General features: G+C 44.9%; 2 protein-coding genes across 4 annotated transcripts; both read right to left on the minus strand.

Annotated features, from left to right (window-relative positions):
- Nucleotides 1–5,592: 5,592 nt before the first annotated feature.
- LOC123111245 (uncharacterized) lies at nt 5,593–21,379 on the minus strand. 2 transcript variants are annotated; one of them, XM_044532003.1, is made up of 9 exons: nt 21,338–21,379; nt 21,169–21,247; nt 20,957–21,040; nt 16,166–16,253; nt 15,136–15,248; nt 6,669–6,733; nt 6,219–6,250; nt 6,014–6,106; nt 5,593–5,940 (listed from the first exon to the last, which is right to left on the minus strand). In XM_044532003.1, the coding sequence occupies exons 2-9, from the start codon at nt 21,238–21,240 to the stop codon at nt 5,912–5,914; spliced, it is 576 nt and encodes a 191-aa protein (XP_044387938.1). In that variant the 5' UTR covers nt 21,241–21,247; nt 21,338–21,379; the 3' UTR covers nt 5,593–5,911. The 2 variants fall into 2 exon arrangements, with proteins under 2 accessions (XP_044387938.1, XP_044387939.1); XM_044532004.1 differs by lacking the exons at nt 5,593–5,940; nt 6,014–6,106; nt 6,219–6,250; ... (1 more) ...; nt 15,136–15,248; nt 16,166–16,253 and adding an exon at nt 18,916–19,674.
- A 39,666-nt stretch (nt 21,380–61,045) lies between these two features.
- Nucleotides 61,046–67,944, minus strand: LOC123111246 (uncharacterized). Of its 2 annotated transcripts, XR_006454319.1 has the most exons (10): nt 67,775–67,944; nt 67,605–67,673; nt 66,738–66,808; nt 65,700–66,273; nt 64,049–65,156; nt 63,027–63,146; nt 62,823–62,882; nt 61,681–62,697; nt 61,433–61,567; nt 61,046–61,302 (listed from the first exon to the last, which is right to left on the minus strand). XR_006454319.1 is itself a non-coding variant. In XM_044532005.1 (9 exons), exons 6-9 carry the CDS (start codon nt 63,141–63,143, stop codon nt 62,141–62,143), a joined length of 636 nt encoding a protein of 211 aa, XP_044387940.1. In that variant the 5' UTR covers nt 63,144–63,146; nt 64,049–65,156; nt 65,700–66,273; nt 66,738–66,808; nt 67,605–67,673; nt 67,775–67,943; the 3' UTR covers nt 61,677–62,140. The 2 variants fall into 2 exon arrangements, 1 of the variants encoding a protein (XP_044387940.1); XM_044532005.1 differs by lacking the exons at nt 61,046–61,302; nt 61,433–61,567 and having other exon boundaries at nt 61,677–62,554; nt 62,653–62,697; nt 67,775–67,943.
- Between the last annotated feature and the right edge of the window lie 4,145 nt (nt 67,945–72,089).

Consider the following 72,089-nt stretch of genomic DNA (forward strand, 5'->3'; position numbering starts at 1 on the left):
CTAGCTGTGCAATTCTGGCCTATCTACTCCATTTGCAATGAGCAAACCAAGAGTGTTAGTGAGGTGTGGGATGGTCATCAACTAAAACTCACCTTTAGAAGGAACTTTCATGAAAAGCTCATGGAGCAATGGTATTAGTTGGTCGAGATAGCTGGTAGTTTGGCTCTCAATAATGACAGTGATGCCCTTGTTTGGCAGCTGGAAAACAAAGGGGTCTATTCTACTAGCTCCCTCTACCATGTGATTAATTTCAGGGGTGTGCAACCGGTTTTCATCCCATCAGTGCGGAAACTTAAAACACCCCCTAAAATTCATGTCTTCTTGTGGCTCTTTGCTAACAACAAACTGATGACTAGAGATAATGTCAGGAAAAGACAGATTATCAAACCGCTTGATTGTTTTTTTTTTGCTCTGAAGCTGAAACATGCTCACATCTACTTTTTGAATGTGTTGTGGCTAGGCAAATTTGGCCATTGATCACAAGTCATTTTAGGGTAGACACGGGGACTGTCTTTGAATCAGTGGTGAAATTCTGGATTGCTAATAAAAAACATTCAGCTCTCAACACTATTAGTGTTGCCGTGCTTTGGTGTGTTTGGAAATATAGAAACTCTATCATTTTCAATAACACCTTATGGATCTCGATTAAGTAGGTGTTGAGGTTGATCTTAAGGACTATCAAGAACTGGACAATACTGTCCTCGAGCGAGACTGCGAAAAGGCTAGAGGCCTTCACAACGCATCTTACAAACTTCCTGAGACAACCGCTACCGACTAGTGGATAATGATGAGACACCCCGAAGCCCCTCTGGTGGATCCTTGGACCAAGTTGAAGATCACGAACGACGCGCTGGTCTTTACATCTCATTCCAAGAAGCGAGAAACTGGAGCCTCAGTGTTATCAAGCCTGATCTCAACCCTGACGACCACCTGGTCGCCCCAAGCTGCGGCTGCACCATCGCTGAAGTCTCGCAAAGTCTCCCAGGGACTACTCTACATCTAAAAAGGCGTGATTTGCTTGCGCTGTGTGCGTGCTAAGTTCCTGTCGTTTTGTTTCTGCATGCTTGGTGTAATTTTCATTCGCTTAATCTTTCACTGAACTGCTCCTCTCAGTGAGTTGTTGTATCCCTTAATGACTTTGTGGTTTCATTCTATAAAATGGAACCGGGGAGGAGCCTCCCTATTCTTCTAAAAAATCCACTTGCGAGAGCTGAGAGATCATGGAAGATAGGAGGAAGAAGAGAAAATAAATATGCCATGCATCAAACCAATGACTAGAGCTTACAAAAGGGAGATAACAGACTCGAGCAACACGGGACACAACCATAGGATAAAGACACCGACAGAGAGGATTAGGAGGCCCAACTAAACCTAAGGACAAACACGAACAGGACCTGGCACGACTACTCCCGACAGGCCGGGAGAGGGATCAACCATGCAACAGCTACAGCAACATAGGCATAAGGCCAAGTAATGCAACAATCATTCTCCATCTTCTACTCATTCTGCATCTTCTACTCATTGAGATCGAGGGAGCGCACATACGAGGTAGAAGTAGAGGCCATGGAACGCTCCTAGACTTCCATCAGGATGTCATTGAGGTTGAGGTCGTAGTAGTGTGTGAGCGCCTTGAGCATCAGCTGGATCTGGGCGAAGATGTCGTGAAGCTTCTTGGCCCGCTTGGAAGAGGAAGTTGAGCGGCTGCAGGAAGAGGCCAAAGATGCAGAGATGGCCATCTGTGCCTTGCATTTGGTTGCATGCTCGACACAGTCCACGCGAGGACCATCTAGCAGGTTGAGGAGCCTCGCACTGCGCCGCAGAGCCATCGACTCCTTAGCTGGCGCCTCCACCAGCGTGGTCGTGGCAGCGAGAGGTGGCTCCTCCACCTGCATTGCCAAGGCCTCCTCTGCGACCAGCTGCCAGGGCTCAGGGCGTGCAGAGCCGAATCATCATGGCCCTGATCCTACTCTGCTTCCCCCATCGCGTCCTTCGAAGGCTCGATGATGATTGGGTTGGCCACAGAGTTCGCCTCCTCCAGCGCAGGCTCCACTGCCAGCGCGGGGAACAGTGGCATCAATACGGGAGAAGCCTTGCACTGCAAAGATCTGGGCTCCTTGGGAGGGGTCGGGCAGCTGCAAACGTAGCGAGTGATGCCCGGAGGGAGAGAAAAGCATGCAGCATGGAGAAGTGAAGTGCCGGAAACCAGAGAAGTGGTGATCTCTATGCGACAAGGAAGCAACAGCAAGCTCATTAGACTTTGTTGGCAGGGGGCAAGTAGGAGGGGAGGTAAACCAGAGCTAGCACTGCAGCTGCAAGAAAGCGGTGGAAGGCACTGGATTCACCTGGGGGCCAATTTTCATGTTTTGACCCTTTTGACAAAGTTTAGCCGGATCTGGCGCTCGTTCAAAATATTTCGGGATCTGACACTTTTTCCTACCGACATAGTTCTTGGCGATAGAAGGGGAGCCTTGGCGCAGTGGTAAAGCTGCTGCCTTGTGACCATGAGGTCATGGGTTCAAGTCCTGGAAACAGCCTCTTACAGAAATGTAGGGAAAGGCTGCGTACTATAGACCCAAAGTGGTCGGACCCTTCCCTGGACCCTGCGCAAGCGGGAGCTACATGCACCAGGTTCCCCATAGTTCTTGGCGATAGGGTTACACAACCTACCATCAAGGTTAATGGCGGTAGGACTTAACTGCGCCATTACATCTATTTAACGTCGAAAATACCCTACTGCCAAAGTCTTCGGCGGTAGGCTGTGTAACCCTACCGCCATAATCTTTGGCGGTAGGCTCTTGGAGACCGACCGGCTATGCATGCATGCATGCATGGCTATGCCTGCCTGCCTAGGAGTGAGTTAATTAACTCTAGCCGTAGCTTGCATGCATGGTTATGCTTCACGTCTTGTCCCACCTACCCTCCTATGTACTACTCCCTAGGCCACACACGCATGGCTACACATGCATGGCCTAGTTTGTCCTCTTGTGCTTCCCTAGGCCACACATGCATGGCTAGCTTTAACTTTAGCTGATGAACACATGACTGTCGCAGTGCAATATATGTCTGAGTGCTGCAGGGTAGAGCAGTGTTAAGACCCTACCGCCAAACTCCATGGCGGTAGGATATAATAGGCGACTGCCAAAAGCACTGGCAGTAAGGTTTTCTAGTGTCAAACGGATATAACGCTGTAGTTAAGTCCTACAACCATTAACATTGATGGTAGGTTGTGTAACCCTATTGCCAAGAACTAAGGCGGTAGAAAAAGGGTCAGATCCCGAAAAACTTTTGGATGAGGGTCAAATCCGGCTAAACTATGTCAAAAGGGTCAATACACGAAAATTGGTCTCACCTGGGCAAGAGTGTGGGCCAAAGATAGCATGGGACCGACATAGTTGAAAAGACTATGGGGAACATTGGGCTTAGGTGGGTAGCGACAATTGACAATAGGCAGTAAAGGCAGTAAAGGAAAGGTACGGGTGCAGGTGGCCTCAGGTGAAAAGGGATCCTGAGGAAAGATCTTAGGCCAAAACTTGAAAAGAAGCGAGTTGCAGCCATGACAAATTTACCATTATGGGTTGACATACAAGTCATGCAGTTGCTCATTAATATGACATTAAAAGCACAATCGCTTAGTGTTGCAATAATCAGTACTAACTGGTAGTAAATATACAAAATACATGATATATCCAATATCAATATACGATGCTTGTTACATAGGCAAACATTCTTTAGCATCAGAAATCTCATCTAATTTGAGTCATTATTTGAAATCAAAGAACCTTCAAAATATGAAGATACCATCGCCTTCAGAATCAAGTGTTGCAGCAACTGATTTAATGAAAATAAATAAATAAAAAGATATGGGAGCATATGAGTCAACGACGGAGGAGAGAAGGTCACCTCGCCTTCAACTCACGCAGGTTGTACCCACCCAGACCACGCACCACCGGCCATAGGTTCTCTAGATCGCGTCTGGCCGCCGCCCTGGTTTTGATCTGCTCTGCCAGTGACGGCCACCGCCTCCATGCTCTTTCCTTTCTCCCCACTCCCATCACCACCACCACCTGCACGAGCCTCCTCTGCAGTGCCTCCGGTGCATCCAGCTGCCGCCATTGCCATCTCAATCCAACTCAAACGAAGGCTAGGACGAGGTACGCCACCCCTGCTCAGGCCGGTGAGGTGGGGCGGTGCGAGGCTGGAAGAGCAGCTGGGGGAGGAGAGAAAGGGTGGCAGCGGCGATGTGGGGAGATCCTTGGTGGTGGCGGCAGCAGTTGAGAGAAAGGGAGAGGGACATGAATCAGGAGATGGGGATAGGGGGCTGGGCCGTTGGGGAGTCCCTTCGTCGGTAAGGAAACGATATGAAGACGTTTTTTCTGTTGCTTTTTTTTCTCGCTCACACTGTGGGATGACGTGGACAGCTACACAATATGGCCGAAGCACGTGACTGGCCAACGCAAATCTCTCGCCACTGGCCACCACGAGCAGTACGCCTGTGATGACGTGTCTATCACGAAAGAGCACCATAGTACCGACGCTTATTGGGTTTGATGCCCATGATTTTTTTCCAGTTTTTCTGAACTTCATAGAGTTACTGAGAATGGGTGCATTGGGTGCACCTCAAGCCGTAGTGTACCATATGTTCTCCTAATTTGCCACGGGTACATTGGGATGGCTACTTTCAGTCCTATTTGGCTGATGACATAGTGATGGTCAAAGTCAAACACCTGCAGATTTCCAGGACTTGATAGAGGAGGTTGTGGGATGTATTCAGTATGTGTAGAGATGTGCGAAATTTGTTGTGTATGCGCTGAGCCAGCCATTTCAAATTGCTGGATTTTGATGGTGTAAGATTTATCAAATTACTGGCTAGTATCGGAGAATTTGATTCCAGCAGTCTATACAAGTTCTTTTAGGTGTAAACGTGTTGTCTGCCACTGGTAGGCTATTCAGTTGTGCCCACTAAAGCTGTTATGCAAAGCGAGTATAGTCATAAGAGAGATGATGAGGGGGTATAAGATTTTGATTCTTTTTTTATGATGTGGGTGATACAGACAAGTATTATATTTCTTGCCTATATTAGTGGCAGCTATACCTAGATGGTGCATGTATGTTGTTGTGCCTTCTTTAAAAAAAATGAAAGTATATAGTCCTCCCGTCCCATTAATATACAACGCTATTTGATGTAAATCAAATTGGATGCCATTCGAGAGGTGCCATCAAACCCAATAATTTAGCAGCACTATACACATTAACATTACCAGGGGGTCTAGGCATTGACATGACTTAGGATCATGGAACATGAATCGGTGAGAACATAACTGTCCATTGGTAGCCTTTCAAATGGTTATTTTATGGGACTTGCTATGTGCAAGTCGACTGAATTTCAAAAGAATGACCAGTCGACAGAAAACTACAGAGCAAACTAAGATCGACTGAACCCAGAAAACAGAGTCAGTCGATTCTTAAGGGTATGTACAATGGTTGATAAGACAGTCTTATCTTAAGTCTTGCATATAATTTAGAGATGACAATAAAAAGAGTCTACAATGGGTCATCTCTTAGTCTTATCTTCAATAACTAGCTATTCCTAAAAACATGCTGAGACATATTATGCTAAGAGATCATCTCTTGTCTTTTCTTAAATAAGAGAAGACAAACCTTTTCTTATGAGTTCTCTCTCCTCCACCTCATGATTTATCCTACGTGGCACTCCTAAGATAGCACCATTGTACATGCCCTAAGGTCAGCAGCCCAACCCAGAAATCTGGGCTGCCGAATTCTATGCTCTCTGGGCCTTCTCCTTCTGTCTTTTTTCCGGACCTTCTCCTTCTATATTCTCTGGACCCGCAACCTGTTAAGCCGCAAAGCTTTCCTTCCTTTCTTCCACTTTCTTCCTCCTTCGAGAGCTCCTCTACCCTAACAGCGCCGCCATGGAGAAACCTGGATATGATCCAATTGAAGGCATCAAAAGATTAAGAAAGAAGAGGAAGAAAGGTGGATCCGGTGACCCTACCTGTCTGCCTCTGGTAATTCATCCTTTGTTGCTCCCTTTCTCCATGGATCATATCATTTTGCATCTGGTGACCTTCTCCCCTGGTTTGCTTTTCTAGTTCATATCATTTCGCATCAGGAAAAAGAAAAAGGGAAAAAAATTAGTATGCATGTAGTCAGATCTTACATGGGACAAGAAAGAAATGAAACATGTTGAATTACTTAACTGTTAAATAATTTCTGAAACATAAGCAAAAGCCTGCAAAAGTGACGTAGACTGAATTACATAAACCTTGAAAACATTCTGTGTACACAAAAAATTCAGAAACTAAATGTCATCTAACAAAATGTCAGAACATGAGAACTGAATAAACATTCAGAAACTAAATTTGTGCAGAAAGTATTTCTATACTAGAATGAACACCCACCCAGAAAAAAGGAAAATGTTAGAAACTATTTCTATAGTAGAATGATCACCCACCCATCATTAAATTAGATAAAAGTCAGAAACTATTTCTATTCTAGAATGATCACCCACCAAAAAAATAGAAAATGTCAGAAACTATTTCTATAGTAGAATGATCACCTACCCAGATAACAGAAACACATGTCAGAATCTAGTACGCATGCTGTTTTATACATTGTGGCTTTATTCATAACCAAAAATTGTTTTGTACCTGGCAATATATCTTTGTTTCTCAGGTGACACGCTGTCTTCTCGAAGGTCAGCACCTACACATATCTGCACAAGTAGAAAAATCAGGACATATCATGGTGAGCAAAAAAGAAGCATTACTTATGCTATCATCCATTAAAGCTAGACTCAAATTTTGGTGAAAAGTTGAAAAAATAACAAGTACAGTTTATCCGTTTCAGGTGCCTAAAATTTCAGAAGAACCATCAAAGCAAATACAAAGCCATATGAATGCAGTGAACCAATTTACTCAGGTTAGAAAAGAAAGCAAGAAGTAATGAAAATGAAAAAAAACATAATGCTAAGTTAAATGACTTATTCCTCTATTTGATATGCAAAGTTTCACAAGAAGGGTCAATATATTGCACATGAGGATGCTGAGCAAGTATGGTGGGATATTGGAGCAAATAATCGTGGGCAGAATGAAGAGGTATGACAAACGAACATAGGGTGCTGAAAATTAAAAACTGACTTAAATTTCAGAGTTATAGCATAATTATACCGAAAAAGGCTCACGCCCCGCTTTATAGATAAAGCCAATGCCAAAGCCAACATCCACAAGGTTCACACCACCAAGGACACACACACACACATAGTCCAGGAACAAACAAGCATCAAGGGTTAGTGTTGAGGGCACAGCTCAACAAGCCCAACACACACAAAAAAAGCGGCACACACGCCGGGAGAGAGACGCCTCTAGTCGGGCTCCAGGGGAGGCGGCGGGAGCGGCGGTGCCAGGCGGAAGGCCAACGAACGAAGGTCGGAGAGGAGTCTGTCGATGGCATCCCGGTCCGGAGGGCGGCTAAGCGGCCGCCAGAGCTGCAAGTAACCACACATTTTGAAGATGGAGTCAGTCGCACGTCGAAGAGGCACCTTCTGAATGACAAGCTTATTGCGAACCGTCCACAACGTCCAAGCCAGCACCCCAACGCACAGCCATCTAATATGTCTGTAGCGTGGATGGGAGGCCTGGATTTCCGCAAGCAAGTCGGGGAAGTTGTTATTACACCACTGTCCCCCAACCGTTTCGCGAAAACACGCCCATAGGAACTGTGCCGTGCAACAGGAGAAGAAGATGTGATTGGCATCCTCCGCCGTGTCACATAGGGGGCACATCCCATCCCCAGGCCCATGGCGCTTGAGGACCTCCACGCCGGACGGGAGGCGGCCGCGGATCCATTGCCACAAGAAGATCCGGATCTTAAGTGGGAGGCGGATGTCCCAGATAAGGCCGAAAGGCTCCGGGGCAACTGATGGGGCAATAGCCGCGTAAAGGGACTTGGTGGAGAAGCGGCCTGAGGAATCCAGACGCCAGGAGATGGCATCCGGAGAGTCAGCCACGTCCATAGGCAACAGGGCGATGTCCTGGAGGAGGACATCCCAAGCAGCCACCTCGGCAGGGCCAAAAGGACGACGAAACGCGAGGCGCCCTAAGTCAATAAGGGCCGCCTCGACCGAGACCCGAGGGTCAACTACAATGTCGAAGAGGATGGGGAACCGGGCGGCCAGGGGGGAGTCCCCTAGCCAACTATCAAGCCAAAACAAGGTCGAGGCGCCAGAGCCCACCGAGATGGAGGTGCCTATCCTCAGGACTGGAAGCAGCTGGACGACTGCCTGCCAAAACTGGGAACCGCCCGAGCGCTGGCAGAACGCCAGAGGCTGGCCACGCAGGTACTTGTTCCGGATGATAGTCAACCAAAGGCCTCCCTCCCCATTGGCAATGCGCCATAGCCAGCGGGTGAGGAGGGCGATGTTCATGCGCCGAGAGGACAAAATCCTGGTCTTTGGGTTTGCAGATGTCTGGCCAGCTGACCATGTGATATTTCTGTCTGCCTGCCTCGCCAGCCCAGAAAAATCTGGCCTGGTACTTGGCGATCTCCTGATGAAGGGTTTCATGAAGGCTGTAAAAGCTCATGAGGAACCACAGAAGGCTGGCAAGCGACGAGTTGATAAGGATCACACGTGCCGCCTTCGACAGCCAGCGCCCTTTCCAGGGCTCAACTCGGTGCTGCATACGGGTCACCGTGGGGCGGAGGTCCGCCACGGTGAGGCGCGAGTCGCTAATGGGGATCCCCAGATAGGTCGTGGGAAAAGATCCCAGCCGGCAGTTAAGCCGATCGGCAATGGACTGAGCGTCCTCATTGGGGTAGCCGAGCACCATCACTTCGCTCTTGTCAAAGTTGATGGTCAGGCCCGACATTTGCTGGAAGCACAGAAGGAGGAACTTCAGGTTGGAAATCTCGAGGGCGGATCCCTCCGTCATAATAATGGTGTCATCCGCGTATTGGAGAAGGGTCACCCCTCCCCCTCCAACAAGGTGCGGGACCAAGCCTCGAATATGCCCCGCAGCCGTGGCCTTAACTAGGATGGCGGCCAGGGCATCGACAACCATGTTGAACAAGAACGGCGAGAAGGGGTCCCCCTGCCGAACCCCACAAAGGGTAGGGAAGAAGGGTCCAATCTCGCCGTTGATGTTCACCGCAGTCCGGCCGCAGGAGACGAGCTGCATGACGCGGGTCACCCACCGATCGTCAAAGCCCTTGCGAAGCAGGACTTCCCTCAGGAACGGCCAGTGGACCGTGTCATAGGCTTTGTGGAAGTCCAGCTTAAGGAAGACCGCCCTGTGGCGCTTCAGACGAACCTCGTGGAGCACTTCGTGGAACACCAACACCCCATCCAGGATAAATCGGCCTTGAATGAAGGCGGATTGGTTCGGGTGGGTAATAGTGTCCGCAAGGAGGGTCACCCTATTGGCGTACCCCTTCGCCAGAATCCTAAAGATCACATTAATAACTGTGATGGGGCGGAACTGGCGGATATCGGCGGCACCCGGGACCTTGGGGATGAGGGTCACCACACCATAGTTAAGGCGCCCCAAATCCATGGTACCAGAGTAGAATTCCTCAAAGAGAGCCATGACCTCATGCTTGATGGTAGGCCAGAACGTCTTGAAGAAAGCTACAGGTAGACCATCAGGTCCCGGGGCCGAGGAGGGGTTCATCCCCCTAATGGCAGCGAGGACCTCGTCCTCACTGAAAGGAGCAACCAAGGCCGCATTGGCTGCAGCCGAGACTCCAAGCGCCCCCGACCAAATGTCGGGGGCAAGGCTAGCCCCACCACGCGGGGTGGGGGTAAATAAGGCCCTATAGAAGCCATCCACATGGAGGCGGATGGCCGCGGGCTGCACTAACTGCGCATCTCCATCCCACAGGCAGTGGATGGAGTTGCGACGGCGCCGGCCGTTCGCAACCGCCTGGAAGTATGCGGTGTTTGCGTCGCCCTGAAGCACCCATCTCTGGGTGCCCCGTAGGCGCCAGTAGGCCTCCTCGTCCGTGTAGATGAGGGATAGCTGGTCCTCTAGGTCGTAGCGCAGCAGCCACTCATCCGAGGAGAGCCCGGTCGAGTCCGCGCGCGCATCCAAGGCTTGAATCGCCACAAGGATGGAATTCTTGCGCTCTCTCAGGTCCCGGCCAAGATTACCCCCCCAACCCTTCATGAACTGGCGGGCTAACTTGGCACAAAAGTGCCAAGTATCGACCGCGGACATGGCGCGATGGGGTGCCGACCTGGCGAAGATCCAGCGGGCGACGACGGCCTCCCGGAAGCCCGCCTGGTTGAGCCAGAAGCTCTCGAACCGGAACCGCGGCGGGGAGGGAGGGCGCTCGTCAACCGTGGAGAGGAGAAGGGGGACATGGTCGGAACCAATCCGGGTGACCGCCCGGAGCGATGCCAGGGGGCATCGCAATTCCCACTCCGGGGAAACTAGGACACGATCCAGCACGGATTGTGTCGGAATAGTTTGCCGGTTGGTCCAAGTAAATCTGGCACCAGTCCGGTCAAGCTCACGGAGCCCCAGCTCCGCGATCCAATCGTTGAAAAGCTGCATCCGGGGGAAATTAACCCGGGAATTATTCTTCTCGTCCGGCGAACGGATGAGGTTGAAGTCGCCCCCCACCAAAACAGGATGTGGGGAGTTGGAGATCTTCAGCTGCAACTCGGCAAGGAAGGCCGGGGAGCGGCGGTGGTCAGCCGGACCGTAGACCGCAATGACCTCCCATTTGAAGTTCAAAGCCCGCTCGAAGATCTCCATGCTAACGAAAAACTCCCCTCTATCCATGCCGCCCACCTCGAAAGTGGCATCCTTAACCCCAAGAAGGATGCCACCCGAGTGGCCTGAGGTCCCGCTAGAAGGGAGCTAGTGCCACGCGAAGAGGTGGGGGCTCAGATGTTCCAGCTCCTGTAGGGAGAACTCGACTCTAAGGGTTTCTTGGATGGCAATAATGTCAATATGTTCGTCCCGGATGTACTCGATGAGCTGGCGGCGACGGCCGTCATGGCCGAAGCCGCGGAGGTTCCAGAAAAGGGCCCTCATCTAAACCCCCATCGGGGGGCTGCTTGACCCCAAGACACGAGAGGCGCTTTGCGCGCGAAGGGCGGCCGTGCGAGACCGAGTGCGACCACGGATGATCCCGTCGGCCTCCAGAGGGGTCGGAGCTGGAGGCCGAAGCAGGCGGGCACGAGACTCGGCCAGCCTGCCGTCGAGGATCTCCCGGGCCCTGATGGCCTCAATCTGATCTAAGGGGGGCCCAACCTCCCCCCTGAAGACAATGGCCGAGTCGTTGGCCACCTTAGCAAGGTGGCCAAGGGGAGCGGCCTCGAGAGCAGAAAAGGAGCAACGAGAAGAACTGGGAGGTACGGGATCCACACCTGACTCAAGGTTCCGCACCGCGGCGCGGAGCTCCGCCCGCTCGGCGACGGAAGGAGCAGGAGAGTCGCCCGGCCGTGACGCCTCCAGGCGGGCGCTGCGGCGGGAGGACGTCACCGGCGTGGAGGAGGACCGGGGTCTCCTGGTGTACGCCACCGTCGGAGGGGGGTGCGCGGAGGCCGGGGAGGCGACGTCCACCGTCAGCGAGGCGGCCGGGGAAGCCGGCGAGGCGGGGGTGAGGCAGGCCGGCCCCAACGCGGGGAGGGGGGCGGGTGACCCCAGGGACTCCCCCACCGCTGCTCCTGATGGTGAAGAGATTAGAGCAGCAGCGGGGGGGGGGGGGGGGGCGACGGGCACCATAGCATCACCAGCCGCGGGGGACAGCAGGGGGTCCGAGCCGGCGGGGGTGGGCTCGGCCCCTGGTGTCGCAGGGCGGCGGGCCGAGGTGGCGTCGGGGGAGCGGGGGGACGAGGGCGGGGCGACGAGGAGGCTCACGCTGGAGATGACGCCGGAGGACTCCGACACCGATGGGGAGGGAGCCAGAGGGGTGGCCAGGCGGAGGGCCACCGCGAGATCGGTAGCCGTCACCCGAGAGCGCCCCGGCCCCGACCCACCCCTACCTGCGGGAGGGTTGGGGGAGTCCCGAGACGGGGAGCGAGAGTGCTCCGACTCATCCTCCTCGGCAGGATCATCGAAGCGGGAGGAGCGCGAGCGGCGGTGGTGGGTGTCGTCATCAGCCGCAGGGCCCCCTCCCAGGAGACTGCCCGCCGAGAGGCGAGGACGGCCGACGTGGGACGGGGGCTCGGGGCGGATCTTGAGGTCGTAGCCATCATCGTTGAAGAAGACCCGGATCGTGACGTGGAGTTTGGAGGAGTCCAGGCATTTCACCTTAACCCGCACCTCCTCCTCCTTGCGCAGGGAGAGCTCATCCACCACCACCACCCTGCCCAGGATCTTGGACATACTGCGGATGGTCCGCTCGGACCGGGCCACATCAGGGAGGCCAGAGATGAGGAGCCAAGCCGTGTCCAGGGTGGCGACGGCTCTGGGATCCCACTGTGGCTCAGCGATGTTCACCACGATGTCGTTGAGCGCCAGGGTGATGTTGTTGCTGCGAGTGCAGAAGCCCATGCTCATCGCGTCTGGGAACACCACGGAGAAGGAGCTGGGGGCCGTGGGGGTCACCTGCCAGTCCCACGAGCAACGGCACAGGTGGTTGAGCTCAGCCTCAATCAGCTCCGGGGTGACGACAGCGTCGCCCATCACCGTCACCACAGCCAGCAGCGAGGGGGACGGTGGGGCGAGCTCGGGCACCTCGATGTGGAAGAAAGCCAGGTCCTCGATGTCGCGCCCGTAGATCATGAGCTCCTCCGAGACCGGGCGATCCGGGCAGAGAATCGCGGGGTGCCCGGACTCCTTGCACAAGTAGCACGAGGGTGGGTTGGGGCATGCCACCTGGAAGTGGCCTGAGAGGCCGCAGTTGAAGCACGGCTGAGCCCCGGCCGCGGCGGCGGCACCCGGGGGAGGAGCCACAGGAGCGGAGGCGGTGGTGGCTTGAGGGCGCGGGGGCCCCTTCTTCTTCTTCTTCTTGGATCCGGGGCGTCCCCGGTTGCCGTTACCACCATTGGACGGCGGGAACGCAGCCTGAGAGCGGGGGGCTGGTAGCGGCTGGAGGTGGCGTCGGCTTCGGCGTTGGAGGGGAGCGGTCGGGGCGGCGAGGGAGACCGGTCGCGGCGCCGGGCCGGCGAGGGAGACCGGCGCCGAGGGGGCGGCCGAGTCTCCCGAGCCGGGGACCGGCCGCGGTCACGGTCACGGGGGGCCCCCCGCGGAGTGGAGCGGCGCGATGGGGACCGGGAGCGGCGGTCGTCACGAGCCGGGGAGCGGCGCGATGGGCGGGCGGGGGAGCGGGGCTCACGCGCCGGCGAGTGCCGCGCCGGCCGGGAGGAAAGCTGCTGCCGCAGGTCCTCTTCGCGCCGGCGGCCATCGGGGGAGGGGTGGGGAGGTTCACGGCGGTCGCCGGCCCGGCGTTTGGGGCGACCCGCCTCGTCCCCCCATTCCCGCGGCATGGGAGGCGCGGTGGGGAACGGGGGCGGAGGGGGATCGGTGACGCCGGCGAGGCGGTCAGGAAGCGGGGCGGCGACCGAGGGGGCAGGAGCGAGAGCTGGCGGCGCGGGGGTGGGGAGAAGTGGAGGGCGTGGCAACCCTAGCGGGAGCCAAAGTGACTGGCGTGGGGGGCCGTGGTGGGCCAGGCGGGCCCAGCCGGCCTGCCGGGGCGGCCCACCCGAGTCACCACAGGCACCAGCCCACAGGCCGCTCCAGCCGCCACCGGCCCAGGAAGGGGCCCAGGAGCCGGGTCCGCGGGCCGGCCCAGCACCAGCGCGGCCCGAAACGACCGCCCGGGGGTTACCAGCCGGGGCGCTAGGGTTTCCCCTAGCACCACCGCGGCGGCCGCCGGCGGGGGCGTTCGGGGGCGGCGAGGGGGAGGCGGGCCGGAGGGGCGACCGAGGGGGAGGGGGCCGGCGGGCCGGCCGGAGGGGAGGAATGGGCGGTAAGGATTGCGCCCGGAAGAAGCCGAAGCGCACGCCGGCGAGGGCGCAGAGGGCGGACCGGCCGGGGCATTTGGAGGCGGGGCCTGGAGGAGGCCGGCGGTGGGCGAAGACCTCCAGGAGGCACGGGCGGCACCCCGGTCGGCGCGGCCGGCAACGCCCCAGCTGCCAGCGCGGCGCCGCCGGGGGGGGGGGAGCCCAGCTCGCGAGGGACCGCCGTGTGGAGGCCGAGCCGGAGGGGTGGCCGAGGGGGGGGCCGGCGGCGGCCCGACCCGCGGGCGGCTGATCCCCCACCCCTGGGGGAAGAGCCACCGGCAAGGTCAGGCGTCGGCCGCGGCGGCGCCTTGGGGGGAACCCGAGCCCGACGAACGACGGGGCGGCCAGCCGCCAAATCCTCCGCCTCGGCCACGTCCGCCCAGCGCAGAGCCGGGGAACCAGAGGAGGCTGGCGAGGGGGAGGCGGGCGCCGGCGGAGGGCCGGGGCGCGAGGGCGAGGGCGGCGGAGGGGACGGCCGGGCGGCCGCGGAGCCCGCGCCGTCGGGGGGGGGGGGCGCGAGTCGCCAGAGCCAGAGCCATCGGGTTTGTCCTCCATAGCATAATTATTGTAATCAACTATTCTTCTTTTGTGCCTTGTTGTCGTGTTTGAATTGAAAAATTTCACATGCAGGGTCAATATCTTGCACAAAAGCATGCTGATAAAGAGGATCAACATATCAGAGCAATTAGCAACTTTCAGAATAAAGAGGTATCACACAAAAACTTACTAAGTATAAAAAACAACTTAAGGTATCTGATCAACTATTTTTGTAAATGTGCTTTGTCTTACAGGGATTGAGTCAACTTCATCACGGGGGAAACAACAATGAGATACTGCATGAGCAAGCATCATATGGGCATCAATCTTACACAACCCTAATGCAGCAAATGACTCTCATGAGTCATCTTCAGAGTGATGGGATTGCCTATACAGAGTTTCACTTCACTTCTCCAAGAAGGCATGGTATCAGAGGTATGGGAACCAAAAAATCAAAAGTAAAAAGTCTTACAGAGCTAAACAAAAAATACCAGTACTGACAAAACATTGGGGAATATGAATGTGTTAGATGCAGGCATTACGTACAGAAGATCACTATCACAGAGCAGAAACTCATGATGGAAAACTTAACAGCAGTAGAGAGCATTGGGAAAATAATTCAATACCTGAAATGCAAGCTTCTGATATAGATTATGATCAAGAAGAGTGGGCTGCCGCTGATGTAGGAACTGATCAATCAGAGACTGATGGCAATGAAACAGTGGCTGAGGAGCAATACCTGCATGACATTGAAACTGATGATCGTAACCAAACTGACAAAGAAGAACTGAATTTGCAAATCAATGGAAGTGATGATAATCACAGCAGAGAGAATATATATATATATATATATATATATATATATATATATATATATATATATATATATATTCACAAATGCATCAAGCAGATCTAAATTGGGATAATTTTCGTCCAATTATAGAGCACAAAAAAGTATGCTAGACAGTCAAATTGCAAAGTCCTGCAACAACATGCAAAATGAGCTACAAGGTCCTGACTATGCAGAAACAACTGATGATGGCAGTAATGGCACTGATGAAGCAGACTCTGATATTGAGGCACACGACGCAGTTCATACAGAAACATGCCATGAGGATACAACCAATACTGTTGCACTGACAGACTCTGACTTTGGAGCAGAGGGGCAAGGTTTGAAAATAACAGAGCACTTCGTTAAAGAACTAGCTGCGCATGTAATGGCACTGAGAATATCGACATAAACTTATCTTCAGACGATATTGACATATTCCTTGCGAATGGAAGTGTTGAGAAGGCATTGATTCACAGTCAAGAAGATGAAAGCAATCATATGCCAGCACTCAACATGACATTCGAAACTGATGCTCTTGCACACAAATTTTATAATGAATATGCAGCAATCACAGGTTTTTCTATACAGAAGGTTGGAAACTATCATTGCAGAAAAAAAGATGGCGACAACAACAGAATGACAAGGTTCACAATGAAGTGCAATAGGTCTGGCAAACCTAGAAACAAAAGGAAATCAACCGCTACAGGAGCTAAAAGGAGGAAGTACAAAGAAGGTCAAAATGCACCTACTGAACTAGAGAATACAACTGATAGACGAAGAAACTACACAATCAAGACAGAGTGTCCAGCTCAGATGGTTGTTACCTAGAGCTTCAAAACTAGTGAGTGGGTAGTTACAAAGCTGATCCTCGAACATAACCATGAACTCCATCCACCAGAAGAAGTGAGGTTCCTAGGATCGCACTCATACATGACAAGACAGGAAAAAGATTTGGTCAGAACATGCAAAAGAGTCAATATACCAACTAGAAAAATCATGGCAATACTTGCATTCTTGCGAGGTGGAGGGCTTGAATCATTGCCTTACACATCGAAGCAAATTAGCAACATGGGAACAAAATGAGAAAAGAATATGAACCGAATGATATGATGCAAGTTGTTTCGTTCTTTGAGCAGAAAAAAAATCAAAGGACCCCTTATTCTTCTACCCATTCAAGAGAGACCTCAAAAATAATGTCATGCACATATTCTGGGCAGATGGGACATGCAGAAAGAACTATGATCTATATGGAGATGTGCTTAGCTTTGACACATCCTACAAAACATACAAATATGACCTCAGATTTGCACCGATTGTAGGAATTAATGGACATGGAGATAATTGCTTGTTTGCATGCGGATTTATTCAGGATGAAAAGAGGGAAACATTTGAATGGTTGTTCAACACTTCCCTAAAGTGCATGGGTGGTAAAGCTCCAAAATCAGTTATAACAGATCAAGATGTTGCCATGAAAACAGCAGTTCTAAAATACTTCCCAAATTGCAATCATAGGAACTGCTTGTTCCACATCTTGACAAAAGCACAGAACAAAGCAAGGAGGACTTTTGCAAGGAATGAACATTTGTCTGCACAATTCCAAGACATCATAACAAAGCAAGGAGGACTTTTGCAAGGAATGAACATTTGTTGCACAATTCTAAGACATAGTCCTAAATTCAAAAACCATAGAGGAATTTGAGCAACTGTGGGCACAAATGTTTGAACATCACAAAGTGCAACACATAAAGTAGTTTGGAATAATTTGGAAGAACAGAAGAAGATTTGTGCCTGTCTACTTCAAAAACCATTTCTACCCATTTATCCAAACAACAACACGAAGTGAAGGAACACATGCTGTTTTCAAGGCTAATGTGGGTTCTAGCTACTCTGTCATAGCTTTCATGACAGAATTTGACAAAATATCACAGAGCCGTGAAGAGAAAAGTAAAGAAAATGATGCGCTGACAAGACGTACAACACCGACAATGTGGAGTGATTGTGCATTGGAAAAGCAAGCAGTAAAATTGTATAACAGAGGCATTTTCTACAAATTCTAGCAGCACCTTATGAATGCAACTAAATTTCACATGGTTGAAGTGGAAAAGAACAAATAGTATGAGGTTTACAAATCTCCAACTCAAGCCTTCTATGAGTACAACCCTAGAACATACATAGTCATGGTTGACAGAGACACAGAGACATTCACTCGCATATGTGCTTAGTTCGAAAAAGATTGGATACTTTGTTCCCATGCACTGAAAGTCATATAATGGCTCAACTTTGATGAATTACCAGATAAGTATTTCATCGGCAGATGGAGACCTAAACAAAAGAGAGCAATACAAATTACTGAGCAAGATGGAAATCTAGATGGACTAGATGATCATATGTCATTCTTTTCAATGTCAAGACGACTAATTGAGTTAGCAGCTGAGGCATCAAAAAAATTCTGAAAGAATGAAAGGCAATGAATGATCACTTGACAGTGCTCGAGAAGATAATACTGGATATTCCAGTCAAAGAAGATTCTGAACATTCAAATATTTCTCATTCAGAGTTGACAAGTACACACACAAATGAAGGGTAAACCAACTTGGGTGGAAGTTCTCTTGGAAATCTGAATGATCCAGCCTACACTAAACCAAAAGGGAGAATGAAGACAACAGTAAGGCAGAATGGCATTGTTGAACAAATAAATTAGCAAGCAGAAGATCACATGCTCAGGGTGTCATAAACAAGGACACAATATAATTGGTTGTAAAAATACAAGAGGAGCCAGTGGCGAGGCCTAAGAAGAAGGCTAGAAAGAATCCTGAGCCGCTTCAAAAATCTAAAAAAGAGGTGAAGGAAAAGAAAAGCAGTTTTGGATTTAAAATAAATTACTTAATTATTGTGATCAGATTACTCATATAAAAAAGTGAAAAACATGCATGTGAGAAGAACACAAAAAAGGTGAGCTAAGAAGATAAGAGGTACCTACAACTGAAGAAGACCAGATGAGAAAAACAAAGATTTCTTAGTGATGAGACCCGAGAGAGAGCATACAAGGAAAATATTTCTTGTACTAAGACTGAATAAAGTTAGATAAATTTGCATTCAGGAATTAATGCATTGTAAGAATTTGAGGTTGTGTAATTTTAAATGTTCTTGAGACAATATTAAGTTTGCTATACTTCGTTTCATTTACATTGTTAACACAGTCACTGATTTCAAAGTAAAAAAACAAAGCATGCAGAAAAAAAGAACTCATAAATTGCATGACGCTAGCACTAATCTTGCGCATTTATTAGTTGAGCAAGAAAATAGCTTACATTAGGGCAACAGGTAAGAAGCATGATTTCCACCATCGCAAAAAACTCACCTGAAAAACAAAAAAGAAAATATAAATTATTGCGACAAACAGAAAGAAAAATGAGCAGCTTCTTAAACATGCATAGGTTCACAAAAATGGCTTACCTTTAAAAGTGAAAAAATTGGTGAACAACTTTACACAAATAACACTATTATGTTATTCTCGTCTAGTCAAACAATGAAGAAAATAAATGAACGACATTGGAAAAAAAGGACAAACTCCTTGAAATAGAAAACTGATCTTAAAGATACCATAGATGACAAGAGCTACAGACATACCAAGTGCATAGATAACACACTGATAATAACATAAAGAAGCCACAGTGAGAATACTTTTCAAATCCACAAACAGACTGATCAACTACATAGAAGACAAAAGCAAATTTAACCTAGCAACCTAACACGAGCATGTTTCACCTATATTTAGCCTAGCAAAAGCTAATTTAGCTTAACAAGTTATAGCACCATCATAGCTTCAAGCTCCAACACTTGCACCAGCACCGCCTGCACCAGTGCCACCAAGTCCTCCCACAGAAAAACCACCACCAGAGCATTCATCTTCAGTACCACCATCACGACGAGCACCCTATTCGTCTTCATCAACAGCAACATCACCAGGAGCACTAGCAATTATTGTTCGTGATTGGAAATAACCATCCCAGTCAGGTACATAAGGCTCTAACTTAGAAACCCTAGAAACAGTCATTAGTGCTTCAGGACCAACACTGTAGTCGTAGCCAGCAACTAGGAGCACATCAAATGCATCATCAAATGCAACTAGAACAGTGTCCTTCACATAGTGATCTGCCACCCTGAATCTTCTATGTTCAGCCAAATCAAAAAGACCAGCACCAACACAAAAACCAGCAGAATGAGTGGTGCTGACTATAGTGCAGCACACGACTCTGTCAGTGTCTCCAAAAGGTACATTCAGCTGTGTTCTTGTAACAGCTGAGATCTTCATAGTTTTGCGACTGAAATCCTTTGAATGAGACAAATAAAATAAAAGAAAAAATGAATCAAAAAATGCCCAATAAGAAAAATAAGAGATAAAAGAAAATATTAATGGATAGCATATACTTATATTTTGGACATGACTACCTCATGTAAAAGTTTCTGAAAAAATGACAAAATTTAGAGAAGCTAGACCATTCATAGAGTTGCACAACAAGTATGCATGAATTGCACATGACATAAGAGATCAAGAAACAATAAAATATAAAAACCAAACAAATAATTGTTGACTTAAGAATCGATCACACTTACTAGTACCATCAAAACGTAAATTATATGTTCTGCTTTAAATGTAAGCCCTAAACTAACCTAAAATTGCACAACCCAAAAAGAAATAAGTACCACGACCTCTTTTGTAAGAAAAAATTAGGCTGATTTTTCATATATAAATAAGTCTGAAAAAGGATTTATTCAAACTTAAACCCAACACTAAGAATACATTATACAAAAAAAATTGCAGAAGAGAAAGAAATAACTTGCACGACATATCTACAAGTAAGTACAAAAAAAAGAGCATAGGGGAAAATAATTTCACCTTGATTATGAGCCTAAAAAAATTCAACTACACAAGTGGGCAACATGAACATCATACAGAAATGAACAAATGGAACAAGTAGTATGTAAAAATTCACAACAAAAAGGAACAACTTGCACATCATATCTACAAGCAAGTACAAATTATGAGAATAGGGTAAACATAAGTTCACTTTGATTATCAACCTAAAAAATTGACTACACAAGTGGGCCACATGTAGTATGTACAAGTTGCACATGAGAAACGAATAACTTGCACATCATATATACAAGCAAGCACAGAAATATCAGCCTATGGTAAAAAATAAACACTAAGCTGATTAATATAATTTGGTACCATATCGAAAACATACTAAGAATTGCACAACACACCAGAAAAAAGTTGCATGACATGTCAATGGGCAAAAAACAAAAACAAAAGCATGAGCCTAATTAGAAAAAACTATCACAACTAATTGAACGAAAATAAAAGCCAAACCTAATCTAAGTAAATTTGCACTGCAACAAAGAAGAAATTGTGCATCGCGGAAATGAGCAAGTACATGTTACTAAAAGATCCTAAGTAAAAATCATTTCACTCTGATTATATACATGAAGCTAATAAGCCCAAAAGAGATGGAGCACCATAATCATTGAACATTCTAAGAAGAAGGAAAAAAATGTAAGGAACACCTACAAGAAAGTTTAGAAAAAAATGGGAGAAGTTGAGAAAATACCTTACTAGGCTTTGCCATCTTTGCAACAGGAGGAGCTGCAACTATAGCCTTACGCTTGAGATCTTTGGATGCATCTCGCACTACCTGTAGAAAAAGTGAAAACGAAATACCAAAATTAAAATGAAATCAAATCTGAAGAAGCAGATGCTATCATCGAAAAATAAAAACTGACAAGAAAAAAGATGGGGATGGACTGAAGAAGCAGATGATACCTTCATTTTTGAAGAAGCAGATGCATCCTCGTCATGATCAGGCTTGAACTCCCTGGATCCATCACCACCCATATCCTCTCTGGAACAAAACCAAAGCAGCCAGAAATCAGTTCATGAAAACACTGAGAACAAAGAAACATTTCAACCAAGAAAAGAAGCAAGTACATACCACTGCTTCAGTGCTTCAGGGAACGAGGCTGTGGGGTGGGGGGGGGGGGGGGGGGGGGGAGGGGGAATCAGCAGCAACTAGCACAGACAAATAGGGCGAGATCACAAAGAGAAAAGAGGGTACATAAATAGGGCGGGGAAGTAGTGGGCGGGTGGGGAGGTCAGGAAGTTGGCGGCATGGTACAAGTGGAGTGGGCTGAGTGTCTCCCATGGTTGCTAGGTGTAACCGTCTAAAAGAACGTGGGCATGGAGTACTGTTACATGCAGTACGTGGCAAAGACTAAACACCAGTCAAATCACTCAAAAAATCAGAAAAAATAGAAAAAGAACTAAAGAAATGAGAGAATAAAAATTGTTCAGGAAAGAAAATAATTTGAAACTCACACGAAAAAATGTACCAAAAATTGGAGATTTAAAAAAATGAGGAGCTAAAATTTGGAAACAAAATTTTAACTTTGCACAAAATTTGATCACACATACATACTTAGAAAATGTTGATGTAAAAAAAATGAAAAAATGTACCAAAAATCAGAAATAAAAAAATGGAGTTTTAAAAAAAATGTGGAGCTAAAATTTGGAAACAAATTTTCAAGTTTGCACAAAATTTGATCACACATACATACTTAGAAAATGTTGATGTAAAACAATTAAACAAAAAAAATGAGAGATTCATTTGTAAAATAAAAAACTAAGTAAAAAAGCAAAATAGTAAAGATCAAACAAAATGAAAATAGTAATGCTTTCAATTGGAAGAACAAAAATTTAGGATCACTTAGAAAATACTACTGCTTCATCTATAGAAAAGATGAACCAAATAGTAAAGGATCCAGAAAATTTTAAAAATAGAATTTTAGAAAAATACTTATGCAAGTGTAAGGAGAAACTTTGACAGCATACATATACTGAAAACTTATGCAATCTTAGAAACAATTCAAATCACAAATATATAAAAAATAAAGAGAAACAACTTACACATATATAAAATATACAACCATAGTATTAAAATGAATAACTGTGTCCATGTACTAAATAAAACTTTTACAGACTGTCAATACATGCAGAATTACAAAATTATTTCTCACGTATTGAATCATCAAAATCACAAAACCGTGTTGCATGTCATTTTTATAAAAAGAGAGTATTTCAGAAGGCTCCACAACTTTTTCTAGTTCTACAAGATTGCAACTTCTTCAAAAGGAGCTTTGACTCTATGCACTTCGACAATCAACAAGTGATGGTTGAAACTTTGTAGATGATCTTGAAAAGGCTTCCTCATCAGGGCTTCCTCACCACCTACATTAATAAAAAAGAAAACAACAACTGAGCACATGTCACTATAAAATTCGAAAATCAGTAATATGTGTTTGTGGATATCATAAAAAAAATCATGAGAACAAAACAATTCATATTAAAGGAATCATATAAAAAATCCACAAAGGAACTTATCAGAAACAGATAATAGAAAAGACAAAGAAACTAACTGATGGTACTTACACACTAACTAGTAATCACGAATGCAATTCTTTGCATCGTTAAGAATATTGTGGTAACTAAAAAGCATCTCATTTGCGAGCGTGATTTGAAGATTAGGAATATTAGCTTCAGAAATAAAATCATGCATCTTAACCCTAGGCTTCCAGTGTTTTAAGTACATTGATACATGAATACCATAGTCATACTTGGAAACACAACAGAAAAGCAAAAGTAAGTAGAAAAATACAAATTTCAATCAGAAAAAAATTAAAAACCTTGCAATACATGATTAAAGAAGTAGCACATAGCTTACACATGCAAACTTCATTAAAAAAATCATAAGTATACAAAAAAATTGCATAAAAAATTATATTCAAAATATCTAAACCTATGAATACTATGATATAAAAATGGACCATTAATCTTCAAAAAGTTACAAAACAGTTGAATACTCATCAAAACCGATGAATATAGATAGACTAGGAGAACCAAATATAAAAGTGGTGGGCAGGGGAGTACTTATTAGATTGCTTGGCAACTTTTGCAAAGTGCAAACCCCATTTACTCCAATCTGTAATTTGCTTTGAGCCAAACATATTCCAAACTCTCTTGAAATTTGGGATCTACAACAATTTAAATAAAAACATATAAGGCTAGAAAAACTGTTAAGCTAAGAGGAAGAAATGCAGAGAAAAAGACTTTGTGCACAATACATACAAAAACACTCATCAGAATGTTCAACTCATTTTTCAAAAAAGGGTCATCCTGGCCATAAGCTGAATGTGATAGGAGCTAGGGTTTTACCCGGTCTAGGGCGTAGTCTGTAGGGGAAGGAGGGAGGAGGGCGACGGCTGGTGCGCGGCGGCCGGCGGCGTGGCGCCGTCCTTGCGGCAAGTGCGGCGGCGGCGAAGGCAGGAGGCGGCTAGGGTTTAGGGTTTCTGGCTCCTCAGGGAGCGGGGCAATAGAATTGTCTTATTTCTTAATTCTGAAAAGAGCCTTACACCTTGTTTATATGACCATGACGTGAAGTAAAACTAAAATAACTTGTGGGCTAAGCCTGCCTGGTGGGCCTCCCATGGCCATAGGTTTGCCCGATCATAACATCTCTCCCCGCCTGCGCAAATAGCTCGTCCTCGAGCTGGAAGTCTAGGTAGTGTTGGCGGAACTCCTCATGCTGCTCCCAAGTGGCTTCCTCCACCGGAAGTTCAGCCCACTGAATCAACACGTACCATGCTCCGCGATGGAAGAAGACGCCCGTCGGTAGTTGGAGGAAGCGCGGGAGGAGCCACAGGTGGCTCCCCACGGAAAAGCTTGAGCAGCCCCACATGGAAGACATCGTGGATGCGCGCACCCGCCGGAAACTGAAGGCGGTAAGCCACCTTCCCGATGCGCTCCAGGACAGCAAAGGGCCCGGCATAGCGAGGACCAAGCTTCTGCTTCACGCGTGGGTCCAGTGACTACATAGAGCAATGAAGAAGACGCAGCCACACCCAATCACCCACCGCGAACAACGCCTCGCAATGGTGGCCGTCCTAGTAGTGCTTGGCCAGCTACTTGGCCTGAAGGAGGCGTTACCGGACTTGGTTCAACTCCACATCTTGTCGAAGGCTCTCAAGTGAAACCTAGCCAATCTAGGAGACACCACTCTCCAAGAAGTAACAAATGGTGCGTTGATGATGAACTCCTTGCTCTTGTGCTTCAAATGATAGTCTCCCCAACACTCAACTCTCTCTCATAGGATTTGGATCTGGTGGAAAGAAGATTTGAGTGGAAAGCAACTTGGGGAAGGCTAGAGATCAAGATTCATATGGTAGGAATGGAATATCTTGGCCTCAACACATGAGTAGGTGGTTCTCTCTCAGAACTGGTAAGTTGGAAGTGTAGGTTTGTTCTGATGGCTCTCTCCATGAATGAAGAGGAGGTGGAGGGGTATATATAGCCTCCACACAAAATCTAACTGTTACACACAATTTACCAATCTCGGTGGGACCGAATCAACAAACTCGGTCGGACCGATTCAGTAAACCTAGTGACCGTTAGTGATTTCGGTGGGACCGACATGCAACTCGGTAGGACCGATATGGTTAGGGTTAGGGCATAACGTAAGCTCGGTGAGACCGATTACACAAACTCGGTGAGACCGATTTTGGTAATTAGCTAACCAGAGAGTTGGTCAGGTAAACTCGGTGGGGCCGATTCGCTCTTTTCGGTGAGACCGAAATTTTACGAAAGGGAAACAGAGAGTTTACATTGCAATCTCGGTGGGACCGATCGCTCATTTCGGTTAGACCGAAACGTTACGAAGGGAAATAGAGAGATTACAATCCCATCTCGGTGAGACCGAGATCCCTATCGGTGAGACCGATTTGCCTAGGGTTTGTGGCACTGGCTATGACATTTGAACTCGGTGGCGCCGGATAGAAAGAATCGGTGGGACCGATTTTGACTTTGGGTTTAGGTCATATGTGGATGTGAGAAAGTAGTTGAGGGTTTCTGGAGCATATCACTAAGCACTTGAAGCAAGAGGCTCAATAAGCAACACCTCATCCCTCCTTGATAGTATTGGCTTTTCCTATAGGCTCAATGTGATCTTGGATCACTAAAATGTAAAATGCAGAGTCTTGAGCTTTTGAGCTTGAGCCAATCCTTTGTCCTTAATATTTTGAGGGATCCACTTTCATTATCCATGCCATGCCATTCGTTGGGCTTTCCTGAAATATTTGTCTTGGAATAGCATTAGCTCAATGAGCTATATGTTGTTATGAATTACCAAAACCACCTAGGGATAGTTGCACTTTCAATCTCCCCCTTTTTGGTAATTGATGACAACATATAGAACAAAGCTTCGACAAATGATAATAAGATTGAAAAACATCATCGCTTTGAGAAGTATGTGATAAGCAAGAGCTCCCCCTGAATTTGTGCATAGTTTAAGATTTGCTTTGGACTGCAAATGCACAAGGAATTAGGCTCATGGGTTACTCTTCCATGTCACATACATCTTGGTGGAGCGCTCAAAATAATAAAGATTGAATACATGCACTCATCACCAAGCAAAGTGAATGATCATATAAGGATAAGTAAGATAATATCATTTAACAAGCATAAGTGTAGCTTATGATCAAACATATGATCATCAATGTCTCACAGATAATAGCATAGTATCTCAAGCAATCAAAAGCAAACAAAGTTCAACCAAGAAGACAAGAGAGAACAAAAGCAAACTCTCTCTCTCGAAGCCTATGATCTATACATTTTTCTCCCCTTTGGCAACAAGTTACCAAAAAGTTCCTAGAAAATTCATAGTACTATATCGTCTCTCAGGCTTGGTCTTCAGTTGGTGGTGTAGAGATGGCTCCTTGGACGAAGCTTCAGTTGATGTGGATGGAGCTGAAGGAGTTGGTGCTGGACCTGGTTGCACTGGAGCTGTAGCTAGTGCAGATGAAGTGACTCTGGTGTCTGTTACTAGCTCTGCAGTTGATCTCTGAGCTCGAGGCACTCTGGCAAATGCATCTGTAGTTGTCCTGCCCTTCCTCTCCTGCATGTCATCCTGTAGCTGCTCCACAACTGACTGAATCTCAGTTACTTTGACATCTAAATCATAGAATTTTTGTTCAATGATTCTTTCCAGGCTCTCCTGGTTTTGAGTTAGGGTAGCCAACCCTTTCTCAATCCTCAGAGTTGATGCTACCAAGTAACCAAGCTGGTCCTGCTTGTTCTTCAAAAAGTACTCAGATGCCTCCTCTTGAGTTGGCATCTTGGCAGCCTTCTCTTTCTTTGCTTTCTCCTTCTTCTCTTGAGCTTGTGCTAATGATGGTTCATTCTCATTCATCACAACTTGATTGTCCTCAAAGTCTGGATAGAGAACAAAGTGTTCCTTATCCAACAAATATGTTCCTATGCCCATCTTTGAGTTAATCAACTCCTGAATTTGTGGGGCATATCCACAACTTCTCTTTTGGTCTGCTGCTGTCCTCTTGATAGTCTCAACAATGAGGCTCGTGACCTTGAATTTCTGTGGCACATCAAATATGTGTAGCAAATTAATTGCATGCCCTCTGATCATGTTGTGGTCACCTGACTTGGGCAAAAGAGTGTGCCTTAGGATCCAGTTGATCGTTGGCAGCCCTGACAGAAGAAAATGGACTGACGCAAACTTGAAAGTCTCAAGAGTTTTGTCTGGGATCTCCTTGTACTTATGTGACATAGAATTGTGATCCATCTTTTTCTTGGCATAAACCTCCAAGTCATCTTCACTCTCCTTTGGGGCATTGATCAGATTTGCCCATTCCTCAATAGTTGATTGGTATCTCGTACCTTCAGACATCCAAACTATCCTGCCATCTGGATAGAAATGTGCTGTGGAGTAGAATTGCATAATGAGCTCATCATTCCAGTTTGTGAGCTTTTGCCCAACAAACTCTGCAACTCCACACGCACTGAAGCTGTCATACACTCCAAGATAATGTTATTCATTCTCCTTCATGTAGGTCCAGTCGACCCACCTCATATCACACACTATAGGCTTCTTGTCCAACAAGATTGTCTCATAGAAATCCTGTTGTTCCTTTGTGTGGAACCTGTAATCAACAGCAGTCCTTCTCCTGGTGGCATATGGATCTGACTCTCTCCATAGCCTCAACCCCGAGTCTCTCCTAATCTTCATGTTCTCAGCCACATGATGAGCATCACTGTGGTCTGGAATCTTGGGTTTGAGCTTCCTCGGGACTTGTCCTTCATCATCCTCAGCAGCAACTTCAGGCACTGGGGCCTTGTTCTTCTCAGCAGTTGTTATACTCCTGGTATTCCTCTTTGGTGCATTCTTGGGCTTGGAGGCAGCTTTGGGTGCTTCTTTGGGCTTTGATGTTGCAGCCCCTGACCTTATAGCATCACCCATCAGCTTTTGTGCCTTGGGTGCTGGTGTAGCAACCTCTTCTTCCTCTTCTTCAGAGTCTCTCCTCATAGAGGGATTGCCAAGAACTTTGGCAGTAGTGGTTCTGACTCTCTTTTTCTTTTTGTCTTGACCAGCGGCTTCATCTTCTGACTCAATTGTAAACTTCATGGTTTCTCCAGTGGCAACCTTCCTGGGTTTGGAAGTGGGAATCCTTCTTGCAGGTGCCTTCTTCTGCACTACTGGCTTAGTGGCTGCAGCTGGACCATATTCTTTCTTGACCACCTTCTTCTTGGAAGTGGCCTCATCTTCAGCTGCCACATAATCCTCATCCTCAGAGTCTGAGGTTCTTTTCTTCCTTGTCCTGGTGGCAGCTTTGGGCAAATTGCTGGGAGTGCTTCTGCTTCCATCATCTGAGGAACTAGAGGGACTAGTGCCCTCACTCATGTGAATCTGCTCTTCTTCCTTGTTCTGGCTGTCACTTTGGTCTGACATGTTGAATACACTGACTGCTGACCCTGTGAATAGTTATAGATGAGATAGAGTGGATGAGCATCACAAAATGCAGAGATTTTTGCAAAAGAATGATTCAAAAACTTAGTTTTAGTTTTCCATAGAAAGCATTTCGGATCAACCGATATTTAAACTCGGTGATACCGAAGCAGTTTTGGAACCTAAACTAGTGATCTCGGTCAGACCGAGTCACAGTTTGGTGGCACCGAGACTGCTAGGGTTTCACAAAGTTCTAAAATCGGTCACACCGATTAGCAATTCTCGGTCAGACCGAGAGTTACTGGTGCAATGGTGTTAGCCGAATCGGTGGGACCGAGTTTTTCAACTCGGTGGGTCCGAGATGGTTTCGGCGGAAACCTAACCCTAAATTTTCAAATCGCATCTATTCTAAGGATTGTTTTGACTGGATAGAGGTGTTTCAATCGTGGCAAGAATCATAATGAACACAATGTGCTGAGAATCAGACGAGGATAGCACTGTGATCGAGTTCATACCCTAGTTCGGCGATGAACTCGCTGCGGCGGCAACGACGGAGATGAAATCCGTTGACGGCGGCGGAGACCAGCGACAGGAGGCGACTGGCGACGAAGTCGACGATCCGGAGACCTAGAAGGTAGAGCGAGCTATGCGCCGGCGAAGAGGTTTGGAGAAAGTTTTCCAAATTTTTGCCCGTGTGAATATATAGCCCGACACTGTCGGTGTGACCGAGTGGAACGACTCGGTGGCACCGAGATGCATAACTGTTGACAGTTACAGCAACTCGGTGTGACTGAAAAGTTTAAATCAGTTGCACCGAGATTGAAAACCTAGATCGACTTAGTGATCTCGGTATGACCGAAATGGAAGAATCGGTCAGACCGAAAAGCACAAAGAAGTTTGGAAGTTTAAGTCTATGACGAATTGGGGACTCCGAGTGCTCCTCACACAGAGTGGTTCAAATCTGACTTGATCAAATTTTGTGATGTAGCATGAATAGAGTTTGAGACAAGAAAAACATAGATAGCTAGAGAAGGTTCTTAGGCATTCTTGTCCATCCACTTGGCCAAAGAAAAAGAAACCAATCAATGAAAACAACAAGTGGATGTCCTCGAATGAGTAAAATATGCAACCAACATGCTCACACAATAAAATGGCAAATGAAATATGTGGCAAAGCATGCACAACCAATTCTAGCATCTATCAAACAATTGGCGATGACTAGGTCATCTATATATGAGTATATTGACTTAGGAGTCAAATGAGAACATTTGATCATAGGTCATACTCATCGTTTAAGCTCAAGTGGGGTTACCACTTTTACATAATTCATTGATGTGTTCACATCATTAGAGTTGCTTTGACTCAATTCTTAGAGTTAAGCTCCCCCTAGATGTGAGATCCCCCCTTAGAGGGATGAACTAACCTTGGGTTTTGTCCATGATGACTTCATGTAGGTGCCGAAGATGTGGATGCTCAACATTGATGTAGATCATTTGGAGCAATCCTTTGGAGTGAGTTGCACTTTCAATACCTACATGGGTTAGTCCCACAAGGAACAAACAAGAATATCCATAGACATAGAGTGATGCACACACAAATGATGTCCATGAAAACATTAGGTTACCTTGTCCCTTGCCTTACCAACATGAGGGTTTGTGACTCCTTGAACTAGTGCAAGATATGGAAGTTGATTGCACTTGTCCTTGCCATAATGATATGAGTGAAGAATGTTGGCGGAGTCACCCTCAAGAACACTCTAGTTCTTCTCCTTCGGGATCCACATCATCTTGATGGGAATCCTTGGAGTTGTAGTTGTACTTGATGAAGTAGAACTTGACATAGTCTTGGGAACCCACTTGACCAAGTCCTTAGGTGCTTCTTCAAATGCATCAATCTCCTCTTGAAGCTTGTCCTTGCCTTTGTTCTTGTGGTCTTGTGGTGGAAGATCATCTTGTGCTTGTGTTCCCTTGAAGGAAGTAGGATCATACTTCTCTTATTGAGGAACAAACTTCGTCTTGGGGTATTGATCTTCTTTCCACTCAACTCCATTGGCATTGAACTTTCGTTCAAAACCAACACCTTGATTCTTCCGGTGCCTTCCTTGCTTGCGTACAATTTCCTCGAATTGCTTACTCCCGGCAAGGCTCTTGTATACACCTTTCTCTATAATTCCCTTCAATAAGCTATTTTCTTGCTCAAGTGTAACTTGGCTAAGAGAATCATTAGTGGAATCAAGAGAACTACTAGAAGCAACAATATTGGATTTATCATTATTAATTGACGTTTCATCATAGTATTCATTACTAGAGTTGTCAATAAGTAAATCATCATCACCTAACAAGTCATCTTCATCACTATTAAAATCAACATACTCGGGGTGTGTTACCTTAGGACCTTTGGCCATGAAGCATCTTCCAATTCCTTCATTTGGTGAATCAAATATGTCGTAGGAGTTGGTTGACACAAGTGCTAGACCGACAACACCTTCATCTTGAGTATATTCGGAGTCGGAGTGATAGCTTCTCTCGGAGTGATTGTCGGAGTCGGAGCCGGATACCCATTCACCAACATGAGCTTGATGTCTTCGTTTTGTGTAGTTCTTTGATGACTTGTCCTTCCTTTCCGAATCATTGCTTCTCCGTGAGGGTCTTCGTTCATAACGATCATCTCTACTCTTTCTCTCTCTTGGTGGTGATTCTTCTCTTCTACTTCTTCTTTTTGGAGAATCTTCTCTTCTTTTGTAGGGTGCCGTACACTCATTGGAATAGTGTCCGGGTCTCCCACAATTGTAGCAATTGCGCTCTCGACTATAAGATCTTTTGTCATTGTAGTACCTTGACTTAGAGCTTCTTTCTTTGCTTCTACTGTTGTAGAATTTGTTAAAGTTCTTCACCATTAAGCTCAATTCTTCATTGAAGGTTTCTTCTCACTTGATGATGTGGGGGCTTCATATGAGGCTTTGTAAGCACCACTTGACTTGTTGTGAAGTTCCTCCTTATCCTTGAGTGACATCTCATGAGCAACAATTCTTCCAATGACTTCCGTTGGCTTGAGATCTTTGTAATTTTGCATCATTTGGATCAATGTGCACACGGTATCATATTTTCCATCTAATGCTCTTAGGATCTTCTTGATGATGAATCTGTCGGTCATCTCTTCACTTCCTAAGACGGCAATCTCATTTGTGATAAGAGCAAGCCTAGAATACATTTCAGCGACACCTTCACCATCCTTCATTTTGAACTTGTCAAGCTGACTTTAGAGCACATCCAACTTGGATTCCTTGACGGAGTCGGTACCTTCATGCATATCAATAGAAGTATCCCAAATTTCCTTTGTATTCTCAAGACGGCTGATTTTGTTGAATTCTTCGGGGCACAAGCCGTTGAAGAGGATATCACAAGCTTGATCGTTGTATTGCAGCATCTTCAATTCATCTGCGCTAGCTTCACGGTTCGGATCTCTCCCATCAAAGAATTCACCTTGCAAGCCAATGCACACAATAGCCCAAACAGCGGGGTTATGTCCAAGAATATGCATTTTCATCTTATGCTTCCAACTAGAAAAATTAGTGCCATCAACGTAAGGACCTCTACGGTGATAATTTTCCTCACTAAACGCCATACTCTCCTAGGTTGTGAAACCAAGGCTATGACCACCAAAAGCTATGGAAATCATAGCAAATGGAGACCAAAGCTCTGATACCACTTGTAGGACCTTGAAGTATGTCTAGGGGGTGATTAGACTACTTGACCAATTAAAAACTTAACCTTTTCCCAATTTTAGACTTTGGCAGATTTTAGCTATCTTTGCACAAGTCAAGAAATCTTCACACAATTCAAGCAAGCATGCAAAGAGTATATGAGCAGCGGAATTTAAAGCATGCAACTTGCAAGAATGTAAAGGGAAGGGTTTGGAGGATTCAAACGCAATTGGAGACACAGATGTTTTTGTCGTGGTTCCGATAGGTGGTGCTATCGCACATCCACGTTGATGGAAACCTGAACCCACGAAGGGTAACGGTTGCGCGAGTCCACGGAGGGCTCCACCCACAAAGGGTCCACGAAGAAGCAACCTTGTCTATCCCACCATGGCCGTCGCCCACGAAGGACTTGCCTCACTAGCGGTAGATCTTCACGAAGTAGGCGATCTCCTTGCCCTTACAAACACCTTGGTTCAACTCCACAATCTTGTCGGAGGCTCCCAAGTGACACCTAGCTAATCTAGGAGACACCACTCTCCAAGAAGTAACAAATGGTGTGTTGATGATGAACTCCTTGCTCTTGTGCTTCAATTGATAGTCTCCCCAACACTCAACTCTCTCTCATAGGATTAGGATCTGGTGGAAAGAAGATTTGAGTGGAAAGCAACTTGGGGAAGGCTAGAGATCAAGATTCATATGGTAGGAATGGAATATCTTGGCCTCAACACATGAGTAGGTGGTTCTCTCTCAAAACTGGTAAGTTGGAAGTGTAGGTTTGTTCTGATGGCTCTCTCCACAAATGAAGAGGAGGTGGAGGGGTATATATAGCCTCCACACAAAATCTAACCATTACACACAATTTACCTATCTCGGTGGGACCGAATCAACAAACTCGGTCGGACCGATTCAGTAAACCTAGTCACCATTAGTGATTTCGGTGGGACCGACGTGCAACTCGGTAGGACCGATATGGTTAGGGTTAGGGCATAACGTAATCTCGGTGAGACCGATTACACAAACTCGGTGAGACCGATTTTGGTAATTAGCTAACCAGAGAGTTGGTCAGGTAAACTCGGTGGGGCCGATTCGCTCTTTTCGGTGAGACCGAAATGTTACAAAAGGGAAACAGAGAGTTTACATTGCAATCTCGGTGGGACCGATCGCTCACTTTGGTTAGACCGAAACGTTATGAAGGGAAACAGAGAGATTACAATCCCATCTCGGTGAGACCGAGATCCCTATCGGTGAGGCCGATTTGCCTAGGGTTTGTGGCAGTGGCTATGACATTTGAACTCGGTGGCGCCGGATAGAAAGAATCAGTGGGACCGATTTTGACTTTGGGTTTAGGTCATATGTGGATGTGAGAAAGTAGTTGAGGGTTTCTGGGGCATATCACTAAGCACTTGAAGCAAGAGGCTCATTAAGCAACACCTCATCCCTCCTTGATAGTATTGGCTTTTCCTATAGACTCAATGTGATCTTGGATCACTAAAATGTAAAATGCAGAGTCTTGAGCTTTTGAGCTTGAGCCAATCCTTTGTCCTTAATATTTTAAGGGATCCACTTTCATCATCCATGCCATGCCATTCGTTGAGCTTTCCTGAAATATTTGTCTTGGAATAGCATTATCTCAATGAGCTATATGTTGTTATGAATTACCAAAACCACCTAGGGATAGTTGCACTTTCAACCGTAAACCACCTGAAATGGCATGGCGCGGAGGGCGGAGTGATAGGAGGTGTTGTACCAGTACTCCACCCACGAGAGACAGTCCACCCATGCGCGAGGTCGATCACCTGTGACACAATGCAAATACATGGCAATCACCTTGTTGACGACCTCAGATTGGCCGCCCGTCTAGGGGCGGAAGGCTGTGCTCAGGCGGAGCTTCACACCCACCATTCGGAAGAGATCGTGCCACACGTGCCCCGTGAACACGGGGTCCCGATCACTGACGATCAAAGAGGGAAACCCGTGGAGGCGGATGATATCGTCGAAGAAGGCCCGGGTGACGGACGCCGCCATGTAGGGATGACCGAGCGCGACGAAGTGAGCATACTTGGAGAAGCGGTCGACCACCGTGAGAATGACCGACTTGCTACCCACCTTGGGGAGGCCCTCGATGAAGTCCATGGAAATGTCCGCCTAGACCTGAGACGGCACCTCCAAAGGCTGGAGCAAACCAGCCGGCCTCAGCTTCTCCGTCTTGTTACGCTGGCACGTCACACAAGACCGCACCCAGTCACGAACCAGGGCACGATCACCGGGGATGTAGAAGTTTGCGCGGAGACGATGGATGGTTTTCTACACACCCTCATGGCCCGCCGAGTGGGCCAGCAGCAGCACCTGGTGATGGAGATCGTCGTGCGCGGGAATGAAGACCCGACACCCATGGAGGAGCAACCCGTTGGCGAGGCGCCACGGCTCCTCTAGCTCACCCGCGGTGAGCTGCTGTTGAAGGAGGAGCGCGTCCGGCGCGGCCGCAGTCGCCCGACGGATGTCGGTGAAGAGGGTGAAGGAGGGCCCCGAGCGGATGCAAAGTGCCTCCCCCTCAGAGACACCAATGGCGGTGTCGGCGTCACGCTAAAACAAGGTGTCGGCGACGGTGTTAAGGCGGCCAGCACGATACTCGATGGTGAAGTCGAAGCCGAAGAGCTTACTGATCCACTGATGTTGCGGCACGATAGATAGCCTCTGGTCCAGCAAGAACTTGAGGCTGTAGTGGTCCGTACGGACCCGAAAAGACCGACCCCACAGATAGAGCCGCTAGTGACGCACCGCCTACACCAAGCCAATGAGCTCGCGTTCAAAGGCTGCAAGCTTAAGATGGCGCGTGGCAAAGGGCCTACTGAAGAAAGCGAGGGGACCATCGCCCTGATGAAGTACCATGCCGAACCCCGCACCAGAGGCGTCACAGCCAACGATGAATGGGCGATCAAGTCAGGCATCTGAAGGACGGGACCCGTCGTGAGGGCCCCCTTGAGGGGCTCAAATGACGTGGTCTCCTCCTCATCCCAGGCAAAGGCGTCGCGACGGAGCAGGCGTGTGAGCGGGGACGCCATGAGGCCGAACTCCCGGATAAATTTCCGGTAGTACCCCTTGAGGCCAAGAAACCCACGAAGAGACCGCGGTGAATGCGGGATCGGCCAGGCGGCGACAGTCGCTACCTTGTCGGTGTCCATGGCCACCCCCTCGGCCGAGATGATGTGACCGAGGTAGGCGACGGAAGGCGTCCCAAACGAGCACTTCGAGCGCTTAAGATGAATATGGTGCGCTCGAAGCTCGTTGAAGACGATGGCGACGTGCTGAAGATGCTCTGCCCACGAGGCACTGTAGATAAGAATATCATCAAAGAAAACAAGCACAAACGGATGCAAGTAGGGGCGGAGGACGTCATTCATCAAAGCCTGGAATGTCGCCGGGGCATTGGAGAGCCCGAATGGCATGACCAAGAACTCGGAGTGGCCATGGTGGGTCTGAAACACCGTCTTGGCGATATCATCGGGGTGCATGCGCACCTGATGGTAGCCCGACCGGAGATCGAGTTTGGTGAAGAAGCGCGCCCCATGTAGCTCGTCCAGGAGCTCATCGACCACCAGGATAGGAAACTTGTCCTTGAGAGTCAGGGCATTAAGGGCGCGGTAGTCGATGCAGAAGCGCCACGTGCCATCCGACTTGCGGACGAGGAGGACCAGCCCCGAGAACAATGATGTGGAGATCCAGCTAATGCCAAGGCGAGCATGAGCGTGCACTGCTGCTCCAACTTGTCCTTCTGCAGCTAGGGATACTGGTAGGGCCGTACTGCCACCAGTGCCGAGCCCGGCAGAAGATGAATACGGTGGTTGTAGACCCGGGCCAGCAGAAGGCCCTGCGGATCATCGAAGAGGTCATGGTGTTGCTGCAGGAGGTGATCCAACATAGGATGCTCGGCCTCGGTGGTGGCCGCGGCCAGCTGGAGCTGGGGCGTTGCTAGTGAGGTGCCTCCAATGCCCTCCCATCGGACGCGGCGGCCGAGATGCCAGAAGGTCATCGTTAGGGCGTCGAAGTCCCACAGGATGGGACCGAGAGTCCGCAAGAATTTGATGCCAATGATGAAGTTGAAGCAGCCCAAGTCGATGCCGGTGCATGTGATGGTGAAGTGCTCATCGCCGATAGTAATGGGCACGTCCTGTGTGAGCCCATGGCACCGGAGGTGGTTGCCGTTAGCCACAGTGACCCGAAGTTGCTCCCCGCCTGTCGACTGAACCGCTAAGCGCCACATGGTGGCCTCAGGCAGGAAGTTATGCGTGGAGCCGGTATCCAGGAGGGCCACCAGGCGCTCGCCGTGAATTGTCACTAGTAAGAGCATAGTCCACTCGTCGCGGATGCCGGCCAGCGCATGGAGCAAGATGACAAGGGACGTCGCCAAGCCCGTCGACGGGTGTGTCCTCCTCAACATAGTCGGTCATCTCCAAGTAGAAGAGGCGTTGGCAGACATGGCCCAGCGTGTAGGGCGCATCACAGTTAAAGCAAAGCCCGAGGCGCCGCTAGTCGAGCTGCTCCGTCTGAGAGAGCCAATGAAAAGGCCGCGTCGTGGCTGCTGGCGGCTGTTGGCGAAGCGGCCGAAGGCGCAGGTGCTGTCAGGGGTGGTCGGGGGGCTGCCGGCCCCCTCAAGTCAGTGGCGGTGGCTGCAAGGCCTGGGCGCGACGATCGAAAGCCTGAGCTGAAGGAAATATGCCCTAGAGGAAATAATAAAGTTATTATTTATTTCCTTATATCATGATAAATGTTTATTATTCATGCTAGAATTGTATTAACCGGAAGCTTAGTACATGTGTGAATACATAGACAAAATAGAATGTCCCTAGTATGCCTCTACTTGACTAGCTCGTTACCAAAGATGGTGATGTTTCTTAACCATAGACATGTGTTGTCATTTGATGAACGGGATCACATCATTAGGAGAATGATGCAATGGACAAGACCCATCTGTTAGCTTAGCATTATGATCGTTACAGTTTCATTGCTAGTGCTTTCTTCATGACTTATACATGTTCCTCGGACTATGAGATTATGCAACTCCCGAATACCAGAGGAACACCTTGTGTGCTACCAAACGTCACAACGTAACTGGGTGATTATAAAGGTGCTCTACAGCTGTCTCCGATGGTGTTTGTTGAGTTGGCATAGATCAGGATTAGGATTTGTTACTCCGATTGTCGGAGAGGTATCTCCGGGACCTCTTGGTAATGCACATCACTATAAGCCTTGCACGCAATGTGACTAATGAGTTAGTTATGGGATGATGCATTATAGAACGAGTAAAGAGACTTGTCGATGATGAGATTGAACTAGGTATTGAGATACCGACGATTGAATCTCGGGCAAGTAACATACTGATGACAAAGGGAACAACGTATGTTGTTATGTGGTTTGACCGATAAAGATCTTCGTAGAATATGTAGGAGCCAATATGAGCATCCAGGTTCCGCTATTGGTTATTGACCAGAGACGAGTCTAGGTCATGTCTACATAGTTCTTGAACCCGTAGGGTCCGCACGCTTAACGTTCGGTGACGATCGGTATTATGAGTTTACGTGTTTTGATGTACCGAAGGTAGTTCGGAGTCCTAGATATGATCACGGACATGACGAGGAGTCTCAAAATGGTCAAGACATAAAGATTGATATATTGGAAGCCTATATTTGGACATCGGAATGGTGCTGGGTGAAATCGGGGATTTACTAGGGTACCGAGAGGTTACGAGAGCCCCCGGGAGGCATATGGGCCTTATTGGGCCATAGTGGAGAGAGCGAGGAGGCCAGCACAGGCCGCGCGCCCCTCCCCCTCTAGTCCGAATTGGACTAGGGAAGGGGAGGGGGTGGGGTGGGGAGGCACCCCCCTTCCCTTCCTCCCTCTCTCCCCTTCCTTCTCTCCTAGTCCAACTAGGGAAGGGGGGAATCCTACTCCCAGTGGGAGTAGGACTCCTCCAGGGCGCACCATAGAGAGGGTCGGCCATCCCCCTCCTCCACTCCTTTATTTACGGGGGAGGGGGCACCGCATGGACACACAAGTTGATCATTGATCTTAGCCGTGTGCGGCACACCTCCACCATAATCCACCTCGGTCATATCGCCGTAGTGCTTAGGCGAAGCCCTGCACCAGTAACTTAGTCATCACCGTCATCACACCGTCATGCTGACGAAGCTCTCCCTCGACACTCTGCTGGATCATGAGTTCATGGGACGTCACCGAGCCGAACGTGTGTTGATCGCGGAGGTGCCGTACTTTCGGTACTAGGATCGGTCGGGCCGTGGAGACGTATGACTACATCAACCGCGTTGTCATAACGCTTCCTCTTACGGTCTACGAGGGTACGCAGACAACACTCTTCCCTCTCGTTGCTATGCATCACCATGATCTTGCATGTGTGTAGGTGGAAATTTTTGAAATTACTACGTTCCCCAACAGTGGCATCCGAGCCAGGTTTATGCGTTGATGTTATATGCACGAGTAGAACACAAATGAGTTGTGGGCGAGAATTGTCATACTGCTTACCAGCATGTCATACTTTGATTCAGCGGTATTGTTGGATGAAGCGGCCCAGACCGACATTACGCATACGCTTACGCGAGACTGGTTCTACCGACGTGCTTTGCACACAGGTGGCTGGCGGGTGTCAGTTTCTCCAACTTGAGTTGAATCGAGTGTGGCTACGCCCGGTCCTTGTTGAAGGTTAAAACAACACATACTTGATGAAAAATCGTTGTGGTTTTTGATGCGTAGGTAAGAACGGTTCTTGCTAAGCCCGTAGCAGCCATGTAAAACTTGCAACAACAAAGTAGAAGACGTCTAACTTGTTTTTACAAGGCATGTTGTGATGTGATATGGTCAAGACGTGATGAGATATAAATTGTTGTATGAGATGATCATGTTTTTGATATTATCGGCAACTGGCAGGAGCCTTATGGTTGTCCCTTTATTGCATAAGATGCAAGCGCCATGTAATTGCTTTACTTTATCGCTATGCAATAGCAATAGTTGCAAAAGCAATAGTTGGCGAGACGACCATATGATGACACATTGATAGAGATCAAGATGATAGAGATCATGGTGTCATGCCGGTGACGATAGAAATCATGACGGTACTTTGCAGATGGAGATCAAAGGCACAAGATGATGATGGCCATATCATGTCACATATTTTGATTGGATGTGATGTTTATCTTTTATACATCTTATTTTGCTTGATTTGGCGATAGCTTTATAAGATGATCCCTTGCTAAAATTTCAAGGTATAAGTGTTCTCCCTGACTATGCACCGTTGCGATAGTTCTTCGTGCTGAGACACCACGTGATGATCGGGTGTGATAAGCTCTACGTTCACACACAACGAGTGCAAGCCAGTTTTGCACGTGCAGAATACTCGGGTTAAACTTGACGAGCCTAGCATATGCAGATATGGCCTCGGAACACTGAGACTGAAAGGTCGAGCATGAATCATATAGTAGATATGATCAACATATAGTGATGTTCACCATTGGAAACTACTCCATCTCACGTGATGATCGGACATGGTTTATTTGATTTGGATCACGTGATCACTTAGATGAGTAGAGGGATGTCTATCTAAGTGGGAGTTCTTAAGTAATTTTTATTAATTGAACTTCAGTTTACCATGAACTTAGTCTTGATAGTATTTGCATAACTATGTTGTAGATCAATAGCTTGTGATGTTGCTCCCCGTTTATTTTTTATATGTTCCTAGAGAAAAATATGTTGAAAGATGATCGTAGCAATGATGCAGAATTGGTCCGTGATCTAAGGATTATCCTCATTGCTGCACAGAAGAATTATGTCCTTGATGCACCGCTAGGTGACAGAACTATTGCAGGAGCAGATGCCGATGTTATGAACGTTTGACATAGCTCGGTATGATGACTACTTGATAGTTTAGTGCACCATGCTTTACGGTTAGAATCGGGACTTAAAAAATGTTTTGAACGCCACGGACCATATGAAATGTTCCAAGAGTTGAAATTGGCATTTCATACTCATGCCCGTGTCGAGAGGTATGAGACCTCTGACAGTACTCGGCCTACAAGATGGAGGAAAATAGCTCAACCAGTGAGCATGTGCTCATAATGTCTGAGTACTACAATTGCTTGAATCAAGTGGGAGTTACTCTTCCAGATAAGATAGTGATTGACCGAATTCTCTAGTCACTATCACAAAGTTACTAGAACTTCATGATGAACTATAATATGCAAGGGATGACGAAAATGATTCCCGAGCTCTTCGCGATGTTGAAATCAGAGAAGGTAGAAATCAAGAAAAAGCATCAAGTGTTAATGGTTGACAAGACCACTAAGTTTCAAGTAAAAGGGCAAGGGAAAGAAGGGGAACTTCAAGAATAATGGCAAGCAAGTTGTTACTCAAGTGAAGAAACTCAAGTCTAGACCTAAGCCTGAGTCTGAGTGCTTCTACTGCAAAGGGACTGGTTACTGGAAGCGGAAGTACCCAAAAATTGGCGGATAATAAGGACGGCAAAGTGAACAAAGTTATATGTGATATACATGTTATTGATGTGTATTTTACTAGTGTTCATAGTAACCCCTGGGTGTTTGATACCGGTTTCAGTTGCTATGATTAGTAACTCGAAACAGGAGTTGCAAAATGAACAGAGACTAGTTAAGGGAAAGGTAACGATGTGTGTTGGAAGTGGTTCCAAGGTTGATAAGATCACCATCGCATACTCCCTTTACCTTTAGGATTAGTGTTGAACCTAAATAAATGTTACTTGGTGTTTGCATTGAGCATAAATATGATTGGATCATGTTTATTGCAATACGGTTATTGGTGTTTGCGTTGAGCATGAATATGATTGGATCATGTTTATCGCAATACGGTTATTCATTTAAGTCGAAGAATAATTGTTGTTCTGTTTACATGAATAAAACCTTCTATGGTAATACACTCAATGGTTTATTGAATCTCGATCGTAGTGAGACACATATTCATAATATTGATGCCAAAAGATGCAAAGTTGATAACGATAGTGCAACATGTTTGGGGCACTACCGTTTAGGTCATATTGGTGTAAAGCACATGAAGAAACTCCATGCTAATGGGCTTTTGGAATCTCTTGATTATGAATCACTTGATGCTTGCGAACCATGCCTCATGGGCAAGATGACTAAGACTCCGTTCTCTGGAACAATGGAGCAAGCAACTGACTTATTGGAAATAATGCATACTGATGTATGCGGTCTAATGAGTGTTGAGGCTCGCGGCAAGTATCGTTATTTTCTGACCTTCACAGATGATTTGAGAAGATATAGGTATATCTACTTAATGAAACACAAGTCTAAAACATTTGAAATGTTCAAAGAATTTCAGAGTGAAGTGAAGAATCATCGTAACAAGAAAATTAAGTTTTTACGATCTGATCGCATAGGCGAATATCTGAGTTACGAGTTTGGTCTTCAATTAAAACAATGTGGAATAGTTTCACAAACTCATGCCACCTGGAACACCATAGCGTAATGGTGTGTCCGAACATCGTAACCGTACTTTATTAGATATGGTGCGATCTATGATGTCTCTTATCGATTTACCACTATCGTTTTGGGGTTATGCATTAGAGACATCTGCATTCACCTTAAATAGGGCACCATCTAAATCCGTTGAGATGACACCGTATGAACTATGGCTTCGCAAGAAACCTAAGCTGTCGTTTCTTAAAGTTTGAGGTTGAGATGCTTATGTGATTTTTTTTAACCTGATAAGCTCGAACCGAAATCAGAGAAATGCGTCCTCATAGGATACCCAAAGGAAACTGTTGGGTACAACTTCTATCACAAATCCGAAGGCAAGATTTTTTTTTTGCTAAAATGGATTGTTTCTAGAGGAGTTTCTCTCGAAAGAAGTGAGTGGGAGGAAAGTAGAACTTGATGAGGTAATTGTACCTTCTCCAGAATTGGAAAGTAGTTCTTCACAGAAATTAGTTCCTGTGAGTCCTACACCAATTTGTGAGGAAGCTAATGATGATGATCATAAAACTTCAGATCAAGTTAGTACCGAACCTCGTAGGTCAACCAGAGTAAGATTTGCACCAGAGTGGTACGGTAATCCTGTTCTGGAGGTCATGTTACTAGACCATGACGAACCTACAAACTATGAGGAAGCGATGATGAGCCCAGATTCCATGAAATGGCTTAAGGCCATGAAATCTGAGATGGGATCCATGTATGAGAATAAAAAGTGTGGACTTTGGTTGACTTGCCCGATGATCGGCAAGCCATAGAGAATAAATGGATTTTCAAGAGGAAGACAGACGTTGATGGTAGTGTTACTATCTACAAAGCTCGAATTGTCGCAAAAGGTTTTCGACAAGTTCAATGTGTTGAATATGATGAGATTTTCTCACTCGTATCGATACTTAAGTCTGTCCGAATCATGTTAGCAATTGTTGCATTTTATGAAATTTGGCAAATGGATGTCAAAACTGCATTCCTGAATGGATTTCTAGAAGAAGAGTTGTATATGATGCAACCAGATGGTTTTGTCGATCGTTAAGGTGCTAACAAAGTGTGCAAGCTCTAGCGATCCATTTATGGAGTGGTGCAAGCATCTCGGAGTTGGAATATATACTTTGATGAGTTGATCAAAGCATATAGTTTTATACAGACTTTTGGAAAAGCCTGTATTTACAAGAAAGTGAGTGGGAGCACTACATCCTTTTTGATAAGTATATGTGAATGACATATTGTTGATCGGAAATGATGTAGAATTTTCTGGAAAGCATAAATGAGTGTTTGAAAGGAGTTTTTCAAAGAAAGACCTCGGTGAAGCTGCTTACATGTTGAGCATCAAGATCTATAGAGATAGATCAAAGACGCTTGATAAGTTTTTTCAATAAATACATACCTTGACAAGTTTTTGAAGTAGTTCAAAATGGAACAGTCAAAGAAGGAGTTCTTGCCTGTGTTACAAGGTGTGAAGTTGAGTAAGACTCAAAGCCCGACCACGGCAGAAGATAGAGAGAGAATGAAAGTCATTCCCTATGCCTTAGCCATAGGTTCTATAAAGTATGCCATGCTATGTACCAGACCTATTGTATACCATGCCCTGAGTTTAGCAAGGGAGTACAATAGTGATCTAGGAGTAGATCACTGGACATTGGTCAAAATTATCCTTATAGGACTAAGGAAATATTTCTCGGTTATGGAGGTGATAAAGAGTTCGTCGTAAAGAGTTATGTCGATGCAAGATTTGACACCGATCTGGATGAATCTGAGTCTCGATCTGGATACATATTGGAAGTGCGAGCAATTAGCTAGAGTAGCTCCGTGCGGAGCATTGGAGACATACAAATTTGCAGAATACATACGGATCTGAATGTGGTAGACCCGATGACTAAACTTCTCTCACAAGCAAAAACGTGATCACACCTTAGTACTCTTTGGGTGTTAATCACATAAAGATGTGAACTAGATTATTGACTCTAGTAAACCCTTTGGGTGTTAGTCACATGGTGATGTGAACTAATCACATAAAGATGTGAAGTATTGGTGCTAAATCACATGACAATGTGAACTAGATTATTGACTCTAGTGCAAGTGGGAGACTGAAGTAAATATGCCCTAGAGGCAATAATAAAGTTATTACTTATTTCCTTATATCATGATAAATGTTTATTATTCATGCTAGAATTGTATTAACTGGAAGCTTAGTACATGTGTGAATACATAGGCAAAACAGAATGTCCCTAGTATGCCTCTGCTTGACTAGCTCATTTACCAAAGATGGTTATGTTTCCTAACCATAGACATGTGTTGTCATTTGATGAACGGGATCACATCATTAGGAGAATGATGTGATGGACAAGACCCATCCATTAGCTTAGCATTATGATCGTTATAGTTTCATTGCTACTGCTTTTTTCATGACTTATACATGTTCCTCAGACTTTGAGATTATGTAACTTCTGAATACCAGAGGAACACCTTGTGTGCTACCAAATGTCACAACGTAACTGGGTGATTATAAAGGTGCTCTACAGGTGTCTCCGATGGTGTTTGTTGAGTTGGCATAGATCGAGATTAGGATTTGTCACTCCGATTGTCAAAGATGCATCTCTGGGCCCTCTCGGTAAAGCACATCACTATAAGCCTTGCAAGCAATGTGACTAATGAGTTAGTTATGAGATGATGCATTACGGAACGAGTAAAGAGACTTGCCAGTGACGAGATTGAACTAGGTATTGAGATACCGACGATCGAATCTCGGGCAAATAACATGCCGATGACAAAGGGAATAACGTATGTTGTTATGCGGTTTGACTGATAAAGATCTTCGTAGAATATGTAGGAGCCAATATGAGCATCCAGGTTCCATTATTGCTTATTGACCGGAGACAAGCCTCGGTCATGTCTACATAGTTCTCGCACCCGTAGGGTCCGCATGCTTAACGTTCGGTGACGATCGGTATTATGAGTTTATGTGTTTTGATGTACCGAAGGTAGTTCGGAGTCCCAGATATGATCATGGACATGACGAGGAGTTTCGAAATGGTCGAGACATAAAGATCGATATATTGGAAGCCTATATTTGGACATCGGAATGGTTCCGAGAGAAATCGAGAATTTATCGGAGTACCGAGAGGTTACCGGAACCCCCCGGGAGGCATATGGGCCTTATTGGGCCATAGTGTAGAGAGAGAGAGGAGTCCAGGGCAGGCCGCGCTCCCCAACCCCTGCTGGTCCTAATTGGACTAGGGAAGGGGGCGGCGCCCCCCTTTCCTTCCTCCCACTCTCCCCCTTCCTTCTCTCCTAGTCCAACTAGGGAAGGGGGGAATCCTACTCCCAGTGGGAGTAGGACTCCTCCAGGGCATGCCATAGAGAGGGCCGGCCCTCCCCCTCCTCCACTCCTTTATATACAGGGGAGGGGGCACACCATGGACACAGAAGTTGATCATTGAGCTTAGCTGTGTGGGGTGCCCCCTCCACCATAATCCACCTTGGTCATATCGTCGTAGTGCTTAGGCGAAGCCCTGCGCCGGTAACTTCATCATCACCGTCATCACGCCGTCGTGCTGACGAAGCTCTCCCTCGACACTCTGCTGGATCGTGAGTTTGTGGGACGTCATCGAGCCGAACGTGTGCTGATCGCGGAGGTGCCATACTTTCGGTACTAGGATCGGTCGAGCCGTGGAGACGTACGACTACATCAACCACGTTGTCATAACGCTTCCGCTTACGGTCTACGAGGGTACATAGACAACACTCTCCCCTCTCGTTGCTATGCATCACCATGATCTTGCGTGTGCGTAGGTGGAAATTTTTGGAATTACTACGTTCCCCAGCACGAGCATAGTACATGGCCGTCTGGAGGTCATGGCCCCCCCGCAGCTCGACGTCCACGCGGATTTGGTCTAGAAGGCTGTCGATGAAGATCTCGGCCCACTATAGTGTCGTCACACTCGGTGCATGACACGCCAGGGCCTGGAAGCGGTCGGTAAAATCCTGCACCGTGGAGGTGAAGGGTAGGCGGCCCAGCTCGGCCAGGCGGCTCCCGCGAATCAGTGGCCCAAAACGAAGGAGGCACAACTCGCGAAAGCGCTCCCACGGGGGCATGCCGCCCTCGTCCTGCTCGAGGGCATAGTACCATGTCTGTGCTGCACCGCGGAGGTTTTAAGAGGCCAGCCAAGTGCGATTCGACGCGAGCGTGCGCTGTCCGCGGAAGAACTGCTCACACTGGGTGAGCCAGTTGAGGGGGTCCTCTGTGCCGTCATAAGTGCCAAAGTCAATCTTGGAGAATCATGGCAGCGTCTGGGTCGAAGCGCCAGGGCCGATCAGCTCGGCGGTGCGGAGCAGCGACGGCGACAATGCCTGGTCGATGGTGGGGCGGCTGGAGTAGGGGCCCGCGGAGCCAGACGGGTCACCGTATTGTAGCGTTGGTACCGGTGGGGCCACGGCCTCCATGTAGATAGGCGGTGGCAACGTTCGGTCAGCCAGGCTGGAATCGGGGACGGCGACGGCGGAAAATAGACATGTTGTATCGGAAGGCCTCCCGGTGTGGACTGCCCTAGTCCGGAGCTAGGCGGCGGGACCATGGGCAGCTGCTAGCCGGCGCGGGAGGCGCGGGTGGTACAGCGAGGGCTGGTGCGGGTCACTGCTGCCACTACAGCGCTGTGGTGGGCGCGGGAGGCGAGGGTGGCGCGGCGAGGGCCGGCGCTGGCCAATGGGTCCACTACGGCGCTGTGGTGTGCAGTGGCTGGAGCGACGTCTGGGCCGTCGCGGGTACCGAGTACCAGGGCAAGGCGGGCGGTCCGGAGGAGGCGGCCGGCAGCAGAGGTGGCGGCGGCCCGTATGGACTGGCCGGAAACAGCCGGATGCCTTGGACCGCAGTGACTAGATCGTTGAGGACGCCGGTCATCTCCGTCGGGGAGTAGACCAGCGGCACGGTGGAGGGTGATGGTGGTGGGCCCATGGAAGGAGGCGGCGATTGGCCGGTAGAGACGCCGGCGGTGGAACCCATCGGTGTAGTGGATAAGGCCATCGGTGCCATGGAGAGGATTGGCAATGACGCGGCGATGGTGGTGGGCAGCGGCGGGATTGGTGGTGGTGAAGACATGGTTGAACCCAAGCTAGCTGATACCAAGGTGATAGGAGCTAGGATTCTACCCAGTCTAGGGCGTAGTCTGTAGGGGAAGGAGGAAGGAGGGCGAGGGCTGGTGCGCGGCGGCCGGCGGCGTGGCGCCGTCCTTGCGGCAAGTGCGGCGGCGGCGGAGGCAGGAGGCGGCTAGCGTTTAGGGTTTCCAGCTCCTCAGGGAGCCGGGCAATAGAATTGTCTTATTGCTTAATTCTGAAAAGAGTCTTACAACTTGTTTATATAACCATGACGTGAAGTAAAATTAAGATAACTTGTGGGCTAAGCCTTCCCGGTGGGCCTCCTATAGGCATAGGTCTGCCCGGTCATAACAGAATGTTTCATGTTTAAAAAGGACGACAAAGTCAAACCAATGTTTCTGATGTAGTGTTGGGAAATGAACTTGCAAAAAATGACACAACTTTTAGAAAAAGAAAATGTAGAAAAGCAAGTAACACTGAAAACATTACTTAATTTTACTTAGAAAAACTCACAAATCATAAAAGTAACTATAACCTATGGGCCAATTATCTCATTAACCTACACTCATGGAAAGGTGCGTGAAAAGAACAAAATAAAAATTCACTGCATTGTGCAAAAGTAGGAAATTGCACAACATAAAAAAAGAAATTGCGCACTAGTAGAATCAGCAACATATATGAATATTCATGTACAATTTCCAGAGTGGACGCATTTAAATTGCACAATAACCTATGTGGCAACTATTTCATTAAATTGCATTGATAAAAAGGCGTGTGAAAACAACATACTAAAAATTCACTACATCGTGGAAACTGTTAAATTGCACAACATCTAATTACAAATTGCGCACTAACAGATTCAGCAACATATAAAACACCTAAGCTTGTATTCAGAAACATGAATAACCTAAGCTTGGGAAAATTGCAGCATAACATGAATCAAATTGCACAGATACCCTATGTGCAACTATGTGATTGAACTACAGATAAGATAAGTTCAATTCATTGAAATTACATTATATAATTGCAAAAATTGGATACTTCAAAGAAAAATGCAGAATGACGTCATTAAAATTGCACAACAAATGTACGAGCAACTATCTGAGAAACTAACTTCATGACAATAAAAGTTAAGAAAAATGCAAAGAAAAAATATTGAGAAACTAACCCCATCACAAGTATGAATTGACCTAGCACCACGAGCAAGTTGAAAACATCTTCGAACCATCCTTAACTTCTGATCATACAACTCCTGAGTATCATATGAATCCATATTGAGTAGATGCTCCTACATTAGATACAGAAATCATATGAAAAACTAAAGGTAAAAAACTATAGTAATCAGAACCGATAAAGTGTTCTAAAAGCACAAAGTTGAACACAAAAAGTCAAAAATCATTACTTACAAATATCAAATGAAAAAAGTGATGAACTCTTGACTCCTTTGGTATATTTTACAAAGATAGTTTCTGACACCAGGCATTGATAGTGTAAGTGTCAACAAGACCATTGATTGCAAACGAAGTACCAAACGAAAAGAATGTAACCATCACTTTCCCATAATCTATACAACATTTGCTACACATGAAAATCCATAAGTTAATTATCAACTCATACAGGCGATAAAAAACATAATAAAAAAACACTAATGATCAGCACAAAAAGCGGGGGAATTTAAGTAAACCAAGCCACTACACAAATTTTCAAATAAATTAAGCATGAATTCCGCATGACATAAAAATGAGCAAAAGATCAAAAAGGATAAACTTAATGATGCATCAAGATAGCATTAACACGCACTAAAACCAGAAAAAGCCAACCTAGTATAAACATATTGACTGTAACATAATATAAAAAGCTAAAACATACAAAGCAATCTAAGATAATGGAAAAATTAAAAGGGAAGCTTATGTAGATTTGCACAACATGTAACAAAAAAATTGCACAACACATGTACAAGCAAGTGCACAAGAGTAAAAAAGAGTAAAAACATCTAAACTACACATATAAATAAATAAAATAAAATAACAATAGAGAGTGTGGATGAAAAAGTGATCAGTAAAAGATACATACTACTTCGCATCTTCATCATGAGACACATTAATTATAGCATCATGCAAGTCAATCATCCTTGTTGTAACTAGATCCTCGACGACTTGCCATTTACATAGGGCGAATCATTATGTCTGCTTGCGTTAACAATTCTTCTTGGTCCATATTTTATGTCTCTTTTTGAGTGAATAGAGCTAGGAATATTACTCATTTCATTGTATATCTTCTCTAAAGAATTAAGCAACTCATCACATTTCCCAGAAAACTTAACCTCACCAATGATCTCCACTTCAGGTGGATTTTCAATCCCTTTGCTATTACCAGAGCTCAAATCAATGTACTTTCAGAAAAATAATGACACAAGTCAGAGAAATAATGTAAAAAAATATAGATAGTATACAAAAAATAAAAATGTAAGTTGCAAAATAAAATGTATAACTAAATAACCTTGGTGACATGAGATGGTGAATGTGAAGATTCAATGTGTATTACTTCTTTTGCATTGGAAAAACTTGGACTAGATTCAGGTTTCTAGACAAGAATTGAAAACAATACGTGGTTGAGTACTTTCAAAAACTTCAAACAGATCGTAGAAACATATAGAAAAAAAGAAAATTACAAAAGATAAACCTGAGGGATTAAAGAGGTCGATGGGGTAGTCAAAGGAGTGAATGGCAGGGTATGCATCTGGATAGGGGTTTGATGATACTGTAATAACAATTGAAAAATAATAAAAACTCTCATATATTACAGATAGCAGACTACATTTAAAAAAGAAGTAAAAATATAAATATAGCAAACTACTTATAAAACAAATGAAAATTGCACATATATACATATAAAAAGTTGCAAAAGGAACATTGGTAAGCAACAAAAATATGGAAAATAACAAGCATTCAATTGATATACAAAAAGAAAAAGCATAAACATTTCAAACCTGTTCACACCATCGAAGTTCAACATGAGATGAACCCAAATTTTCTTCATAATTTGATTTCCGAGAAGATATATCAACACCTGTGCAAAAACATGAAAAAATAACAAAAAAGTATCAAAGCAAAAGTCATTTTCACAATATGCAAGAGCATTGCATCCAAATGTGGAAGCATTTCTAGGAACTGCTATAAAGGTAGAAAAGTGAAGAAAATAAAGGTATATACCTCAAGTGGTAGTCTTTAACCGAAGCTTATCGGGCAAGAGAATGATTTCTTCTGAACACCCATCATCTTATCAAATGTTGACTGTGAAGAATTATCTTTAGAACTGCCACGAACTACACCTTTCGTATCAACCATATGATTGAAACTGATACTCTTGGATTGTCCTCCAGATTCATTCACAACACCAGTTTTGGGGGGAATAATTTTCTTGAGAACATCAGATACTGAATTAATTTTCTAAGAATCATAAAAATCCAGTTTCCTGCCTTGGTCCTAATGATTGAATAATAAAATAAAACAAAAATCAGCACAATTGCAAAAAATAAACACATGGAGATACAAAAAAGAACATTAGATACTAGAAATAAATAAAACACAAAATACAAAATAACTTACGAAAAACAATTTAGAGTCAACATCAACACGACGTGACTTGTTTGACTTAGAATTGCTATAGAGAACTTTGTCTTGAATAACAGGTGAGCAATCTTTCCTTTTCCTATCAGACACTGGACCTACGCAAAAAGAGGACACCATTCAACGATGCAACTACAAACATTCACATAATGATTAGCAAAGAAAAATTACCACCAACTAAAACACTAACCAACTGTATCATTCAAATCTTTATCATTGGGTTGCATAATGGGAGACACTCGGACAGGAGGAGAATTGTGATTAAATCCTGCACCTAATAGAGAAATAAGAAAACTAATTAGAAAAATGCAGAAAATTTGTAGCGACCAGACCTCAAACAGTCTGATCTCTGTGCATCAGTGTCATCCCTGGATCAGTAATGCTGACACACACAGTACTCGAAGGATTTATAACAGAGTAGCAATCACATACTTATTACATCGAATGTCTCAAAAGAGAGCTTATTACAAATAAATATGGCTTAAGGCCATCTAATAACGATAACAACGGAAGGCTTGGAAGATAAGTGAGTCCATCAACTCCAACGGCATCACTGAGTATAGAACCACGATCCTAAAGAATCTTACTCGTCGTCTGAAAAGTCTGCAACATGAATGTTGCAGCCCGAAAATGGGTCAGCACATGGAATATGCTGGCAAAGTAACACATAGAGAGTAATGAAAGAATAAAGCTATACGATATGCATATATGGCTTGGTGGAAAAGCTCTATGGTTACAGTTTTGCATAAAGCCAATTTTTCCCTACTGCAAAGGAATAAATTTTATTTAACTATCATGGTGGTTGTTAAACATTGAGAATGGTTGACAGCATCCTCAATCCCAATTAAGTAACATCATCTTTAAACAAACCCAACAAAATTAATTAAAAGTAACATGATGAGATTCACATGGTAATCCAAGTACTAGATACTCAAAACGTCCATAACCGGGGACACGGCTAATCATGATTAGTTTATACACTCTGCAGAGGTTGCGCACTTTTCCCCACACGACTCGATCTCCTCCGTTGATTTTCTCACACTACATGGTGTTTAAGAAACGGATGACCGAGACATAGTATTTCAGAAGCGCTAGCACCTTACGATGGGTAGACATGTACACCTACTTTCCCCTACATCTGCTAGTCTACCACTGTAAGAGTTCGCACGACTTAGTCAGCTATGCTAGAGCCCATAGTAGCATGTGGCTGCACACGGAAGTTTCTAACATGAATAATCTTATGATCCCTTTGAGCCTGGATTGCGGTCCAAAAACAAACAGGCAATCCTGGAGTACCCAGGTACCTCAATCCACCCAGATGTGTATTAAAGTTGCCACCTTAAATAAACCATTAATTAACAATCTCACAACTGTCATGGATACACTCACTCAATCCACATCTACTAGCATAGCATGGCATAATAAGCAAACGTAGAAATAACTCCCAAAGGTTTGATAATAAAACAGGTAATAGGTACTACCTCATCTACTTCCCAAAACCCACATACTAATCAGATCCTAGATCTAACGCATAAAACTGGGTAATAAAGAAGTATGATCAAAGTGTTACTTGCCTTGCTGATGATCCGCGAAACCTAGAGATTCGAAGTAGCAAGCGGCGCAATCCGGGTACTCTATAGCAAACAAACAAGCATACAATAAGTACTCATCTAATGCACAGGTAAAACTCAAATAAGAGATCTAACCAGAAAGTTCAACTTAAGAACTCCGGTTTGCAAAAAGAATCAAATTGAACAAAGAAACAAAACTCAAACGGCGAAAGAAACAGACTTTGTTTACTAATCTGGACCTAAGTCAAATTTTACAGTAGCAAAAACTTGTTTGAGTAGATTAATCGGAAAGAAGGTTTCGAGACGAAACTCTAGGCGCTTGAATCGCCTGATTCCGATAAACGAGCGAAAAGTTATACTAAAACGAAAATCGGATTAGAAATCACGATGAGAAAAATCGTGGAATAAATCCGAGAAAAAGAATAACGACGAACAGATTAATGAACGAACGTTCGTTATCTGGATCTAAACGATGAACGCGTTCGTTAAAACGAACGAACGAGCGAACACTCGCTAATTAACCTAAACCGAAAAAACCAATCTAATAAAAAAACGAATCTAAAAAAACCGACGAAAGCCGGCGGAAAACCGAACGGGTTTTCTAAAAAAACGGCGGCGGCGAGGTCAACCTAGGGGCGCGGGTCCGGCGGCGGCGGTGGTTCTGGCGAGGACGGCGGTGGTCGGCGGGCGGCGGCGGCGGGGTCCGGCGGTGGCGGCGGCGGCGGCGGCGGCGGCCCTGGGCGCTTTATAAAGGCCCCGGCCAGGAGAGTCCTGGCCGATCCCGGCCCGTAGTGGGTTTGGATTTTTTTTAAATAATTATCGCGCAAAAAAACAAACGAAAGAAATACTAAACAGACTCCAAAAATCCTGAAATAAATTTTCCCCGGCTTCTAAAATCGATCCGGTTTAGATGAACATTTATTTGGGGCCTAAATGCAATTTTGAAAAACACGCATTTTTCCTAAATTCAAATAAAATAGCAATAAAACCAAAATAAAATGTTATTTGATTTTTTATTAAATCCTCAATATTTATTTATTTTGGGAAAGTCATTTTATTCCCTCTCTCATATTTATATAATTGAAATAATTGAAGATAAAATAAATAAAATCAAATGATCCTATTTCCAGAATTTGAGAAAACTCAAATATGAAAATATCGAAACCCCCAACTCTCTCTGTGGGTCCTTGAGTTGCGTAGAATTTCTAGGATCGAGGCAAAATGCATTAAATATGATATGCAATAATGATCTATTTGTATAACATTCCAAATTAAAAATTTAGGATGTTACAAACCTACCCCCTTTAAGATGAATCTCGCCCTCGAGATTCGGGTTGGCTAGAAAATAGGTGAGGGTGATCCTTCAGCAAATCTTTCTCTCGCTCCCAGGTGGCTTCATCCTCGGTGTGGTGGCTCCACTGAACTTTGCAAAACTTGACAACTTTGTTGCGGGTGACTCGGCTGGCATACTCAAGAATCTTGACTGGTTTCTCGTCATAGGTCAAATCACTGTCCAACTGAATTGCCTCCAGCGGCACGGTATCTCTCAGCGGTATATCAGCCATCTCTGCGTGGAACTTCTTCAACTGGGAAACGTGGAAGATGTCCTGAACTCCTGACAATCCTTCAGGCAATTCCAACTTGTAGGCAACTTCTCCCATACGCTCCAAAACTTTGTATGGTCCCACAAAACATGGCGCTAACTTTTCTTTAACACCAAAATGCTTAACTCCTCGAAGTGGAGATACATGATGATAGACTCTATATCCGACTTCGTAAACTGTCTCCTTGCGTTTTGAATCTGCATAGCTTTTTTGCGTGGACTGGGCTACCTTGAGACTGTCGCGAATCAACTTTACTTTCCGTTCAAACTCCTTAATCAAATCCGGTCCAAACAACTGGCGGTCTCCAACCTCATCCCACGACAACGGGGTCCTGCACCTCCTTCCGTATAGGGCTTCGAAAGGGGCCATCTTCAAACTGGATTGGTAACTGTTGTTGTAAGAGAACTCCGCATATGGCAAATTGTCGTCCCAACTAGATCCGTAATCTAGCGCACAAGCTCTCAACATATCCTCCAAAATCTGATTGACTCTCTCGGTCTGTTCATCTGTCTGCGGATGAAAAGTTGTACTGAACTCTAGTCTGGTACCCAAGGTTTTGTGCAACTGATTCCAGAACTTTGAGGTAAACTGGGTTTCTCTATCTGATAAAATGCTCCTCGGAACTCCTTGCAGACATACGATCCTGGTCATGTATATCTGGGCCAACTTAGCACTAGTGTAAGTGGTCTTTACTGGGATGAAATGTGCTACCTTCGTCAAATGATCGACTACAACCCAAATCGAGTCATAGCCTGAACGAGTCCTGGGCAATCTTGTGATAAAATCCATGCCTAGCTTCTCCCACTTCCATTCGGGTATCGGCAATGGTTGCAACAATCCTGCTGGCTTCTGATGCTCTGCCTTTACTCTCTGACATACATCACAAACTGCTACATACTCCGCAATATCCTTTTTCATTCTGGTCCACCAGAAAGTCTCCTTCAAATCCAAATACATCTTGGTATTTCCTGGGTGAATCGAATACGGCGAATCATGAGCCTCTTGCAAAATCAACTTCCTGATCTCCAGGTCATTAGGCACATAAACACGGTCTTCAAACCATAAGGTATCATGCTCATCCTCACGAAATCCCTTAGCTTTTCCTTTGCTCATATTCTCCTTTATCTCAGCAATTTCCTTGTCGGTCTTCTGAGCTTCTCTGATCTTATCCATCAAGGTCGACTGAATTTCCAATGCTGCTACATAGCCTCTCGGAACTATCTCTAAACATAGTTCGCAAAGGTCCTCAGCTAACTCCTTTGGCAATCCCGCGGTCATGAGTGTATTGACATGGCTCTTACGGCTTAACGCGTCGGCTACTACGTTAGCCTTTTCGGGGTGATACTGCAATCTCATATCATAATCCTTGATGAGCTCCAACCATCTCCTTTGCCTGAGATTCAACTCCTTCTGCGTGAAAATGTACTTCAAACTCTTGTGATCCGTGTATACCTCACAATGATTTCCGATAAGAAAATGTCTCCAAGTCTTCAACGCATGCACTACGACTGCTAACTCCAAATCATGCGTGGCATAACTCAACTCATAAGGTTTAAGCTGTCATGAAGCATACGAAACAACTCTCCCATCCTCCATAAGCACGGCTCCAAGTCCTCGATGTGAAGCGTCACAATACACCTCGTAATCCATGCTCTGATCTGGCAAAATCAACACTGGTGAGGTAACTAGACGTTCCTTCAACTCCTAGAAACTGGCCTCACATTCCTCAGTCCAATTGAACTTGGTATCCTTCTTCAACAACTCCGTCATGGGCTTTGCAATCCTTGAAAAATTCTCAATGAATCTCCGGTAGTATCCTGCCAGTCCAAGAAAACTTCGGATCTCACCAACCGTCGTTGGTGCTACCCAATTTCTCACGGTGACAACTTTTGTGGGGTCTACTGCTATTTCTTCTCCGGATATAACATGTCCGTGGAACCCAACTTCCTTCAACCAAAATTCACATTTGCTGAACTTGGCATATAACTGGTGTTCTCTGAGCTTCTCCAATACCAAACGCAAATGCTCCTTATGGTCCTCTTCGTTCTTTGAGTAAACCAAAATATCATCAATGAAAACCACGACGAACTTATCCAGAAACTCCAAAAATACCTTGTTCATCATGTTCATGAAGTAGGCAGGTGCGTTAGTCAGACCAAATGACATAACGGTGTACTCGTACAGCCCGTACCTGGTGGTGAAAGCCGTCTTAGGCATATCCTGCTCTCGAATCTTCAACTGATGGTATCCTGATCGTAAATCGAACTTGGAAAATAACTTTGCTCCTTGCAATCGGTCAAACAGATCATTGATCATCGGTAGTGGGTACTTGTTCTTTATTGTTACTGCATTCAAGCCTCGATAGTCAACAACCATCCTCAATGATCCATCTTTCTTCTCCACTAGAAGTACTGGCGATCCCCAAGGTGAAGAACTTGGGCGAATATAGCCTTTATCCAGTAACTCCTTAATCTGACTCTTAATCTCCTCCAAATCCTTTGCTGGCATCCTGTATGGTCTCTTGGATATCGGCCCTGTGCCTGGCAAAAGCTCAATTAAAAACTCGATGTCTCTATCCGGTGGCATGCCTGGCAACTCTTTTGGAAATACGTCAGGAAAATCCTTCACCACTGGTACTTCCTCTTGCACAACTCCTGATAAGGAATTTACGTGCATCCTCTTCGGCTCATGTCTTAATACATACCTTATCCTTCTCCCTTCTGGGGTAGTAAGCAAAATCGACTTACTGGCGCAATCGATGTTTCCTCCATACATCGATAGCCAATCCATACCCAGAATCACATCCAAACCTTGAGATTCCAAAATGATTTAAGTTTGAGGGCAAAACATGCTTGCCTATACTCAACGGCACTTGAAAACATCCTCGACTGGCCATATATTCTGCTCCTGGTGAGGTTACTAGCATGGGTGTTCCTAGAACATTGGTGGGCAGTCTATACTTATACACAAATCCCCTTGATATGTATGAATGCGATGCACCAGTATCAAAAAGAACGAGTGCAGTAAATGACTTAACCAAAAACTTACCTATTACTGTATCTGGCTGGGCTTCAACCTCCTCCACGCTAACGTGGTTCACCTGTCCTCTGTTGAAAGGGTTCGGCTTCTTCCCAGATCTTCCATTGCCATTCTCATTCTGGCCTTCAGGACATTCATTGGTGTAATGTCCGGTCTTCTGGCACTTAAAGCAAATGACTTGACTCGGATCTCTCTTGGCTGGTGTTGAGGGGTTGGTACGGTTCTGGCCATTGCTTCCTCCATTCCCGTGAGCTACCACCTCCATGGGTATGCTGGAACTATCCTCCCGATTTCGGGGTAAAACGTGGCTTCTGCTGAGCTCCCGAATTGTACTTCCCCTGTCCATACTTCCTCTTGTGGTTCTCAATCTGCTGTTGCTTCCCTTCAATCATGAGGGCTCTATCTACTAACTCATGGTAGTTGTTGAAACTTGCTACCATCAACTGCATACTCAGCTCATCATTCAGTCCTTCTAGAAACTTCTCTTGTTTAGCTGCATCTGTAGCAATGTCATCTGGGGCATAACGTGCTAGCTTACTGAAGTCATCCACATACTGGCCAACTGTACGTCCTCCCTGGCATAAGTTGCAAAACTCACGCTTCTTCATGGCCATAGCTCCTGCTGAAACATGAGCGGTACGGAAAGCCTGCTGAAACTGATCCCATGTGACAGTGTCTACTAGATAGGTGGATGTGAAATTCTCCCACCATGATGCTGCGGGTCCTTCAAGCTGATGTGCGCAAATCGCACCTTCTCCGCATCTGTGCATCCTGCAGTGGTCAACTCCCTGGCTGTCTTGCGAAGCCAATCATCTGCAACAATTGGCTCGGTGCTACCGGAGAACACCGGCGGATTCAGTCTAAGAAAACGGGTTAAGTGATCAACAGGTGGTGGTGGTGGTGGGTTGTTGTTCCCTTGATTCTGATTCTGAACTAGTATCTGCATCAATGCATTCTGCTGCTGGATCAACTGGGTGAGCTCCGCTGGGAAAGCAAATTCATTGTCACGTCCCGGAGGCATCTGAGGGTTTAGAAAAGATGAGAATACATAATAGAGTGAGGTCTAGAGGGGAAAACACTACACAGATGCACATGAGACAAAATTTCAATCAAAGCACTTCATTCAAATAAGCAAGGGCGTACAACGGTCTATCTATCGTTACAAAGTGCTCGGACTATACTAGATACATGGGGAATACTACTATTGTTATGGTGGTCGACTAGAAAAACTGCTCCGATGAAGACTCCATGATATCTGCTCCCGCTTCATCAACATAGTCATCATCACTATCGTCCGGGTCCGAGTCGGTGTCATCGATGATGATGTAGTTCTCTGGACAAGTGCAATCTTCGTCTTCCCAAGTTGCGGGAAATCCCATAAACACTCTTAGCTTCTTCTTCAGATCTTCATTCTTCTTTACTAGCGTTGCTATTTCCTCCTTATATCCATCGCGTGTAGACTTGAGTTCTTCCTCCAGTTCCGTGATCTTGGTCTTGGCCTTCTTCAGATCCATCATGCCTATGCACATCTGGTTCTCCTGGAGTCAAATGTGCTGGTTTAACTTCTGGATGAAAGCTGCAATTGATCTGTCCTTCCTGGTGGTGATCATCTCCCATTGCTCATCTAGGCGCCCACAAATCTGGTAGATAGTATCCTTAAGCTCCCTGTGGTAAACTTCTCCAATACGTCCGATGGTGATGTGGGCTGCCATGCTTTTTCCTAGACTCCAGGTTGGTGCATCAAAGGAAAACTCTATGGGCTCAGTGACGGGCATGAACGTCCTTCCTGGAACTTGAACTTGAATCATCCAGCGCTCCTCTTCAGGTAAAGCGGCGTTGCAGGTCCTGGTGAAGCTTGGTACTCCGATGTTCAGGTATCTCGTGACTTCCTTCAGGTGTCGTCCAAAAGGCGTATCTTCATCCGGTTGCGTGAACTTGTTCCTTGCATCCGCATCCTAAAAGAGAGTAAAAAAGACGAGGAGTCAGAAATGAGAAGAGAGAGAGTAGTGATCTAGGGCTTTAGCTTAGTGATCGTGTCCTACAGTCAGCGTGTGCTCTAATACCATCTTGTAGCGACTAGACCTCAAATAGTCTGATCTCTGTGCATCAGTGTCATCCCTGGATCAGTAATGCTGACACGCACAGTACTCGAAGGATTTATAACAGAGTAGCAAACACACACGTATTACATTGAATGTCTCAAAAGAGAGCTTATTACAAATAAATATGGCTTAAGGCCATCTAATAACGATAACAGCGGAAGGCTTGAAAGATAAGTGAGTCCATCAACTCCAGCGGCATCACTGAGTATAGAACCACGATCCTAAAGCATCTTACTCGGCGTCTGAAAAGTCTGCAACATGAATGTTCTAGCCCGAAAACGGGTCAGCACATGGAATATGCTAGCAAAGTAACACATAGAGAGCAATGAAAGAATAAAGCTATACTACATGCATATATGGCTTGGTGGAAAAGCTCTATGGTTAGAATTTTGCATAAAGCCAATTTTTCCCTACTACAAAGGAATAAATTTTATTTAACTATCATGGTGGTTGTTAAACATTGAGAATGGTTGACAGCATCCTCAATCCCAATTAAGTAACATCATCTTTAAACAAACACAACAAAATTAATTAAAAGTAACATGATGAGATTCACATGATAATCCAAGTACTAGATACTCAAAACATCCATAACCGGGGACATGGCTAATCATGATTAGTTTATACACTCTGCAGAGGTTGCGCACTTTTCCCCACACGACTCGATCTCCTCCGTTGGTTTTCTCGCACTACATGGTGTTTGAGAAACGGATGACCGAGACATAGTCTTTCAGAAGCGCTAGCACCTTACGATGGGTAGACCTCTACACCTACTTTCCCTTACATTTGCTAGTCTACCACTGTAAGAGTTCGCACGACTTAGTCAACTATGCTAGAGCCCATAATAGCATGTGGCTGCACATGGAAGTTTCTAGCATGAATAATCTTATGATCCCTTTGAGCCTGGATTGCGGTCGAAAAACAAACAGGCAATCCTGGAGTACCCAGGTACCTCAATCCACCCAGATGTGTATTAAAGTTGCCACCTTAAATAAACCATTAATTAACAATCTCACATCTGTCATGGATACACTCACCCAATTCACGTCTACTAGCATAGCATGGCATAATAAGCAAACGTAGAAATAACTCCCAAAGGTTTGATAATAAAACAGGTAATAGGTACTACCTCATCTACTTCCCAAAACCCACATATTAATCAGATCCTAACCATGCAATTGTTTGAGGGTAGATCTAATGCATAAAACTGGGTAATAAAGAAGTATGATCAAAGTGTTACTTGCCTTGCAGATGATCCGCGAAACCTAGGGATTCAAAGTAGCAAGCGGCGCAATCCGGGTACTCTATCGCAAACAAACAAGCATACAATAAGTACTCATCTAATGCATAGGTAAAACTCAAATAAGAGATCTAACCAGAAAGTTCAACTTAAGAACTCTGGTTTGCAAAAAGAATCAAATTGAACGAAGAAACAAAACTCAAACGGCGAAAGAAACAGGCTTCGTTTACTAATCTGGACCTAAGTCAAATTTTACAGTAGCAAAAACTTGTTTGAGTAGATTAATCGGAAAGAGGGTTTTGAGATGAAACTCTAGGCGCTTGAATCGCCTGATTCCGATAAACGAGTGAAAAGTTATACTAAGACAAAAATCAGATCAAAAATCGCGATCAGAAAAATCTCGAAATAAATCCGAGAAAAAAAAACGACGAACAGACTAACGAATGAACGTTCGTTATCTGGATCTAAACGATGAACGCGTTCCTTAAAATGGACGAATGAGCGAACGCTCGCTAATTAACCTAAACCAAAAAAACCGATCTTATAAAAACACGAATCTAAAAAAAACTGACGAAAACCGTCGAAAAACCGAACGGTTTTTCTAAAAAACGACGGCGTCGAGGTCAACCTCGGGGCGCGGGTCCGGCGGCGGCGGCGGCTCCGGCGAGGACGGCGGTGGTCGGCGGCGGCGGCGACGGGGTCCGGCGGTGGCGGCGGCGGCGGCGGCGGCGGCGCTAGGGTTAGGGTTTGGGGCGGCTCGGGTGGGCTGGCGGCGGCGGCCCGGGGCGCTTTATAAAGGCCCCGGCCAGGAGAGTCCTGGCCGATCCCGGCCCGTAGTGGGTTCGGAATTTTTTTTTAAATAATTTTCGCGCAGAAAAAGAAACGAAAGAAATACTAAACGGACTCCAAAAATCCCGAAATAAATTTTCCCCGGCTTCTAGAATCAAGCCGGTTTAGATGAACATTTATTTGGGGCCTAAATGTAATTTTGAAAAACACGCATTTCTCCTAAATTCAAATTAAATAGCAATAAAATCCAAAATAAAATCTTATTTGATTTTTTATTAAATTCTCAATATTTCTTTATTTTGGGAAAATCATTTTATTCCCTCTCTCATATTTATATAATTGAAGATAAAATAAATAAAATCAAATGATCCTATTTCCAAAATTTAAGAAAACTCAAATATGAAAATATCGAAACCCCCAACTCTCTTTGTGGGTCCTTGAGTTGCGTAGAATTTCTAGAATCGAGGCAAAATGCATTAAATATGATATGCAATAACGATCTATTTGTATAACATTCCAAATTGAAAATTTGGGATGTTACAAAATTTATATAACAAAATTTTTAAGCTAACTAAAGAACCACACAAAACAAAAGAAAGCTATATACCATCGCTCTTAAGAATTGAAGACTCATTGTCAGCGAGATTATTCCTATGATTGTGTGTAGAGTTTGTTTTGGAGTCGTCAAGATCTAGATCAGGGGTAGTAGCTAAAACAATACAATTCAAACAATCAAACAACATATTCTAAGCTGCATCAACACTCTTTTCATCAGCATTTGCACGAAACTGTCGGGCAATGAAAGATATCTAATCTTTGACCTGAAAAGTATAATTATATAATAAAAAAGAATGAAGTTAGTCAAAAGTACTTCCAAATACAAAACTAGATAGAAAAGGAAAGGACACAAATCAAAATAATTGTGAAAATAACAAAAAAGAAAAAACTTACAGATCTAGGGAGTAAACCACCAACAGTCTTGTCAAGTGGGCTCCTAAATTTGACAGACTCATGAGAAGAATCCAAGTGCTCTTCATAGCATCCAGCACAACCCATGGAATATAAAGTTCCAGAAATTTTCTTTACCTGAGAAAGCATTCAAACAAACACAAAAGGTGGCGTGATATTAGAAAATGAGTAAGTGGGAAAAGAGCAAAAGTACAATTTTTTTTAAAAAAATGAGCAAAGGAACAACTTACGTGGCGCAACCCATATTCCCTTGGTCCTTTGCAATCAAGATTTGCAAATTCTTTAACTAAAGAATTCTTCCATGCCTTGACCCTGGGCAAACCAGCAGGCACTCGTCGCAATCTGAAATCAAGGAAATCCAGGTAATAACACTGAAAGTATGAAAACACATAAAAGAAATAAGCACATTGGATTAGAATGTCAACAACAACAATGACAAAAAAAGTGAGCAGGAAAACTTACAGCCAGCACATAAATGCATCCCCCCAAAGTAGTGAAACCATCTTCTTTACCTGGTTTCTTGGGTTCTTTCTGGAACTTGCGAATATATGCCACAAACCAATCAAATACAAACTTTGACAAATCAAAATGCCCAGCCTCAGAAGGTTCGATCAGGATTCCCAAATATTTTGCAGTAGGGTATATGTTTGAATTTGGACAGAGAACAGTTGCAAAAGCGACAAGGAGAAATCACCTCATGAATTCATCATTAGAAATATCTGGTTTTAACAGCCTTGTTCCAAACCACTTGATTGAAGGCAATGATGGTTCACCAATGATATTCAGAAAGGCAGCCTTGGTACTATCACTATCAAATAGGACTTTCCTACCACCTAAAGGGAGACCGAACAAAAGATGGAAAGACTCTGGGCTCATAGGAATAACACCTTCACTCAAGACAATGTCACCAGTGGGAGTGTTGACACGATTAGCTACCCACTGGGCAAACCCTCTCGGGACAAATGTGCATTCAAAATCAAGCAGAAAGTTAAAACCATAATCTGTAACAACATCCTTCCTTGGAGGAGGTATTTTCTTGAGAAGCTTAGTAAAATAATGGTGATTACATCTGCTAGTGGCTCGCTTAGGAGGTAGTTGACCACGCTAACAAAGAAATAACAAGCAGGTGAAAAAAATGCAAAAAAAATCATGTGGCGTAAAAACTTCAAAAACATAAAGTACTCATGGAAAATGAAACTTACAACTTCATTAGGTTCAGAACCGCCATCCCTTTTAGATGAATAAAACTGCATCCACAAAAAATATAAATACACGTCAGACATACAAAAACAAAAATTCTCTAGGAAAACTCAGCATGTGGCACTAGTATAAAATGAACTATAAAAGAGAACTACAATGCAACAGAACTCACCATGTGGCGAAGGTTATGTAGGAAAGTCTCGACGTCAAACTGAGGATCGCCACCACCAACCTGCAAAAAATGAAACAAGAAAAGTTAAACCAGTATAAACAGCAAGAAAATGTAAAAATGGAGAAGAATGTAAGAAACAAAACAACTAAACATGATAAATAAGAATATCATAAAGAAAAAATAAATAAAGAATAGAATATGTACATTTAGGGAATCAAAACATCCATCATGAAATTGCGACTGTGACACTAGAGAATAATCTTCAGCAAAAGCATAGTAATCATCATCAGTGTCATCCAAGTTATGTATATCGCTAGCCATCTCCTGGATCAAAAATATAGTATCGACAAAGAAAATAATAGTTAGAATAGATAATTAATCCAAGGAAGCATCTATATGAAGATTACTGAATCAAATTGCATCCGAAAAGGTCAATTAAACACATAATTGAAGTGAGCTCTAACTAAAAACCAATGAAACATCATATAATTAAAATTTTTTGATTCAGTAGCACTAACATTACAGATATATTGCACATAAGCATATGTGCAGAAAGTATAACTAACAAAAACGCAAATGAACTAAACTATAAACAGAGACTACAATAACTAGAACTTGTAAATTGCATAAGGCATAGAATAAAACATGCACAAATTGTGTGTGAGCATAGAATAATTCAACAGTAACCCTGAAAATTCTGAACAAACTTCGGTAACCTCTTCTAAATGACAGCTCAAACCAAGTCCAACTTTAAATCACAAATCAAACTACTGAACCACATCTAAAAATACCTCACCAAAAGGTGCAGACAAATAATGCAGAGGTTTGTCATCAAACATTCAATTGACCTACAGGTAAAACACTCTTCATCTACAGCTGACTCCCATAAAAAATTGCATGGGATTGACCGAAATTGAACATTCACATTGTCCAGCCACAACACACACCTCAAACACGACCCGAATACTTCACCAAAGCGACAAAGACAAATTAATCAACCCTGGCATTAAACTACAGGCGGACTACATGTTTGGAACTACAGATCCATGATCAACCCTACAAATCATCATACAAACACTCTCAAAACGAGCACGCACCCCCGAAATCACGCAAATCAACCACTAGGGTTTCCCTGGCGCGTACAACGAAAGGCATGAGGGGCGCGCGAGAACAAGACAGCACAAAGAGCAAAAAATTAGCGGGGGATTCGGGGAGGAAAGACCAACCCTGGAGGTCCCTGGGGCAACTAGCTCTTTTGATGCCGGAATTGATCCGCCGAGAAGCGCAATGGTGGTGGCAGCAGTCGCGGCTGGAGACACAATGGCGACAGAAGCGGAGAAGAGCGCGCTAGGGGAGAAGAAAGAGGTATGGAAATTTGAATTTGGTTGACGTCAGAGGTTGGGGGTAATGTCCACAACCAGTTGACTCAAGCACGCCTCCAACGCCAGCCTCATAGAAACATAAAAAAAAGCTAGCACGAATCTCGAAGCACAAAAATAGACAGCTGCACTAAAAAAAGTGATAAGCCAAATTAAAGACATGGATTTAGAAAAAAACCTTCAAATCAATTGAAAAATTTATTTTTTTTCTACAAAATGTTTTTAAATAAGAAAACATAAAATCAGGTGAAAAAAGAATAATAATAAATAATAAATATAGGGTGGTACTGAACCAACTAATTGATATGATCTATAATCAAAAGATCAATAAAAAACAAGTTGACCACCCAAAAAATAATTAAAAATATAAAAATAAATAATCAAAAAGAAAAAACATTTAAACAAGAAGCATAAGTTAAAAGCATCAACAAAAATCTAAGTACAAGCATCATTTCAACCATACAGTTCCTTAAAACTTGACATATTAACCATCAAAAGATATACCGTTCGGTAATCCTTGCATCCAAAAGTATAAAGTCTGAACTTGGATACGTAGAGGCACCACTACCTCTATCATCAAACAGTCATCTAGACAACTAACCATAGAGTCATAGATAATTACACATAAAAAAGTTCGGGTTTCAACGATCTAAAGTTCAGACTCTAAACGCGCAACACTCCACCTGCATGAGCCGCTGGAACACAACAGAAACTGAGCGATCATTGCGTTCTTTGAATGTGATGAGCACAACATTGTCTTCACCCAAAGAAGCTGCTGATATGAACTCATTGAAACTTGTCTTCTCGAACATCATCCTCCCATCTTGTCTGCACAAAGTGTATGAAATGACGTGATGACGTGCACACCTTCATCCAGATATTCAAGAGTGACAGATGCACTTAGAGGGACATCCATGAATCTCTTCAAGCTTGACACAACAATTTTTGGAATTTTCTACAAAACAAACATGAAAATATAAACGAATTAATGTTATAAACTCAACTACATAAACAATTCATACTAATACTGATGGAGCTACTTAAAATGAAAAAAATAAAGAAATCTATAACTTCTAAACAGTTAAAACTTTCTTCCATCATGCTAGAAAATATAAAAAGCACATGTGAAAGCCTACATCAGATATATGCAAATCAAAATAATATCAGTACCGCTTATTTGCAACTTAAATCTAGTTGCATCAAAAAATAAAATAAAAAGACATGCATAAACAACAAGTTGATTATAAACAAAAACAAAAGATAAATTCAAAACTCATTATTAGAATTCTTTAATTATGCATCACGAAAGTTTCACATGCCACATACATAAATTGCACATAAAGAAGCTAAGCAAGAAGATCATGATATATCAACAATCAAGAACAAAACAAAGGTAATACCATAAATGGAACAAAAAACTTAGCATTGAAACCTAAAACTTGCCACATTTATAACTCACAAGAACAATAAATTCAACATATCAGAGAAAGATACGAACCATGATATTCTTGATTGTGTTAGTGGGAGTCATGACATGGATGAAAGGCACACACCGCAGGAAATTGCCCAACAAAAGACAATGGAGTAAGTAGCGGTTCTTATGGTAGTTGAACAACAACTTGCGCGGCAATACAACATAAATAGCATACTCATAATTGGCATCGGATAGGTTTTCAAAAGCTACAGAAAAACATCAAATAAATAGTCTTGCAACTTGATTAATTAAAATAACTAACATTCACGAAAGTTTCAAAAAACATTGAGATAACTTAAATAAGGCAGAGGGAGAATTCTTTCACCACCACGGTAGGTTTGGCTCTTCACATCAAAAGTCAGATGGTCCGGCGTAAACACAGATCTCCAGCACACAGGCCATAGTCATGGGTGAAGTCAAACCATGAACTACCAACAAACTTGCTGTAGTTTGCTCGGTGCTTGAATGTGGCTGGGTAAGTCCTGCTTTCAAACCTAAGAAGTTCAGGCTCCGCCTTCTTGAACTGCAGAGTCCTAGCCTCGTCTCTCTACTCCTCAATATACTCAGCTAAGACATTTCTCAGATTGCAGGGGATGTACTGCAAAACACAAGGAATATATAACTCAAATAAATCAACTCACAAGAATAAACAAACATATTTAATAATACTAAAAATTAACTAATAAACAAACATAAGTTGCAGACAAATAACATATCAACCAAGCACTTTACAGTTATAGCATGATGGTTTGCTGCCAAAAAACTAGCTAGCCAAAAGTTGGAATTCACACAAATTGGCAATACCAAGAACTTGCCAAACTATTGAAACCTTTTTTTGAGATAGGCAACACAAATCATAACCTAACAACTAGTAGCCAAGAAATATCAGCACAATGTCAAAACACTGGCATAACAATTATTCACACCAAGCCAATTATGCTAAGACTACACAATAATAATAACAAACAACTTAATAACACAAGCAACCCAACTAGAAATAACACACAATATAGTAAGCATGCGCCTAAAGCAATGATGATCAAGAACAACATCAAAGCTGACCATGTGTTGGCCAGCAAATGCAACTGGCACACACGGAGCACCCGGGAAACGATAAACAGGGCAGACCATGCCTGCAACAAAGAGAATGATTTTTTTGACAGATTAGTAACAAATACTATAAAATCATACTAACACTACTTACAAGAATGCTCATACAAATTGAATTCATCAACTTTTTAAACTACTCAGACACAAAACAAAGATATGAGCATTTGGGATAAAAAGATCAAACCTTATACACTGAAGTAAAAACTACCCTACTTCATATGACTATCAATGATTGTACACAAACCATAAACAAAAAAAAGAATGATCTTTTCAGAAAAAATCCCTTAAAACACATATGCAAAAAGAATATATAACTAAAAAGGCACTGCAAATCCTAAAAACTGCAGTATAGGACCTATGAGTGCATAAATATCACAATATCCTCCACAGAACAGGGGCGGATTGGAACATGAAAGAAGGGAAGTTCAGAAAACTCTAACAATCTAAGGCTAACAACTGCTACCACGAAATACTACACATGCAATCTAAGAAACCCTAGCACAAAGGCTCAAAAAGATGGGGCTATCATTCAGACAAAGGCTAAAAAATAGATGGGGCTAACATCCCACAAAGCATCAACATGCACAATGATTGGAACCAGAAAAAAAAGATCCTGGTAACTAAACATTAACAAAAAAACCCTACAAAACAGCGGGCTACAAGATCTACACTTCCAATTCGGCTTCAGTATGAGAAGCAGGAGGGGACTGGCAAACCCTAGCGAACGCATGCTCCCACAGACGAATCCCACTAGGCATCAAACTCTAAAACGTGAACTAGAACTAATCAAAAAGACTAGAGATTCGAGCATATACATACCTGAAAAAAGCAGATCTCCCCACGGATCCAAGCAGCGGGTCACTGAATCCGAGCACCAGCAAAAGAAACCTACAAAGCAGATCAAACCGATAAGCTTCAAGCAGATCCACAGAACAAAGAGGCACAAATCAGAGAGGAGGGAGAAGCAAAACACAAGAAAATCGACTAACCCTAGCCAGCGAGGGGAGAGCAGGAGACAGAGAGCAAAGAAAAAGGGACAGGGAGTGACTGAACCAGCCGAGAGTGAGGGAGAAGATAAGACACCACGCATGCGCTCCACCTTCCTAGTCGGGCTAGGCCTCGCACAGTAACGGGTCACACTTAATGGGTACGCCCGCAGACGAGGGAACCGATCCCAAAACACATCGACTGACCTAGAAAACAAACGCTCAGTCGGCGCAAATAGCCCAGCCCAACACCGTTTACACCAGCGGAAGAAAAACAAAAGCACGAATCACAAAGCACAATAAAACGGACCACAAATTGACTGACCACAACTCCAATAACCAGGCGATTGACATATAGCAATTGTGTTATTTTATTGACTGGTTTATGAAGAAAGTTACATGTCGTTCCTGTAGAAAAAAGGAAATAATCACTGTAAGTGCATCTAGTGTCCCTTAGTGATTTTGATGTATTGAAGACTTATAAGTTAAGGAACTAATACGTTTGTGAGTTTACACAGGTCTATAAGTTTATGAGGAGTTTGATATTTACAGTGAAAGTCGAGCCCTAAAAATGAATGTCTTCAACTGAAGACTTTGGCCTTCTGAAGATTTTGAAAGTGAAGAAATTGGTGTGACCGTGAAGACTCTATATTCATGCGAGGAATATGAAGCGTGAAGACTTTTGTTTTCTTAGTTTCGTTTTCTCTTTCTTGAGTCATAGGAAACACCGTACTATTAAAGCGGGTCGAGGAAAAACTAAGGAAAAGTTTCCAAGTGATGCTCATCTCAAAATCCTACACCTACCAATCCCTTCGAGTGAAGCCATTGAAAATCTCATACAGTTCAGTCAATTTTTTCAGTGACAGAGATGAAGTTCTTCTGGTCTATGAGGAATTTGTTCTGACTGAGGAGTTAGGAATTCGCCAGTGCGGATTGCCTACATGTGAGGAACATGATAGCCCTGAGGAATTTGAACCTCAAATTTCCAACTGTTGTTGTGCTATGTGCCAGCTGTCCCAAAATATCTTACCTACCTAATGGTGTAACATCCCAATTTTCAATTTGGATGTTATACATAGGTCATCATATGCATATCATATTTTATTTGTATTTTGTTTTGAGATCCTAAAAATTCTAAGCAACTCAAACAACCACAAAGAGAGTTGGGGATTTCACTATTTTCATATTTGAATTTTCTCAAATATTGAAAAGAGGATCAATTTTGGTTTTAATTATTTTTCTCTCCAAATATTTCAAATATCAAAATATATGAGAGGAGATAATATGACTTCTCCAAAATAAAAGAAATACTGGAGGAAAATATAAAAATCAAATAATTATTTTATTTGGATTTTTATTCGAGATTTATTCGAATTAGGAAAATATGCATTTTTTCAGAATTGCAATATTAGGCCAGAAAAATGTTCACTTTGTTCTAAATATTTTATTTAGACGGCAAAAATTGTTTTTGGCATTTTAAGAATTTTTTTTATGCTTATTTAGGATTTTTGTTTCAGCGGAATTATTTAAAAGAAAGTTGTGCCCGACTGGGCCAACGGCCCAGCCGAGCCGGGCCAGCCCAGCACCCCGCACCGCCTTCCACTCCGACTCGGGACAGAGTCCCGAGCCGAGCCGCCGCCGCCGCTGTGTCCCTTACGGACACCGCCACCGCCAACACCTCCCCCAAGCTATCCCCTCCCCCAAGCCGCCAGCCCCCCTTCCCTCCTTAAATACCGCCCGCCGCCGCCCTCCTCACCTCGTCCCGCACCCCGCCACCGCTAGCGCCGCCTGTCGCCACGACCGCCGCACGCCCGCCGCCCCGCGCTGCGGTGCTGCTGCTGCCGCCGCGCCGCGCCGCCTACCGTCGCCGCTGCCGCGCGCCGCTGCCTCGCCGCCTCGCCCTGCCTCGCCGGAGCCGCAGCTCGTCGGATCCGCCGCCATCGGTTTTTCTCGGTTTTAGGTAAAAATCATTTGATTTTTTTAAAACCCTAGATCGGTTTTTTTAGATCGGTTCTTTTTTTCGGTTTAGTTAATTAGCGAGCGTTCGCTCGTTAGTTCATTTTTAACGAACGTGTTCGCCCGTTCGTCTCTGTTAACGAATGTTCGCGCCGTAGTTTTTTCTTTTTATTTTCTTTTTCGTCTAGGGACCTATCCGCCATTATTTTATCGCAGATTAGCCCCTGAACTTCAAACTCTCGCAGTTTCTAAACCGTTTGTCCAAATCCAGTGAATCCAATGCCAAAATCTTCGTCTCGAATCCCTATTTCTAGTTAATCAACTTAAACATGGTTTTGAAAATTTAAAAGTTGGTTTCAAGCAGATTTGTTTTTGAAGTTCTTTTGACCGTAGTTTCAGTTCCGTAGCTCCGATTCAATTGATTCTTTTTGCAAACCGAAGTTCTTCAGTTGAGTTTTCAGTTTGGACTTTCTCATCTGAGTTTTACCCTTGCATCTATGCTTGAGTGCTTATGTATGCTATTGTTTGTTTGTGATAGAATTCCCAGAGTGCGAAGCGTGCTACTACGAGTCCCTAGGTTTTGCAGATCGTCAGCAAGGCAAGTAACACTTTGATCATACCCCTTATTACCCAGTTTTTATGCTTTAGTTTCAATCCTCAAACACTGCATGATTAGGATGTGTTTTAACATGTGGGTATTTGGGAAATAGATGATGAGGTAGAACCTATTGCCCTTTTATATCAAACCTTGGGAGTTACTTCTACGTTATGCTTATATTGCTATGCCATGCTCTTAGACGTGGTTTGGTTTGAGTGTATCCATGACAGATGTGAGATTGTTAATTAATGGTTAGCTTAACGTGGCTACTTAATACACATATGGGTGGATTGTTTGTGGGCGCCTGGGGATATACCAGTGTAGTCCTAGGAGATCCCGGGGTTACCTTGTGATCATCCTATGGTTCACCACCCAGGCTCAAAGGGATCATAAGATTATTCATGCTAGAAACTTCCATGTGCAGCCATAAGCTATTATGGGCTCTAGCATAGTTGAGTATGTTGCATGACCTCTTTCAGTGGTAGGCTAGCAGATGTAGGCGAAAGTAGGTGTAACTGTCTACCCAGAGTAAAGAGTTAATGCTTCTGAAAGACTATGTCTCGTTCATCCGTTTCTCAAACACCATGTAGTGCGAGAAATCCAACGGAGGAGATTGAGTCTTGTGGGGAAAAGTTCGCAAACCTCTACAGAGTGTACAAACTAATCATGGTTAGTCGTGTCCCCGGTTATGGACATCTTGAGTATCTGGTTCTTGGATTATAATATTGATCTCATCACTCTAAATTAATTTGTTGGGAATGTCGGCTTTCTAGGTACAGGGGTCCCCAGACTTGCCTGCCTGCGGCCCAGGACGTGGCTCCTCTAGCGGCCTGGTACGGCCCATCTTCATCAACAAAGCAACCAAGAACCTCGCGAGGGGCCAAGCCTCACGAGGCGGACGAGTCAAGACCTTCTCGGGAGCATATACACCAGGCTGCCTCACGAGGAGCGGAGATATCAAGGCGAGGGACACCTCATGAGGTTCATATGACGTGAGCCATGACGACCAAGGCCAAGCTGGCGACAGGCAGGCGCCAGCGTGCACATTCTCCTCGTTTCCTCTTTGGTGCTAAAGCGGCAAGCGCAGGCGAGGAGTCCCGAGGAATCAGGCAAAGGTTTCCATATCGGTGCAAAAAGACCAAGACCAGCTAGACGACAGGATGGATGTCATCGTGGAGCCCAAGATGGCGTCACCACCAGAGCCTTTTGCAGGCAAAGACCACCTTTAGTCAGGATAAGCTGTACTACCTGTCCCCTTTCAAATTGGCCATTGTTGGCTCCCTTCCCGCTCAATATTTGGGAAGAGGACCGGGGCTTCTATAAATAGGACTAGCCACCATAGTAGAGGGGCAGCTGGATCTGATATGGATCTGATCTAGAGACACACACCACCAGCTCAACGAGCACAAGAACACCTCTCCTGCGGAGGCTGCCCTTCCCTTGTATTGTTCATCCATAGCCCAAGAGGCAATCCACCACCACACACTGGAGTAGGATATTACACCACAATGGTGGCCTGAACCAGTATAAATTTTGTGTCCTTGTGTTCTTGGCGACCTTGCATAGTTAGGCTTGGATCGATTGTGTGTGTGCTTGCGGTAGGGAGAAATCTTCATGTGCACCCTAGAGTTCAAACCTCAAGGGTTTTGCCGGAACCCGTAATCCGACATTTGGCGCGCTAGGTAGGGGTGCGCTGAAGCTTCCTCTCCGTCGGTCCGCGGTCTGCCTCCCCGTCAAGTCCATGTCTGACGCGCGCAAGGCTTG

The sequence above is a fragment of the Triticum aestivum genome, chromosome 5B (genome assembly GCF_018294505.1).
Source record: "Triticum aestivum cultivar Chinese Spring chromosome 5B, IWGSC CS RefSeq v2.1, whole genome shotgun sequence".
In the NCBI taxonomy this organism is placed as follows: Eukaryota; Viridiplantae; Streptophyta; class Magnoliopsida; order Poales; family Poaceae; genus Triticum; species Triticum aestivum.

Coding starts and splice junctions, on each gene's coding strand:
- LOC123111245 (XM_044532003.1), bottom strand. CDS start 21,240: ATGGGTGGTGATGGATCCAGGGAGTTCAAGCCTGATCATGACGAGGAT. Junction 16,254..20,956: donor AGATGGCAAAGCCTAGTAAG/GTATTTTCTCAA, acceptor GTGCGATCCTAG/GAACCTCACTTCTTCTGGTG. Junction 6,734..15,135: donor ATCAGAAGCTTGCATTTCAG/GTATTGAATTAT, acceptor CTACTTGTGCAG/ATATGTGTAGGTGCTGACCT.
- LOC123111246 (XM_044532005.1), bottom strand. CDS start 63,143: ATGGCTAGCGATATACATAACTTGGATGACACTGATGATGATTACTAT. Junction 62,883..63,026: donor GATGTTTTGATTCCCTAAAT/GTACATATTCTA, acceptor CATTTTTTGCAG/GTTGGTGGTGGCGATCCTCA. Junction 62,555..62,652: donor GTTCTGAACCTAATGAAGTT/GTAAGTTTCATT, acceptor TTTCTTTGTTAG/CGTGGTCAACTACCTCCTAA.